At 39.2% G+C, this 72,089-nt stretch overlaps 1 protein-coding gene across 4 annotated transcripts; it reads right to left on the bottom strand.

The window, feature by feature from the left end:
- Positions 1 to 239: 239 nt before the first annotated feature.
- Positions 240 to 45,278, bottom strand: RBBP8 (RB binding protein 8, endonuclease). 4 transcript variants are annotated; one of them, XM_063395489.1, is made up of 20 exons: positions 45,069 to 45,278; positions 43,417 to 43,466; positions 35,934 to 36,150; positions 30,682 to 30,724; positions 28,217 to 28,312; positions 26,112 to 26,224; positions 24,504 to 24,579; positions 20,774 to 20,943; positions 15,256 to 15,357; positions 14,468 to 14,565; positions 13,710 to 13,837; positions 11,881 to 12,763; positions 11,670 to 11,796; positions 9,701 to 9,801; positions 9,196 to 9,310; positions 8,148 to 8,300; positions 7,479 to 7,548; positions 6,434 to 6,530; positions 2,732 to 2,873; positions 240 to 834 (listed from the first exon to the last, which is right to left on the bottom strand). In XM_063395489.1, the coding sequence occupies exons 3-20, from the start codon at positions 36,043 to 36,045 to the stop codon at positions 737 to 739; spliced, it is 2,724 nt and encodes a 907-aa protein (XP_063251559.1). In that variant the 5' UTR covers positions 36,046 to 36,150; positions 43,417 to 43,466; positions 45,069 to 45,278; the 3' UTR covers positions 240 to 736. The 4 variants fall into 4 exon arrangements, with proteins under 4 accessions (XP_063251559.1, XP_063251566.1, XP_063251576.1 ...); XM_063395496.1 differs by lacking the exons at positions 43,417 to 43,466; positions 45,069 to 45,278 and adding exons at positions 37,668 to 37,797; positions 38,762 to 38,980; XM_063395506.1 differs by lacking the exon at positions 43,417 to 43,466.
- Between the last annotated feature and the right edge of the window lie 26,811 nt (positions 45,279 to 72,089).

The raw sequence follows: 72,089 nt of genomic DNA on the forward strand, positions 1-72,089 counted from the left end.
TCCACTTAGGAGAACTCTGGGCAGAGCTGTCACCCAAATTTAGAAATAAAAATGCTTATCTCTTTCAATAAATGAGAGACATATATGCAAAGAGATTTCAAGGAAAAAATAAAAGGAATATTGGATATTTTAATTTAAACACTGAAGAAAACATGGTGCTATACATTTAACACCAGAATTGAAGAAAGATACTTGGACTTCCTGGTTTTCACACCTCCAAACTATGAACAGTAGACACATTCCATATTTAAAACAGCTTTATTCCAAGTAGATATAACCATTTTTGCAACAAGAGAAAAAAAATACAAGAAAATCCAGAGCAAAATAAAAGCATCCAAGAAAATTGTAATTTCTGTTCCCATTGACAGACATTTACCCTTGCAAGAACAACTGATTTCAGTGACTTCAAAGCAGTTACTCACTGACACAAAGTTCAGGCAGAGTGCTGGAATTTCAGCTGCTGGTCTTAAAGAAAAAGAAGTAGGACACTTGTCTGACAGGTGCAAAAAACGAATACAAAATGTATTAACACAATATGAAACAAACATACATTAAATAGTGTTGTTTCCTGATACATCAGACTTGCAAATGAATTTTATAAAACTTATATATTCAATTAAACCATTTATCTATCATTGTGGGAAACACAGTTCTTTATTTCAGGTTTATATTAACTATAAATATCTACAGACAGGAAAGATACACTTCAGGCTGGCACTCCTTACTTCCCCATCCTTTATGTCTTCTGCTCTTTGCCTTTTGGAGAAAACATTACAGCATAAGGCTGCCGCCTTTTTGGACGTTGACAGGGAGCAAGATCCTCTTTAATGTAGCCTTGAAAAGAATAAATCTCAGATGAGAAATATAATATAAAAACAGGCATAACTTTAACTTTAAAATACATTTAGCCTCAAAAAATAACTTGTATTTTTTCTTCCTTTTGAGGCAACTGGTTCTGACTTCACATCAAAGTTTTGAGATCCCAGTGTGCAAATATCATTCATTAAAATACTCAGCTGCTTTCTAGTAGGTGACTGCACAGTAATGAAATACAGAGTGTTGACAATGAAGAACAGAATGGAAACTATGAACTGTTCATCTATTCAAAACAAAACTGAACTTTTCATTTTCTTTCTACCAAGGATTTTACATAAGAGTAACAAAGTTTGCAAGAACTGCTAATTCAATTTACTAATAAAAATCACTTTAAAAATGTAAATCCTAGTCATATAGAGGAAACTTCAGGCACATGTGTTTTGTAGGTTTAAACAGTACCTCCCTCTATTTTAAGAGCACCTAGATTTATTAAAGACTGGAAAAAGCCAAACATGAGCCTATGGATCAAACACACCTTGAAAGCTCTCCGATAAGGAGTGTATAGAAAATTTCTCTAACGTGCTCAACTTGGCTAACACTGACAGTGAACAGACATTTTATGCAAGTCAGTTTTAGCACCTGGCTCTTGTCAGTTCCTTACTGTTTATCAGCAACAACGTCCACCAAAACCAGAGAAGTAGATTTCTACTTCAAAGTTAGAAAATTCTGTCTACATAACTCAGTTATTTAAAAAACCCAAAAAACAAACACAGATGTTTGTGTTGTTCAAGATACCAACAAGGAGTAGAAAATACCTATGTTATAGCCCTCTACTTTAGAGTGGCAAGTACAATTGCTCATTGTGGCAACTCTCTCTTGTGTTTTAGTATTGCTATAAAATATTTTCTATTCCACAGGAGGGCTGATCTAAAGTCTGCCTCTGATATGCTGCTGAGGACCATTAACATCTGGACAGCTCTTACTCCAGCAGAAAAAGGATATAGGCAAGAAGCTAACTTTAATGAGGCTGCAAGCAGCTTCCACATTGGTAGTAACAAGATATATGGTTCATAAAAATCAAGTTATGAACAGTTACTCCCTGTTCTGAAAGATTAAGGATGGTACTGCACACACACAACTCTGGCTACATTTTCCTATGCCTGACCTGACACTGTTACAAGAACAGATAAAAGCAAAGATGAATGTTTCACAGCTACCACACAAGTAAAGATATAAGTAACTCAGAGGGTTCCTATAGGGCCCCTCACCCCAGCATTTCATCACTTCTGAATTGTACATAGAGTACACTACAAACTCACCTTGTTTTAACATAATTTGTAAATACTCATTTTTACACCAGGCTCTAGCATTTTGAAAAATTATTTAGAAAGAACAAACTTCTATATGAAGATTAGTTTAAGAAAAAACCCCAAACCAAACACATCTTTTCATTGTCACTAACAAGCAGGGTATATGTATAAGAAACTGTCAAACTACACCTTAGCTGCAGCATTTCCATTATCATCTGGTATTACAAAGCTCGAAAAACACTGACAAAGGACATCAATAGTGCTGCCTGTCTCACCTAAGTAAGTACAACTTCTTGGCCTTTGCCTCTGAAAATCCAATTCTTGCTTACGGTCAGAAATATTTACATATTTACATTGAGTTCTATGAAAATCCCAATTATTTCTGCCTTCTCTATCTAAGCACCAAGAAATTCTCCTTATATTCCTTTCTTAGTATTACAGGAACTGGTAAAATCAGACAATATTTATTAAAAATAATGGCTGCTGATAAACAGACCTCAACAGGGCTGGGTAAGGAAGGCTGCTATATGAACTAGAGATAATTTCAGGGAGAAAAAAAAAAAGTGCATATCAAGCTTTTTCTTTTTTTTTTTTTTTGCACAAACCTCTTTCCACACAGGTTTGGGTGGAAGGAAATCCAACCTCCCAGAAATTTTCAGGAGTACTTGGAGGAATGTAGCGAAATCTGTGTCTTGAACAGGAAGCTAGTTTCTTCTCTCTCTCTTCTTCTGGAATGTCTGCATAATACTGAATGTAAGGGGGGGGGGAAAAATCCCAGTTAACAAATTCATAAATAATAGAGCAACTGCTTTACACCATTGACATTATCCATCATTGTGTTTATTAACACAGTTATCTAAAAACAATGGTGAGGGCAGCCAGAGTAGAGATTCATTATCCAAGTGATAAACACCTGGCAATTATTCTAAAAGCTTCCTGAATTTACAGACTAAGTATGACTTTATCGTGGCAAATTTGTTAACCTTCTATCTTTTAACATACCGTAAGTAACAAGGTTTAGGCATGTGTACAATTACTTATGTCAACAACTTACTGACTGATTTTACAAAGCTAACTAGCACAGGTGTTGAAAGAGATTGGAATTTTTAAATTTATTAAGTGTCAGCTTGCATTTACAAATTAAAAAAAAAGGGAAAAAAACCCCACTACAAAGCCCATGCTGCAGAATTATTTCCAGTGTCCAAATTTACAGTAGTAACTGTAAACTTAAGTCAAAATGCTTCCTACTTACTTACCCTCAAATTAGAAGTAAATAAAGAGTTAGTTAAAGTAGCTGACTGACACTAGGATGTCAGAAATTATCTGCCATCTGAGCATTCTCTACAGTAAATTGGCTGTACTCTTTCACCCCCATCAGCTGTACTGGGGGCTGCAATGAGAAAAGTAGATACTCTCACCAAACCTTTTTGCTGGGTGCTCCCCTGAGTAGCATAATAGAAAGTTAGGGTATATTTTTTCCACACAGTTTTCTACTGGTTGAATTTGTAATTCTAATTGTATCTCCTAAAAATACAAATCTGGACCTTAGAGCACATAGAGGGTCAAAATATTTTCCAAGTGAATGCATTGTTTGACTCAAGTGGTAAGTCAACAGTCACAGACACCCAAGAAACCTGACCCTTGTGAAAATGGTAAAACAATTCTACTGAAATGGCAGTGTTACCCTTCAAAAAGGCAAATGAGAATTAATAACTCATTCAATCAGATGGAAAGTGACCTAGACTGGGGAAATCAGAGAAAGAACAGGATACCTCTTCAACAGAGATTATTTCATGCTCCGAGCTACTGGCAGGATTTCAGAAAACCTACTTGGAATTGTAAAGTATGCTCATTCAATTTTTACTGACAAAAGTTAAGAATGAGGTGTTAAGTCAACAAAATTAACTATAAGAATTCTATAATGTCTGTGTAAGACAAATGTTGCTGAGTTTTATTTAGGGATAATTAACAGTACTCCTTATTTTGTCTTGTAAATAGCATGAAATTTTAGAAATTCATCTACTAGAAGTTGGGAGTGTGTTGCATTTTTTTAATTAAAAAATTTATGATTAGTAAGGAATAATTATAGATCCAACAATGAAAAATACAATACAGTTTACTAGGAACAGAAAATAAGAACGATCAAAAATAAAGAAAAGCATTTTTTAAAAATAAATTAGAAATTTCTCTTCTTTGGCTTGTTTAGAAATCTATTAGGGTTGACAGAGAATGAGAATTACATATGTCAGCTAAACAGCAAAAAGAACTCTCAGCTGCTTTCTAGATTGATCTCACTGTGCACAGCATTTTTAATCCACACAAAACATTCAAGCTAGGCTTTTCCATGTGTGAAGATACTGCAATCTCATCCTGTCTTCCCTGTAAAACAATTGTTTATAGAACTCTACAATCTGCAGTTTCAGAAAGGGAACAAACCGTAAAACTAATTCCTCCCATTAGTTTAGCAAATACTTACAGAATAATTCCTGTAATCTAAATGCATATAAAACCATCTGAGTGATTCTGCTACTCACTTAAGTGTAGATACACTTAGCAACCACACTAACAAATGTTACTTTTACAAGCTACCAGTAACTTCTGCATACAATCTTTCTCTGATAGCATCACAAGGTCATAAAAACCCAAAACAAGACTTCTTATCAAAAGTTCTACACTGTAAAGTGAATGAGATGCTTCCACAATGCTTTGAGATAAGCACTTATAAAGGACTTTAATATCAGCCTGCTGTGGCACGTGCAGAAGTTGAATCTCAGATCTCAGAGTGACTGACCCCACTCACACCACTTGCAGTACAGAGCCAGAATCAATTTACTGATCTCTACCCACTCCCTAAATATTTCCTTAGACTTCGGCAGCTTTTCAAACCCATGTGGATAATCAGCAAGCCAAGACTTTTCTAAAGCATCATTTATGATTTATCCAATACTCCCTTCTTCCACAGGCATTTAATTCAAAGCTAGTTGCATTATTGTGCATTGACAGAGTCAAGCATTCCAAATGTTCCAAAACATTAATCTTGAAAGGTGTAGACTTAAAAAAAAAAAGCCCAAAAAAGCCCAAACCAACAACAAACCCAAACTTTCCTAGCATTTAATGTAGAAACCTACTGTTACAAGACTGGAATTGTGAATGTTTCCAGACACCATAGTTATCACTCCAGCTTGTCAGAAAGTAACAAGAACTGGATTCGCAGAAGGAAGATATGTAGCTTACAGAAACAGGAAATTAAAATGCTTAACACATGGCTCCGGAACCATGAAACAGACTGAAAGTTGTGCATTGTTTTGTTTTCTTTAAAACTCTTTAAATCAAACATATTTTTTAAAATGGTATTTACAATTGACTGTAAAAATTAAGTATTGTATTTAATGAGTTTTACCAAAACTATTTTTCAGAAAATATTTTCAATAAAACATACTCTAATAAATTTCTTCAGCTAAGTAAATAACACTTGACTATAAAGTGAATAGCAGGAGAATCTCCGAAAAATATTGGTTCTATATACATGTGGAAATTAAGTGGAAAGATTCCAGAAAATCCACCATTGTTCAGTCATTAATCCACACTTCTACTGAGTCATCATTTATTAGATCATGAAGGCTATTAATGGCCAAATAAAAAATGTTCTTATTACATACGTAATTATGTCAATATTTTATCTCTACACCAAGTATCTGAAAGCAGTTTAGGAATAGAAAGGGAGGAAAAGAATGTGTAATGTGAAAACTAAAATTTGGTACTTTTAAACAAATATTTTAAACATTTTTGCAGGCATTTGCATAAATATACACATTTTTGCCTATGTTGGTGCAATTACCTGAAAAAATTAACCCAGAAAATAAAGAAAAAAATCAACCACACCAAAATGAGATCTATCTATATAAAGGTACAACAGGACACAGAACTTACTTATTTCAGCACCTGTAAAGTTCAGTACAGCTTTTGATTCACAGCTGGAAACCTGTAATATTTCTTTGACCGGCTAACGTATTTTAAATTAACAGTAATCTTACTGGAACCACAATGTAAAAAGCTCTTCTATCATACAGATGCACACACAAAAAAATCAAACCCAAGTCTTTCCATGCTATATGCAGCTACTACACTAAAAACAAACAAACCACCTGCAAACTTGGTTATCCAGCTTTGGTAAACATTCCCCAGCTACTGTAGGTAACGATGATGATGATGCAACCAGATTAGTATTTAAAAATAGCACTTCAGCACCTAGGGACTGTTTTGAGTTAGGAGAATGGAAGACTGATAAATTTTAAAGCATTACTTACTATTTCACATTCCTTACAAGTGTGGCCAAGTAATTTTCTTCTTTCTTCTTTTTTTCGAATGACCTCAATATGAGGAAAATCTAACACAGTATTCTTTCTGAAAAACAAAAATGTTTTCACATAGTATTTTTATTTCTTCTACATGACTGGAAATTTCCATTTGTTTAGAACACGATGTATGGTCAAGTTAAAAAAATAATTCAGAAAACATCTACAAAACCCAAATCATATTGCCTTTCATAGCTGAATAGAGCAATTTTTCTAAATAAAACAGTTTGCAAACGTAATATGAACTTTTTACATAAGCAGAGATGTGTGTCTCATTATTATGGCTTTTCATAGTGTAAAAATAATTACTATATAGAAATTATTCATATATAATCTTCTATAGATTATTTTTGTTCAAGACAGACTTGTGCTTGCAATCATTTCCATGAGAGGAACATATGTTGGGATTCAAGATCAGTAAGTTCTTTTCAACTTAACTGTTCTCAAAGCAATAAACAAGTTTTCCTGTACAAAGAAAACACGCACTGAGGTAAAATGTAAGTTAACTGAAGGGCTTGGTATCATTATGAAATGAAGATTCAGACTTCCAATTATGATTATACTTGAAGGCAGCAGAGGAGGCACTAAGAGGTGCAATTGTTGAACAACCATTTATTGCCTAGAGAGCAAGGGGCAAAAACACCAGAGAAGGAAAGGTTTTCACTTGCACAAGCAGTCCACAAATTCTTGGCTCATCAATTCAGGCATGACCACATGTAAGAAACCATATGGATAACAAAACACCACATTCACTAGAATTATAAAAAGTAGAAGAGACAATCTCTTCTCTTCAGCAAATGTTAATAGACATCCCAACATTTTCTTCCTCTACACCAGTTTTTATATAGTCTTTTATCTAATGTAGTACATCTTCTACCTCTGCATCTTCAACTGCTAGTCTGTTACACACAAACACATTTATTTTTTGGAGGATCAAGTTCCCTACAGGGAAGATACAAACAGCCTTAAAATGCCCATAGAGAACAAACTAAATTACCTCTCGTCACTTTTGAAATAAGGCTCCACAAAAGCTTTTTGCTTGGCTTTATCTTGTTTATCCTCATGTTCTGTAAATACACATGCAAAACAAATTATAAGGTTAACAGACTGCCTGCAAAAACTTCTTTAAAATTATTACCCAACTGTTAAGAAATATAAAAATGCCACGTACATTTTAGTCTGAGACATGAGATTCAAATAGACACTAAAAATAATACAGAATTGATAGAATCAGCAATCAAAAAGCATTATTAGAGCAGAAGGAAAACAGCAGTGAGACAAGCTAAAAAGACAAGAAGATCAAAAGAAAGGCTGCTTAAAATACAAAATACTGTAAAATCTTCAGTGGAACCTAGGACAGTGAGAAGAAAGAAAGTAAATAACTGTAGCCAAAACCTGGTGTTTCTTTAAAGAGTCACTTTGGTGTTCTGCTGCTGTGCCAACTTCCACTACACATTCCACATTTATGTGGTGATAAATGAACTACCAAAAAAAATTCATATTGCTTTATGTTATGTCCTTGCAAGTCATTAACTTTACCACAAATTTATGCAAAAAGAACTGGTTGTTAATTTGGCAATTTTGTTCCTAAAGAACAGAGTCTGATTTCAAATCATCTCTGGTAGTTTAAGTAAGCTAACAAAGACAAAACCAAATTATATCCCACCCTTTAGTTTCTTGCTGGCTGCTGTTATTCCCTTATCCTGCTCTTCATCATGGAGAATTTCTTTTTCATCACATGCAGAAGTACTATCTTCTGGTAGGCAGGATTCATATTCTTCATGGGTTGTCTGATCAAACATATCTGTTATTTCTCCCCCTATTATTAAAAACACAAAGAACATCCCAATCATTGTCTCAATGTTTTTAGTCAAGAAACTGCATTTTGACTAAATGTGCATCAAAAGAATTAACATTTACTTACTGCTCCAGTACCAATTAACTCAAAAACAGCCATACCTTTATTCTTGCTGCAACTCCTCTGTCAATCTTTTGCATGTGGCCAATGCTCATTTATTTTTCAGATACCTTGGATCCCATTTCTAAAATCTGATTAAATGCTAAATCACTGTGAGGTACTTTTAACCTTAATACTGGATATGTGAAATTTTTGTTGTTGTAATTCTGGACTTATCCAAGCAGAAAGAAATATGTTTTGTGGTTTTACTAGGAAATAGTCACTGCCCTGCAGCCATGATTCACCACATACCCTATGTTAAAAATGATATAAACACATTTGGATTTATTTTAAACATACCAGTTCTATTTATATGTCAATAAAAACACAATTAGTCTTCTCATACAAAGTCTGATGTGATTATATAGAAAACTTCCAAAGCTGTTCACTGCAGGTGAGATTAGAACTGTTACATGGTTAAAGTATTTCGCTCTTTAAGCACTGTAAAGAAATAGCTACTGTCTCTCAGTACAAATCCTGTCTTTTTTTAACCTATGTTAAAAAAAAAAACAACCTCAAAACTCACCACAAATTCTCTAGGAACTGATCTGTGTAACTGATAAAAATACATCACCACTTTTTTACTGCAAACCATTTTCTACTACCTAGCCATACAGGGGGAAAAAAAAGTGCCCTTTTACTCTTTCCTCCTCCTCCTCCAAAAACAAATCAAACAAAAAAAAATTTCCAGCAAACCCCCAAAACCCCACCATACCACAAAAAAGCAAACCAAAGTGAAGAAAATAAAAAGTCTTACGTGGACTGCTTTCCTGATTTTGCTCTTGATTTTTCATTTTTAATAGCACACTGTCACTAACATATGTATAATCCATATCAACAACTTCCCCTCCAACTCTGGTCTGAGAACCACCCTGGGAAAAAAAATGCAAACATGACAATGGCACCCAGAAGCAAATGGTGTAGTCAGTGTCAGTGCTGTGTATCTGAAACACTCTCAAAGCAGTCACTGACTTCTTTTTGGACACTGATTTATGTTTTTTCCTGCAGGTTACAGCCTTATTAGACTTCTTTCCCATAACCATTTTGTCTACTTTTACACTGAGAACATGCCTGCTGAGTTTATGAAGTATAACTAAACAGTGGAAATGTTTTAGGGTAACTGTAGCATGAACAAATATCAAATGAGCCAAATTTAGAATTTTGTTACAAAGTGGGTTTGATCTGCCCAGAACAATGTTCATGACACTACTTTGCAAGCTTTTTCAACATCATAGAACATGCAGCTTATTATAAAAGTTCACCTTTGTATCAATCACAGTAATGTCCATTTTGTACTGTGAAAGGTCAGCTCCTGGGTCTATGCTCCACTGGAAGTTTTCTAAAGAGGGTTTATCTTTCAGGTCTGTATGCACAGAATATGAGAAAAAAAGACAAATAATCAGAATCAAACTCTGCCAGAAGCATCTGATCCCCTGGTTGTTCTGTATGTGCTTTATGATGGCACTCAAGGTGATCTGCTCCATAACCTCCCTGGTCACCTGGGTCAGGCTGTTCCCTGGATCCTCACTCCAGCCCTTCTTGTGGATGAGTGTCACATTTGCTCACCTTCAGTCATTTGGGCCCTCCCTGGTTATCCAGGACTGCTGATAAATGATGGAAAGTGGCTCACTGAGCACTTCTGCCAGCTCCCTCAGTACCCTGATGTGGATCCCATCTGGCCCCACAGACCTGTGTGTGTCTAAGTGGTGCAGGAGGTCACTGACAATTTCCCCTTGGATTATGGGGGCTTCATTCTGCTCCCTATTCCAGTCTTCCAGCTCAGAGGCAGGGTACCCTGAGAACAACTCATCTTACTAATAAAGACTTGGGCAAAAAATGCACTAAGTACCTCAGCCTATTCCTCATCCTTTGTCCCTATGTTTCCCCCACATTCAATGAAGCAAGGATATTCTCTCCTTAGCCTTCCTTTTGTTGCTGATGGATTTACAGAAATATTGTTTATTGTCTTTTGTGGCAGTAGCCACATTAAGTTCTACTTGGGCTGTGGCCATTCTTATTTTCACCCTATGTAACCTCACAACATCCTCGTAGTTCTCCTGAAGGTGCCCACCCCCTCTTCCAAAGGTCATAAACTCTCTTTATCTCTGAGTTCTAGCCAATGCTCTGTCAGTCAGGCTGGCCTTCCTTCCCATTAGCTCACCTTGCAGCACATGGGGCAGCCTGCTCTTACACCTTTTTCTTCTTCAAGAGTCTCCAGACTTCTGGGACTCCTCTGCCCTTCAGGACCGCCTCCCAAGGGAGGACTGTCAGCTGGGTCTCCTAAACAGGCCAAAGTCTGCCCTCCAAAGGTTCAAGGTAGCAGTTCTGCTACCTCCTGCTTCTTACTTCTCTGAGAATGGAAAACTCTATCATTTTGTGATTGTCATACTCAAGATGGGCCTCCAACCATCACTTTACCTACCAGTGCTTCTCTGCTCACAAGAAACAGGTCCAGGGACTCTTCCCTAGCTGGTTCCCTACTGAAGTCACATCAATGACAATACAAGTGTCAGGTCTAAGCAAGGAGTACAAAAGTGTCTGATTGTTGTTCCAAAGATGCCTCTTGATTTCTCTCTGAGCAGAATATTTAGATTCCAAGCTACATGGCCACACCAACTACTGGCAAGTATCTTCGAAATTCATAATGCAAATATTTCTAAATAAAGTGTAGTGGCTTGGCTGAGGAATACAGGAGCTTTGATTCTACAATGCTAGTTCAGTTAGTTTTCCAACTGGGAGCACTTAGAGGAAAAAAGATACATGCTCTAGAAAGAACATATGACAGCCTGTGTTCATGATCACTAAAGGTACATATTTCTTTACCAGATCATTAGGAATAATGAAAAATATTAACAAAATTACTTATGCTTACACTTGAGTAGTTTTAAAGTATTTGATATAGATAGTTGAAACTCAAACTTCATGAGATTTTATTACACTGCAACAAAAAGCAATGCTAAACAAACAAGAAAGAACAAGATTCCTAGCCTGTTGAATGTACACCTGAATACTAATGATATATTTACTATACAGTGGCAAAAGTATGCCAGGAAGACAAAGACTTGTAAATTTTGGGGGTGATCTTCAGAAATCCCAAATAGAATGTGACTGAGTTAGGAGCAGAATGAAGAGATAAAAGTGGAAGAAAGGAAAAAATGAAAAATTCTATTCAATCACAGGACAGGCTGAGGGGGTAGGAAGGCAGGAAAAGGAACATTTTCATCAAGTTACCTTGCTCATTTTGCTGTGCTTTAGTTTTTGATAGTCTACAAGGGTTTGGCTGAAGTACAGATGCTGGTTCAGACTCTCCATGTCCTGTCCTTGTTTTCTTTCTATTTGGTACATGGCCACTGGCAACCTAACAACATATTGCAATTTTACTATTTCCCAAAACTTAAATAAATTACTTCAAAGGAGAAGAAAAGGAGTCAGAAAAGCATACCTTTACATCATCAAAAAGTTCCTCTGTATCTGCAGAACTTGGCAGTGGTGCAAATTTGAAGGGAGGAACTTCTTCTTTCACTGGGATCTGGTTTTTCCTGTCAGGGAATGTTTTTCCCAGCATTGCCTCTTGTACATAGGATTCCTTTTGTAAATCTCTGCGAAACAAACAGCTCTCATTGCTGGCATTTTGAATGGATGATGAACCTTCAGGAATGGTCTTCCCTATGTGTGAAAAAATGTCACGCAGGGTCACTTGCTTCAGTCTATTTTTATATGTCTCCTCAGCTCCTTGTTTTTTCTCTTGACCACGGGCTCCAGAGAAGCGATCAGACAGATCCAAGGGTTTATCACCCGCATGCTCCCCATTCACCTGCTGAATGTCGGATCGCAAGAGCACAGAGTTCTCTTTGCTGAATGCTTTCTCACAGCTAACTGCATGGTCATCTTCAGCTTTCTTTCTCTTAGCACACCTGCCTTCCAGCTGCTTCTGGTACACAGGAAGGACATCACTCTGGATCACCTCGTTTTTAGCTGTGCAGGTGTTTCCAACACAGGTTACAGCCTCATTAGAATTCCTCTTCACAATCATTTGTCTATGGGCACAGGCCTGGCTGATAACTGAGTTGATTTCTGTCCCAAGATTCAGCGGCGCAACAAAAGCAACATCTTCAGATTTTGATCTACTTTTATGAGATCTGGAATTGGATGGATTGTTGAAGAGGTTGGTTTTGAGATGAGGCTTCAATCCTGAATCTAAAACACAAGGAGCATGAACTGTACTTGAGTTGTTCTTCATGCTGCTAGAAGTTCCAAATACAGGAGAAGCTACCCGAGAATCCCAGCCATCATGTGGTGGAGTGATATGAGATGGATCTGAAATACTGAATACAATGAGACATGAGAGATTTTTCTGGTGTACAGATGGGAGAAAGTGATATTAAAAAAATATATAAAGTTTCCTATTGCTGATCCGCTTTAAAGATGTGTGAGCTGCTTGTATTAACTGAAAACAGAAGGAAAACCTATTAATTAAAAATTAATCTATTCTAGGGATAGGTACTGCTGCACTTAAGAGCTGTAGAAGGCAAACAAAATACAGATTAAGTCCTTCATTTTGGTGTGTGGTGTGAAACTCTGTTCCACGTTCAACTGAGAACCAAGGACAGAGTTAAACCTGCCTAAGTATTTCCTCTATCCAAGGACTCCCTATCTGTCAGTGCAATGGAAAGGAACAAAGTGAGAATGGTTGCTATAGGAGCCTATTTAGGTTCCTGTATAGATCTTAAAACCACAACAGATTTGCAAAGCTTCTGCAAGTGAAGGAAAAAAGTGCAAGCTCCTTTCAGGTACTGTTTTTTTACATGTCATCAACAAAACATACATTCAAGACGACAAATAGGGACAAAAAAAGGATTCAGTTTAGACCACAATATCCTGAGGGGAGTGGGAAGGGCAACAGTCAATTGGTTTGACACCTAATCAGAGCAATAGGATCCTTCTTGCAGTCCAGCTCCAGGCCCACTATCCACAGGGTTATGGGCCTCAGAAGATACCTTGCAATAATGAGAAGTTAGAAAAGAAGGGATTGTGTACACAAGAAGCCCAAACCAGAAGTCTGTGAATTAAGTAAAAGTCTGCAGTCTTGCATTCTATCAGTTTCTTTGCTTCTCATGTTATTTACTTGAAAGAAATCCATCTGATACAAAAATACTTATTTCCATTTCTGTACCTTAAAAGCAAAATGCCGCAAGGTTTGAAATTCTATGAAGACTCAGATTTCTATAAACTTGCTTAAAACAATATTATTACACCTGAGAGGAAACACACCCTAAATTGTTGTCATCATTTCTTGATTCAGAAGCTGGATGTTTTCTTGAGTCTTCAGACTGCACGCTCTCTGAGGCCTGGCTCATAACCGTATTAGTGAGGGGAAGATTCAGGACACTCTGGGACTCCTTGCAAGCGGTGAAGCAAAACAAAGAAAAAAGGTGTGAGAAGATATTGGATTTAAAATTAGAAATATGCTTGGTTCGTTCATAAATACTCTGAAGACCCATTCAAATTGAAACATTCAAAACTCTGAAAAATAATAAAAGCTAAGAGATGAAATTTAGACCAGCAGCTTTAAAGAAATCTTATGGAAACTGAAAAAAAGCATTCACATGCATACTCACAAAAATATTCTGCTTACTGTAATTTTCATGGTAGTTACTAACCAAAACCATCAAATAATCTCACCTGAGTCACCAACCAGTCTCATTGCCAAGAAATATTTTTCAATGTCTTAGATTTTATTACTGTACAAAGGGAATTTAGCAGACCCAAGGATTCGGATCACTGCACTAACAAAACTAGAAAAGAGGAACCATGTTTCTACCCTCCTCCTCAAACCCCCCAGACAGGTCAGCACAGTTATATCTCTTCTAGCTAAAGCAGGTCAGTAAAGACTAAGCAAAAGCAAACCTAAGTGAGCTTACTGGAGCTCAGAATATTTTTGCAGAATTTTAATGCAAAAGAGAGAAATACTGTTTTTGAAAATAACTGGCCCAAAAAGCTGGTTATCTGAGAAATTTGGGAATACTTACAGGTTCCTCTTCAACACTAAGTCCAATGGTTTCTGCGACAACTGCAGCCAAGTTAAAAGATGGCTTTGGAACAGGGTGTCCTCCCACCCTTGGTTTACCTTTGTGAGTAGAAAGAAGATCACAAAAAGTTGCATATGCATTATTGCATCTTGCTCTACTAATAGAGATGGCAGAAACACAGAACTAAAAAAATCACAAATTAAAACTCATTTATGGAAATAGTTTCATCTCTGTCAGATAAAAACTGTATCAGGAAGTGGTAAGTGGCAAAAGAATTTCCAATGAGAACAGACTGTTCTATCAGCACAGAGAAATATGTGTCCAATTTGAATACAGCTCCCCAAACTTAAAAATCAGTGTAAAAGTTGCTTTTCACACTTCCAGTCCAGGGCACAAACAGTCTGACAAAACCATGGAGAACAGAGACAGTGTATATTTATAATACAATGCTTGTCTTGCATATTTCCTGACAGTCGCCATTATTTTTCACGGGTTGTTTTTAGGAAAACAAATAGATGAGTTTCCCTTCTTTGAGGGGTTTAACATTATTCAGTTCATTAAACTGGGGCAAGATAATAAGATTGGAAAGTACAAGGACAGCAGTCACCATAACTCTTATTTGCACGAATAATTCCATGCTGATTCTCACAGTCATTAAAGAATTTAGAAAGGCTTGCACTTTATTAGGTTGCTATGTTAAAAAAAGGTTAAAGAGATGAAACCTCAGTTTTACAATATTTTTGCCTGATTTTGAATGAAATTAAAACTAAATCTATTAATACACTTACTTGGCACAGGGGACAGTTGTGGATCACAGGTATCTGCCACTAGTATCTCTCCTCCATGGTGAGTGTTCACTTGTGTGGAAAAGAGTGGAATTTTTCCATACTCTAGGAGATGTGGAAACATTTTCATAGGGTGAAATTAAGTATTCTGTTGTGATAATTTTGTGTAGCTACAGACAATGACCCTGATCTTAAAAGCACTTGAATGTGAGATTTAATATGTCAGTAGATCCAGCAATCCAGGCACATCTGGTAATATGTGACAGTGATAAATCAGAATAAAAATAAAATGATAAATATTTTATATTTATCATTTTTCTCACAAATATGATCTCAGCCAGTCAGCCCTAAAACAATACTAACAAAATTACACTGCCATCTAGTCTGACCACATAAAAATAGTTATTCAAGCTGCATTTGACCTGTTAATAGAGCAATGAAACTATTGAAGAGTAAACCCTGCAAGGCAACAATGTTCCACATCAGCTAAGGTAATAAAAAGGTGAAAAACCCAAGATCTGAATTATGACAAACATTTGCCATGTAGTCCTTTCTACCTTGATGACCAATAGCTTTTCACAGACAATAACTATGATAGGTATTTACACCATTTCTTACATAATTAACTTTGGATTCCTTTAGTAGCTCGATTTTTAATACAGCATATGGAGACAGATAGGTATGCTTAGAAAGGAGAAACTACTCACAGCACTAAAAAATTCAAATGCAAAATAAAGGGCATGAATAACCAGCTCACCCTTTTCATTTCATAGTTATCCTATTTTTATTGTTGGGAAGAGGCTTTTAGTCAAGACTAATCTTTACATGTATTAATACTTAAAATACCGGTTTTTAATGCCACAAGATAAATTGACCTGGATGATATTTCCTGTGCATCAATATAATACAAGCACAAAGTGCCTTATTTCACAAAAATACTTCTTGAAGACAAAATATTTTAGAGTTATTTCTATGACACTACAGAACACAGTCTGGAAATGAAATTCACACAATACTTCTAAACTTAAGACTCAAAACAAATGCAAACAGTGTAGGATACAGACCAAGAGAGATCATGCCGATATCTACCAGTTTCAGTAAAATTACTACAGTTGCAGAATGATTTCAGAATGTGGCAAAACATCTGTTTCACTTCTCCACTAGGTGGTGACATTGCTGCATGCACAAGTCAAACCTGAACAGATGCTTTTCCAGCCAATTTGCACGGAAGAGAAGAAATACAGGCTGGAAAACTGTTACATTTGCATGTGCATGTGCAGGAATAAAAGTAGAAGGTTGAGATAAGTTCTGAGCATATCACTGATGTAACAGTTACTGCTATAGTGTTGCCATGAATTTTCCTGGTTTGCTGAGCGTTCATATTAAAGGAGAAACGTGCAGTTTCTCACGCTGGTGAATTGTAAACACAGGACCATGTTTTGTAAATATTGGCAATGTTATGAATACTTTCTCCAAGACAAGGGGAGGTTGAATGACAGCCTCCTGGACCAATGTGACAGGAGAGGTGGCGATACCCTTCTCCAATCCATGGTCACCTTGCCACAGATATATAATGGAAAAATAAACTAAGGGCAGGTCTTCTGCCCTGCTGCTGTTGTTGAACCCAGATCTGTGTCCCCAGTCTGTGTTCCTGGTTGGGCCTCCACGGTGATAACTGGCGCCTATACGTGGTCAAGTTGCAAGCTAGTGAGGAAAGAAAAAAGAAGAAAAAAAAAATTCTGCCTTCTACAGCTGCAAAAAGAAGAAACCCACGATGTTCTCAGAGGAACGATTGATGATGGAACTGCTCCATTCCTTTTTGTTGTCCTGTGACGCTGACTTAACCAGGAAACACGTGAGAGAACTGCTTAGCTGGGGAAAGAAACTTGGAATTTTTTATACTGCTGAAAAGGCACTTTATATTGGCCCATGGAGAACCCTGGGAAAAAGCCTTTTCTCTGCCGTCCTTGACGGAAACTCTAAGGCAGGCACTCTTTTACGGGCATGGACAACAGTCTTCCCACTTCTAAAAGAGGCTGGAGAGGACTTTGAAGTTGATTCTGGGCTTTCGACAGGAAGCAGGACTGGCTCCCCTGTGAGCTCCGTCGCTTCTGACGAGGATTGCTCTGATGCAGGGTTGGAGCCGATGCAGGAGACCCCCACCCCCATGTCGGGGGTTGGGCGCGCCCAGCGGGGTTTTTGGAAGGGCGGGGAAGCGTTTTTCGGTCCGCTCCCCGCGCGGTTTGCCGGGCGGGGAGCTGGGGTGCCGAGGGGGCGGAGCGCTCGGCATCGGGTCCCACGCCGAGCGCGGGGGATCGCCCGCGCCGCCCCGGGCCGCCGTGCCGCGGCGACCCCCCCGCTGCCCGCCACCGCTGCGGGGTCCGCCCTGCAGCTGCCGCGCGGAGCCGCCTGGCCTCGGGCCCCCTGCGGGGAGCCGGGGGGGCCCCCTGCCGCCGCCTCCCCGGCCCGCCCCGCCCCGCCGCGACCTGCTCCGCGCAGGATTCGGCAGGCGAGAGCGGCGGGGACGGCCCCTCCTTGCCCCGTCCCCCCGCCGCGCCAAATGCTGTGCGCGGGGTCGCCGCCGCCGGCGGTCCGTGCGGTGCCCGCAGCGGAGCCGCCGCCGCCGCCCGCCGCGCCGCGCCCCGCCCCACGCGTCCGGTGCCGGTTCGGCGCCGCGGGGGGAGGGCTGGGCGCAACGCTGCCCGCTGCTGCGGGGCCCCCCGCGATGGACAGCCCCCCCGCGCCGCCGCGCGGCCCCGCCGCATGCCCCCTCCCTGCCGCTCGGGGAATGCCCCCCCGCACCGAGCGGGAGGGGCTCTCGGCTGCCGCTGCTGCCGCCGACCTGGCCACCGACCCATCGGCTGGCCGGGCAGGAGCTGAAGGCTGTGGCCCGTCGGCCACGCCTCCCTGCCCAGCGCGACAATCGCCCCCCCGCTCAGAGAGGAGTCTGAGCGAGTCACTGTCCCCCGCCCACCCCCCCTACGGGGCCGGGTCGGCTGTGGGAGATGATAACGGGGCAAAAGCGTTGTCTGATGTGCACGCTTTCCCTGTCGTGAAATCGGATGAGGCTTTTAGTTCTGCATCCCAGGTGAACCAGGCTGCTGACCTAAGAGAGCTGCTGCCTGAAGATGCAGCTTTGCCCGAGCCAGTTCAGGGACCTGTGGACGTGGGTCCGCAGCATCATAGCCATGATGACCCATCATGGGCAGTCCCGCTTCCCTTATCAAGGGACGTGGCAGAAGATAATATAAGCTTCACTGAGGCAATTCAATGGATCAGTGCAGAATTTGAGAATCTGATCTTTCCTTATGTAATAAGAGGTCTTGCAACAATGATGCTTGAACCTCAACAGGTTTCTACCTTTGAAAGAAATTGGAAATTCCTAGCTGGACAAATGGCTGTCGAAAATAGCCACCTGCCTCGAGATGATCCCTTGTTTGGGGTCGGAGTTGACCTACTTATGGGGAGGAGTCAATATGCTTGCCCTGATGTGCAAACTGGCCTTTCTCGCACTGTCTTAGAATCGTGCAGATACATAGGGATATCTGCATTGATAAAAACCAAGTTATCCTTCTCCCCAAAGCAAGACTTCTCAGATATAGCACAGAAGCCAGGTGAACCTTTTCATCGACTTATAGTGCGTCTGATGAATTTTATAGAGGTGAGAGTTGAGGATAGCACCTTAAGAATGATACTATTGGAGCAATTGGCAAGAAACCATGCTAATTTGGCTTGCCAGAGGCTCCTGGAAACCATTCCGGAGACTTCTAATATCCTGGAGATGGTCCAGACCTGTGCAGTTCTAAACACCTGTGATTCTATGGTGATTACCCCAACAGCTGCTTCACAGCCGGCAGAAAAGAGGCAGAATGATGGACATGAGACACAGGCAGATATTCAGCCTAGTGGAGAACAGGAAAAGGAGGCACAGAAAGTGACTCCCTTGTTTTTCTGCGCACAAGGTGTGGGTCCAGACCATACTGCAGAAACATGCAAAGCAGTGGGTCATGCTGAGCCCACGCCAAGCCCGAAAACTCGGAGGCGAAGAAAAAGACGAAGACGTCAGGGGGACGAAACAGTTTCCCAAGCTCTAGAACAAGAGCAAAATTCTCTGGCTGGTGTACAGCCATCATCTCAAGTGTAGGAAGTGTTGATGTTGCCACATAGCTATGGTCAGTTTTCCTTGGACCTTGCAGTGGGTTTCTACGTCCACATCCTATGTTGCATGCATTCTTTGAGAAAAAGTCAATTGCTCAATTTGTGTTTTTTAAGTTCTCTATCCTCAGGTTCTGGGATCTTTGCCATGGAGGTGGCCGCTGAAAGTCTGCTGAGCTGCCTCAGGTGCATTGGACTGATCCTGTTTGATCCTGAAACCTTGTGCACCCTGTGCCACCCTAGTGCCACCCATCACAGAAGCCTCTTCGAGATCTGATTGACATGGACACGGACTGGCATCCTCTCTTTTCCTATATGGCCTCCATAGAGACTTTGGATCCTGTGGAGCTGCTGGACAAGGACTGACTGAAGCAGTGTGATGCTGAGAGCCAGCGGACTGTTAATCATGGACTCAAAGGAATTGTTTGCTACGGCTCAGTTTTATGTATGGTAGCCATTGTGACCTCTGTGGGGAAAGGGCACGTTGTTTGGGGGTTGTGGTTTTGGGACAGAACTTTTGAGGTTCAGAATTTTCAACTGAGTGGTAAAATTTTTCTTGGAATGCTCCTGCCTTTTGCACTGTATATTCCCTTGTATCTTATAAAAATTTAAAAATATGAGGGTGTTGGTTGAATTATGTTAGACTATGCTCGAGATATTTTGAGCAGGTTATTGCAAGGGGTTCAGGGTGAAACCCTGGGTAGCAAAGGCAGAATCAGACCAACATGTAGCCCTCACACCGTCACCTAAATGAAGGTCGGTGAACTTTATACAGGTTTTTTTTTCTTTCTTTTTTCCTGTCATAGAATTGTTCATTTTTCTTTTTTTGTTTTCTTTTTAATATACTTAAAAGGGTGAGATGTTGCCATGAATTTTCCTGGTTTGCTGAGCGTTCATATTAAAGGAGAAACGTGCAGTTTCTCACGCTGGTGAATTGTAAACACAGGACCATGTTTTGTAAATATTGGCAATGTTATGAATACTTTCTCCAAGACAAGGGGAGGTTGAATGACAGCCTCCTGGACCAATGTGACAGGAGAGGTGGCGATACCCTTCTCCAATCCATGGTCACCTTGCCACAGATATATAATGGAAAAATAAACTAAGGGCAGGTCTTCTGCCCTGCTGCTCTTGTTGCACCCAGATCTGTGTCCCCAGTCTGTGTTCCTGGTTGGGCCTCCACGGTGATACTATAGACTTTTTTCCCCTGGACTCACACATTATCACACAAAAAGAGAAAAAGCAAAGCAAAAAAAAAGCACAAGGTGGGTTTTTTTTTAGATTTTGCCCTTTGCAACCAAGTTTATACAGCATCTCTCTTTAGCCCTTAATTAATTACAAAAAAGCAAAATAAAAATAGTCTTACCACTGTTGGTTTCCCTAAGTTCCATATCTGGGGGTGTATGTTCTGTATATCGGACATGCCTATTCTCTTTTTTTCTTCTCATACGATTAACCACAGAAAATGAAGATGTTAGAACTGGAGAATCTGGAATGACTCCTTCTTCTGCCTCCACTGCTTGCTGCTTTTGCGCCCTGGAGACCAAATCAGGTGGTAAAATAAAACCCCAAGTCAGCAAGATGAAGAGTTCTCACTTCAGCAAGCAGGACAATCACAGGTCAAGAACACAACAGTTCTGGAAATACAGCTGCCTCAGTAACATTACACTGTAAAAAGGTAATTCTCAACCCAGTTTTTAGATACATCTAACAAAAGATTAACCATTGCTCCATCAAGCCCAAGAACAGCATACAACCCTCACTCTTCACATTCAAATTCAACATACAACTGCACTATGGAAGCCCTGAAAAAGGCTCGGAGAAGCTAGGCACAATAGAGGTTACAGCTTGTCCTCTGAAGCAGGTGCTTCTTTAACAAAAGAATGCTGAAATGAAAGGATCACTGTCTCTTCCCCTGTATGGAAATCCCTGTATATCTTCATAGTTTATGACCCTGAGATTGGCTCAGTTGGTGCTGGATAACACCAGGATTCTGAGTTCAATCCCTGGATGGGCCATTCACTTAAGAGTTGGACTTGACGATCCTTCTTGGGTCCTTTCCAATTCTGAATATATTCAGTGATCTGGAAATACTGTCTTAAATACTGTATACTGGAATAATGTAAAAAAGCATGTAAAGCAAGTAATGTAAAATACAAGATGAGTTATGAAGTTTACCTTCTCTCACACTGTCAGCTCTAGCAGCCTGTTGGAGAGTCAGTATACAAAAATTAGAGTAACAAATAACTGTGTCTTTTCTCTCCAAAAACTCTATCTAGACATAGTGACAAAATAACAACAAAAAAGGACTGAGTTTGGATCTTCGAATTTAAATAGTTTGTTGAGTACTTCACAAGGGGCTATCTGCCCTATGGTGATGGCAGTGACATGTGGAAGAGGCAGTAAAAGAAAAGCACACAGAAATCTAACTCGGCCTACTTGGTCATCTTCCTGCAGTTCTACTTTCCTTTACAATTCTCAAGAGAAAACAAGGGCCAAAAGATCATTTCTTAACTATAAAGAGAAGGATATAAGTTTATGATCCAAGGGAAGAAGAGGAAATACAGATAAATTTTTGCTTGCATTGAAGCTGAACCACAAAATCTTATATAAAATAAGATAATGGAAAACCTTAAACAGCTGCCTGGCTTGAGACAAAAAGCATTTTTGCAGTAAGGCTTTTTACCACTACTAACTTTGAACACTTAATGACAAATACTGATGCACTGATGTTCTCAAGTCTTGACGAATCCTATTGTGTGATTTTGCAATTCCTCTTTTCTAGCACACTTACAAAGAAAGCACTGGAAAACTGTATTATCTACTAGCAATATCTTAAGACACAAAAAATAAACAACAGAACAATATATTCATCAATTTACTTTGCAAATTTAAGTTAGCTGTTAAGAGTTCTCTTTAAATTTACTGGCACTTGTGGCCTTTTTTGACAAATTAACCTACTAAAAATATATTTTTCTGCACCTTACTTCTATACAAACCCAGATGCAGTTTCTATATACCATCATAAAAAAAAAAATCAAATGAAATAGCTGCCATACATACCGTACATCATAACTATGTAACAAAAAATTTCTGAATCATGGATTTATCGGAGACCCCAGAAGAGGTTTTTGCAGAAATTTCCTTGCTGTTTCCACCCATGCATAATGAAACCCCAATGTCATAAAGGATCAGATAATACAATTCTTCTACACTTTCACTGATTTCACTTCTATGGAGAACTTTCAGATTTTTATCCCTAATATTATAACCTGGTTACAAAAATACACATGACTGCAAAAATCTAATTTCATATCATGCACTAGAAACAATCTGCTACTCTGCACCTATGATGTGATATTACATCAATTTAAATTGCTAATTCTAAATGAAGTACCATGACTATAGCTCAACCAAAACAACCAATGCAGTGACTGTATTAAAACGGCAGTACCATCCTTGTAAATTACTGTTTATCCACCTAACTCTGCACTTATTTGAACAATCACCTAACATGCAGAGCAAATAACTTTCTGAACTGAACTCTAGTTGTTTTACTCCCTACTGAAGTTGAATTCTGACAGGGACAAGAAATAAACCACCTGCATAAAAAACCTTCCCTATCAAGCCCACACATCCTGTCCCATTTCTCCCAGGCATGTACACAACTTAGTCACTGATAGGCAAAAGTGAGGTTAAGTTTCAGATGATGTCAGACCACAAGTAAGGATCACTGCCTCTGCATTGCACAGTACACCACATTCACAGATTAACCACAACACTACATTGTTGGAGTCCAGGATATTCCTCTGGCTGCCCTGGAGGATTTGAAGACTGTACAGGAGGGTTTGGAGACCGGACAGGGGGGTCTGGGATCTGTACAGGGGGGTCAGTTAGACCCACACAGATCCCAGGAGGACACTGATTCTGATTCCTGTCCATGGGAGAGAACACTCACATGCAGGAAGAATCACAAATCCTAAGAATTTAAAATAAGTAGTGGATGGTTTATTATAGAATATAAATACAGAAATTAGGATTCTTAGCATATGGGGCTGAAGAGACAAGATGGAGGAATTGGGGAGTGGCCCCTGTCCTCCTTGTTCTTGCTCTCGTCCCCCATCTTGTGCTGAGTTGGGTTTTAGAGATTGGCTTAGAGTAGAACTGACATGTTAGTATAGGTAATAGGCATTGGTGATATTTTGTAAATACAAAATACATCTCGGACAGTGGTTGGGTCAGGGGTACTGTACATAAGGTACGGGGCTCTCTGATCCGTCCAGTCTGCCGCGTGTCCTGCACTGCTGGGGACGCCTTGCAAAGCTGGACAAGAACTGATAGATAATTAAGAATAAACAGCCTTGATAACACGAACTGCTGGACTCAACTTGTCGTCTCTGGCTTCGGTGTGAAACACCCAGGGCAAAGAGAAGACTGAAAACCTTATTACCCCTGGGAACAGCAACCCAGGGGAAACTCCCAGGGAACAGCAACCTTGGGGGAACCCTTATTACCTTGGGGACCAGCAACCCCAAGGAGAATCTCAGGGAAACAACAACAACCCTGAGACTACATGGCACATTCTTACTATATCAGATTAAAATCTCACCGTCAATTTGCAGCTCATAATTTTATGTCTTATTTTCCAAACTTACTATAGTATTTTTGTTTTAAAATTGCAAAATTATAATGTTTGTTTTTTAAATGTATTGCAAGATCCTGGGACTTTTTGACTATCTAAATAACTATTTTTCTTAAGTCTTAGCCTAGAGGAAACAGATGGTAGAGAGGCAACCAAGAAATAAAAGTATGAGATGTATGGCTTTGCTATACACCGTGAGCAGGAGTCAAGCAACATTTCTACAATAAATTTACTTCTCCCAGTTTAAAACAAGATGCACACACTTAAATGAAAATAAAAATGTGCACAATAGAAGGAAACTGGGCTTAGGTTGTTATAGTAACAGTAGGCTATCTTTTCACAGTCTATCTATCAGAAAGAAGAAACAAGATTTAAAGACTTAAAAGCTGATATTTATACTCCCAGACATTTCTACTGAGGAATGGGGAAATAACAAAAACAACCCAAAACTTACTCTAGCTCCTTCTGTAATTGCTGGAACTGTTCAGTCAACTTTTTATTCTCATCCTGTAAGTTGTTTTTTTCATTCACTGAAATTTATAGAAAAAATATTTTAAAAAAATCAATGCATACATGTTAGCATGATAATCTCATCAGGTCCTTTAAGGAAACAGAACTAATTGTAAAATGTAATACCATACCCCTTTCTCTACAGTTTACAAAAATGAAGTTTCAAGCTAGTCATTGAAGTAGTAAAATGACATGTTAGAAAAGGCAGAGGTGGTACAATACTGTATCACTACATTAGTTCTACACAATCACTAGTTACTTTTGTCCATGTATACATAAGAGACTGTATTGTAAAGATAAGTGAATTGCTATCTTGTCTCCATGGATAAAATTGCTTCCCTAGGCTAAAGGTAACCTATGAAATATAAAGCAATTTGAATTTGGTTTTAGCCACTAAAGCAACCATTAAGCCTTTCTTCCAAGCTGTCTCAAACTAATATAGTGATAGCTTCCAATTCTTATGTTCACTTTAATTTTTATGTTCTTGATTTTATTTTGTTGTTATTCTGCCTCTGGATTCCTCAACTGATCCTTTTCATTCTTATATAGGTTTCAACCCACATCCATGGGAGCCTACTGTCATGTCACAGTTCAAGATTTGTACCTAATAGGTGTCACCTTGATTTTTAAGGTTCAGAGCTATATACAGAGATTCGCTGTACCCTGTTTGCTGTTCATCATTAAACTCAGAACTCAGAATATTTTTATGTAAGTGCCCATATTAAAAGTCCTTGAAACACTGATGTGTTTTGTATTAGCACAGAACCTAATATTTCCATAATTTAATTAAGTACCAAAAAGCTATTTTTTGTCTGGCATTTTTCATATTTTAAATCTCATTTAATGTCTGCTTGCTCTTGACCAAGCAAGACAATTAAATGATACAAAATAAATAATGGTAAAGATACCATTAACATTTTAAAATTCTGTCCTGTACTATTCTATGCTTTATATAACCAATCTTTCCTAACTCTCTTTATGAACATATTTGTGTCCTGCTTGTGCATCACCTGGAACAAACAGTTTGATTTGATTCACATGTTTTATTTCTTGATTTCAAAATGAGCTGGCTACAAGCTGCCTGGTATAATTTTTTGTGGCCTCAGTTGGTTATATGACAGTTATGGGTTTACTGCAGTTTAAGACCAAGACCAGCTACAGGACACAAGCTGGATCCAGTTCTGTCTGAACTTGATACTTTGCAATCACCAGTTCCTTTTGAAGTCAGGGTTTTCTTAGGAAAGCTGGCCATCATTCTAGCTGTAGGAATAAACAGAAGCAGTCACATTTTATCTAAAGTAGCTACTTTACATTGTAAGATTTTCCACGTCAGTTCACTTTCAGTATCAGCACTTCAATCTAAGAAGGTGGGTCAAATGACTAGTCACTGGTATGTTACATATTTTCAGACTGTACAGTTAAGTATCCCCTGACTGAACTTTTTGGGCTTACTAAACACACCACATATATATTATATCAAGTTACAAGAATTACTGGAGAACTAGTTTAGAAAATAGCATGTTTTGTCTTCAGACTTGGAGATTAAACTTACTAAGCTCAGTAATAAGTTTGAGATTTTGCTGCCGGATATTTTCAAACTCTTGCTGTTTTTTTCTCATATGTTCTTCGGTTACAGCACAACGATCACATAACCCCGCTCTTAATCTGCAACAAAATGAGAGAAAAAGGTCCCTCTGTTAAAAAAATATTGCCATGCATGAAGCAGATACCAATGTTTAACAGACCTTTTGAACAATGAAAGCCAGAAAACTTGTGACAGCTATGCAGAACACCACTAAGTACTGTGGTTTTATATGTTCACATAGCAATGCTTTGAGATTTCTGAATGATCTAATACTGTGTGCTCTAACATTTGCATAAATGACTGTAGGTACTGGATACTTCTAAAACAACTTTATTTAATAAAGTGGAGCATGCTACACCTTGCCACTGAAACCCTTTATGAGACATCCTACTAAGAATACTGTCAGATATAAATCACCGTTCATTTTAAGTAAAGTTCATTCAAGAAAATACAAATAAGCAAATCACTTCAGTAAACAATTACTACTTCATCTAAGAAGGACATGTACTGTCATGAAGAAAATAATCAAATAAAAAGGACAAATAGTAATTTGAATGGACCCAAAAGTTCATGAAAGGCATTGACTCCACTGTCTCTAATGGTTTAATTAGCTGTTTAAAACACATCCATGATCAGAAAAGGACTACTTAGAATCACTCCATCTTACCTGACACATTCATTCATGCAATGAAATATGTATTCATTTTATAGGTGATAAATGAAATGTATTTATTTCTGGTACAGAGCAAAAACCTAACAGTATTACCAAAGTGAAAACCAGACTCTCTTTTGCCTGCTAAATAAGAAATCAGTTAGTCAAAAGTTCTGCATTGCTGCTGCTACTACATCAAGCATTAAAAAAATCCCAACTAAACAAGCTATGCAAATTTCCAATTTCTCAGCTGAACACTGGAAGTAAAAGCCATACTGGTTTAATGGTGTTTTAATGTTGTGGAATTATGGCAAGACTAAAACACTGAAATGCCTCTTCATACTAACTAATCCGAACATGTAACAAACAGAGAAGTACAATCTCCTTATATTAAATCAGTTGAAATACTTCTTTTGTTTTTCACAATGTGAGTAATTAATCTGCTAAGGAATTAGAAAAGTCCATCCACACCATGAATACCTCTTTACTTATATAGTATGAAAGTTTATTACCTGCATGGCTACAAGCTTATCCCTAATGCCTCTTACAGAGAAATGGAGTTGAAAGTAGGAGTATCACAGCTTTAAAATTTGAGGTAACGCAGGAAGTGGAAAACCATTCACTGTGTAATGATCTCCTGTGCCCAGAAAGCTTCTGAGAGCCCATTAACAGCAAATTTAACATGCATTTCCAAAACAGGTATAGTTTCTAAAGGTGAAAAACTTCACTGTAATTTCATGTCTATTAGTTTTGTTTTGCTGTACCACATTAAACAGGAACAAATAAGGAAAAGGCAGAACGGATCAAAAGGTGAGGAGAACACCTAAGACAAATTAAGGTAACAGATGGAACCTGTGACCAAATTTAGGTAAAACAGGCAATTGGTAAAAAAGACTCCCTCAAGTCTGAAATATTTCCTAATGAGTTATTTCATTGGTTTCACAACATACTATAGCCTTTGGGTTTTGTACTTGTATTACATCTTGATCAATATAAAATTTAACTATACAAAGATGGATACAAAGGAATGAAACTTAAAATGTCTGTTTGCCTCCCAAACTGCTCTATTCTAGCTTTTGTTGATCTTAACTAAACAAGGTAAGCACTTCAAAAACAATAATATAACAAATTGTTGTTTATTTATATACATTATTGATTTTATGTTTAGTTATACAGATGAGATAAATAAGTATATACGTTATATATTTATTGATTGTTCTTCAGTCAGAAAAATGCAAATTCTACACCTTTCTCTGTAACACACTATTTGGATGGCATTAGAAAATGACTGGCTCACAAAAAAAAAAAATAAATCAGTAATCCCACACTAAAACACAATAAGCTCAACTTGCAAAGTATCCAGAACTACTCTGTAAGAGTAAAATACAGCAAACTCAAAAGCCAGAAGACATTACTTCACCTGTCTTCTAAAACCTTGATAGTGTCATGAAGTGCTTTTTGCTGTTCTCTGAGCTGTTGGTTCTTGGTATAGAACTCTTCAAGCCTCTCTGCATCCCTGAAAACAAAAAGAGGAAAAATTAGCTCTAGCTTTAAATTGCAGTAATTCCTTTTTCACTAGAGAATTTTCTCTGGCATGTTTCATTCATATCCTTGGGAAAAGTGGTTATCATAGCACAAATATTAAGTTGAAGATAACCAAAGCTAGTGTTTCTGATTAATGATAATTTACAAATGACAGAGGAAAGATGCAGCTAGTTTCTAATTCATAATACAGGTGATCTGTTATACCTGATTTCTGTTCAGGTAAAAACTAGAATTGATGACAGTCAAGACATAAAAGCGAACAATGTTCAAGCAACAATTTCAGAAAACAAACTCAAACACTTCTCTTACACTTTACTGTGTTGTGGAGCTGTTTGGAATCTAATGGAAACTTTCACAATCAGGTCATTTTGGTCTTATCAGTGAGTAAATTCTGCAGCGTAACAAACCACATTAGGTTTGGAAATCTCTATAAAGTCTTTAGATCCATTAGAGGTTTACTTCCTCAAGAAGAAATTCTCTATAGAGCATGTATTCCCATAATATGAATAAAGACAAGAAGTCTCTTCCCAAAACCCTCAGAAGCAGATGATTTTATGGAAAATACCTTCTCTAAAAACCAGAACTAATTAATTAACAAAGAATATTTTCTCCTTAAAAGAGCTAAGGAATAGTAGTAATGTTAACCTCCCAATTTTAACTCCCTTTCAGTTTTATTATCAGATCACAACATCTCTTCAAGATGAAAACAAGGTATGAATGACAAGCACATGATTATTTTCCACAGGGAAATTAACGTTCAGCAAAAGCTAAGTGCCTGAATCTGTGTAACATGACAATGACTAATTTCTGAGAAATTCCCAGCTCTTCTTTTGCCATATAATTCTTTGTATACATCCATTAAAGCAGTTGTTTGTTTTCAGCGTGCCTGAGATGGATTATTTGTGAAAGTCATGAAATTGGCTCATGAAAAGCTGTTAAGCACACACACACACACCAGGAAATGAAAATATATTTAGTAACCTGTTGATACAGTTCTTTTTCACAAACATACTTTTAAACTGGCACTGTCCCTTTAACATATGTTTAGCCAACCAGATTTTCATATTGCTGGCATTACAGTAGTACAAGAAACTAGCAATCATGGGTCAAAGTGAACGGGACAGCTGGAAGCTTCTATGGTGTACAATCACAAGCATATTTTATTAATCCTTAATTTAAGTATAGATGCTTTATTTTTCTGTATTATCACACAGACCCACATAGGCCATTCCAACTGTATATTCAACCTATAAAACAGTTACATGCAAACAGCACAAGGAACCATTTAAGGCTTGTACTTTTACTTGAGAAGGACAAAATATTAAAATTCTGTTACCTCAGTTCACTGACCGAGTGCAGCCAGGCCATGGCAAAATTTGAAGTCTGACAAAAGCAGGCTGTATTTTTCTGATGTTTAGGACATTAAAAAATCCCTCCAACAAAAAACTAGAACTGCAAAAAATCCCCTCATTTTTCTTCTGCTTATGCCACTCACAGGAGACTTAAAATAGCAAATTTAAAAATTGTTTCTAGTTAGTTCTAAGTCCTTCTATGGCATTAAGTCATTTGCAATAATAAATAAGACATAAATGTACACTAATACTACACACCTCTCACCTAAACCCTGTAAAATGCCCCATGAAGACAGTAAAACGACAGAAGGAATTAGGCTGTTGGTTGGGGTTTTTTTCCTTAAAACTCTAGTGCACCTGATAAACATGACAGACATTTTTGGCTATGAAGGCACTGCATAATGGCCGGTCTCTGACCTAGGGTTTACAAGTCATTAGCTCCAATGCTTATTTTGTGGGCTACAAAATAAGGTGCTCATTGTCAGCTCATTACCAAGTTTGAAATACTAAACCTCAGGTATTCAGATGTAGCAAGGAGAACAAGACCTCCTATGTAACAGTACTGTATCTACAATGTGGCAGTTGTAGAAAGATTCCAACAAATAAAGATTAACCTGTCAGGTATTTGTTCACTCACAGCACTGATAATATTTCCCATCTAGAAAACTGACTGATCAGCTGAAGATTCCAGAACACGGAAGCAACTTATGAAGCACCAAGCAAATATCAAAAGCAAGAGATATTTCACCATTTCAGAGTAAAAATGAGCAACGACTTAATTTATAAATGATACTTAAGAAATAACACACCCTGTAAAGAGCTCTGTACATCTTCAGATGACTTCAGCTGAATTATTAAAGAAAGCAGAGGTTTTTACACATCTAAAAGAAGAATCCGTGAAACCTTAATTGATCTTACAAGAATTGCAGCTCATTAATGGGACTCTGACTCTCCTTTAATAAATAAGATCATTAGGATGAGTACTTACAAGCATCTTTCCTTTTTCAACTTAGATATTTTCAGCTGTAAGCCTGAAAAGTAGAAAGAAGAAATTACATGTTACAGAATTCTGATTTAAAAAAAAAATGAGTAAGACAATAAATTAACTCCACTTTTGCCATTGTCACCTGCAAAGAGAGACAAAAAAATGTCACTAATCTGGAGAGAAAAGGGTTCCTTCTGCATTTTTTGAGTGTGTTCTACAGGATCTTGGAAACAAATCTAGTCATTGTGATCTCCAGGAAATAAGGACTTCTTAAACAAACACAGAGATTTCCACTTAAACAAGTAAACAAACACCTTTGTGAAATAACCACCATGAATAGCCAGCACTATCAATATATTTGCAATGACTATGCCCACATAAGTAGCATAAAATATGTTCTGTGTGCACATAAATTCATAATACTACACTTGAAACAAAGCATCCAATCACTGAACTGAGAAATACTTTACAGTGTAAATGCATAAAGAAAACATTAAAAATATGTGATTCAAGGCTTTAAAACACGGAAGGACAACATCCTTCTTTGGAGATGTGCTCAGTCAAAACTTCTTGGAATATCTGAAGGTGAACTGAGGAATGATATTTCATCTGTGGCCCTTCTCCCATGAAGAATTCCACACTCCTAACTATATGTTCTGAGCAGAAGTAAAAAGGTTTGCAAATACAACCGGTGTTCTCAGCAGCAGTGGCCAGCTGACAGCCCAGGGGACAGAACAGTGTCCAGCCAATCTGCTTGCAAGGTCTTGGATGCATTTGTATGTGCACAGACACAAGAAGATATTTAAGCACAAAACAATTTAACAAGCAGGACACAGTGCTATGGAAATTTATGTGATATTACCAACGTACAAGCTGGCCATTCCTATTCCAAATAAACAGAAATAATCAGACCCCAATGACAGAACAGTTTCTTGAACAGAAATCCAAGAGAAACTTTCATATCATAGCAGAAAATTATGTATTTCCTAGCATGGTTATTTTCTTCTAACTATGAAAGGTTGGTACCAACTTCAAGTTGAACACCAGATGTCTTGTAAGCTCTCTTGCAAAAGCATGATGCATTTAGGATTGCAGGATAAACTTAAAAACCACAACACTTGTAAGAAAACTTTGAATTTCAGCCTAAATACATAGCTAATACTACATCTTACTATAGAAAATGTAGGTTAAGCCAGCTAACAGACTATTTTTTCTCCCCTACTACACTCAACTAGGAACAGCTCTAAGGGAAAAATTAATTGCTTGAGAAGGTTCATTCCTCAGGCCACTTAAAATGTCAAGCCAGCCACAGACTCAGTGAACCCATACTTGCTACAAGATGCCAGTGAGACAATGAGTTAAAAATGCAGACAGACTACTTAAAAAAATATCTTAGGAAATACAGCAAGATTTCTTTTATCTCCAAGTGTTCAGCACCTGTGAGACTTTATGTTCTATCATGCAAATCAGCACAGAAAGAGGGTTTATTTTTTTAAGTAGTTGCTATTCATCAAGTCAATTAGGCATCTGCAATTAGAACCCCTATAAAGCTCGCTTTAAAGCTGCTCCACGCCCATCGGAAGGAATGAAGCTGCACAACAATGCATCTCCTGTATGAACAGGTAGTCTGTTCTGCAAGTATTTAGGATTGTAACTTTGGCAACCTGAGCAACCAATTGAAGAGGCAGGGCTCAAAAGGCCCAGCACTGTGCTACAGGTAACACTATCTCCCTTCTCACCTGAATTCAGGAGGAACTAAACTAGTTACTTAAAGGTTGCATTTTTTTTCGTAGTTCAAATGACTGCAATGAGAAGGCAGAAAACCAACCTGTCCCATTTATCCAAGAGCCTTGAATTACTGCATCTGCTGTAGTCTCTTCCTTTTGCTTTTCCAGGGCATTGAGAGTTTTTAAGCAGGCTCATTTAAGAAGCTTTGCTTTTTCAAGTTTCCTTATTTAACATAGGGAGCACATAAAACCGTGGAACTACACTATGTCCCTTCCCCATTCAATTTTATCTTTTGCACAATGTTTTAATGGAATAGACAAGCTGTAGTCTATATAAATCTGCATTACCTAAAGCTTGTAAGTGCATTAGTAAATGACACTCTACACCTATTAAAGAAACAGAGACTTTCTTTGAACTATCATTAGGCAGATTAATAATTAAACACTATTTTGTGAAACTTGCTATTTGATTAGACTGCACAGCTGTAATATTTCAATTAATGGCTACAGTAATTCCTGTTCTGATGAATTTTCAAATGCATTAAATGCACTTCCTTAAAACTGACAGTGCCTGGAAGACTGCAGAATCTTTATCACTGAGGATTTCTTGAAACAAGTTGGACAAGCGACTGTCAGCAATGACGCAGACATAATCCTACCTCAAGGGTATAGAGATGGACTAGATGACCTTCTAAAATCCCTTCCAGCTCCATTTTCTCTAATTATTTACTTTTGAGGAACTTCCAGCCATTTCCTTTCCTACAGCAATCTATCAATGAGATTGCTTTACTCATAAGATTGTCTCCTTCCATGAGTACAGTTTTTTCTCTATTGGTATCTTCTGCTTTTCAGAGGTAAGCATTCATTAAAAAAACTATTTCTTGTACATAAAACACTGCTTGCATCTCTATGCTGATATATATTTTTAGTACAGAGTCTTAGATTTAAATTAATCCTCAGAAACCATCTTGGTAAGATCCACACACAGCAAGACTCTATATAATTATTACAAGCAAGAGGTAAGAATTACCACCTCTAGAAATAAATCGGTTTTTATAAACATTATTGAATTCCTTTGAATCTTCTGGGTACTATGCAAGTATTCTGCACATCCTACAGATAAGAAATAAAAGAAAATAGTTTTAATGGCCATTATTCTGAGCTGTTGAGCACTTCTGAACTCCGTGAAAAGTCAGTCAACTGACACTGATCATACCTAATGTCTTTGGAAAATGGGATGGAGGTGTCCTATCCATTGTCTCATAATGGATTTAAGTTAAAGAATAGCTATTTGGCTGAAGAAGGCCAAATTTTGGATTTTTTTTGAAGTGATCTGTTTAAAAGAACAAGAAGTTGGATTTCTTTACATAATGGTGGAAAAACATACCCTTTACAATATAGTAATATCAAAATTCAATATTGTAATATCAAATATTACAAAACTGAATTAAAATGACAATACAGTAATATCAAAATCCAATACAAAATTCAATTCCTTTTCAAACTGCATGAGTTTGAAGTATTCTTCAGTCTACATTCTATAGGTATAACTTGTATAACGTGTCTGACCATGCCAAGTTCATGTGTCATAAATCCTACTCTTCATGGATTTTAAATAAAAAAAAAAATCCACCATTTCAGTGTTTAATGCACTGTACATGCAAAAAGCTTTTTCAACAACTACTAACTTTCCCTTAATCCACCTTCCACCACCTTTAAAATAATTTTTGCTGACATTCAGATTGGAAACTCATGAGCCAATTTTAATTCTTATTTATAGACTTCAGAAACAAGCAAAGTCTAGGCAAGTCTGTGTTTGATGTTTCTAAAATATCTTCCAGTACCATTTTCTATAAGAGGATCCCCACCTCCTGAAAAAATTAACTATCCTTCAGGCATGCCTTTGATGTTATCATGGAAGACCTAATTTTACCTAACACAGTGTGGGACATACTGACAAAGGGCTAGGCATGAAAAAGACTGCCTGGTGGCAAAATTACCTGGCCACACCCTGCATGCATTCTAAAGAGTATCTTGCTTGCATAAAGAAAACCCAAACTTGAAAATCACGTGCTGCACACCCCAAGAAACTAGAGAAAGGGTCACTTAACATAAGTCTCTACATCAGAGCTTTTTGTTTGTCAAGTTTTTGTTGTTCAGACATGCCACAGATTGCCAGATCACATTCTGTCAGTACTTCCACATTTATCTGTAGTTGCCATCACACCTACTCCAAAAAGAACCATCAACAATTAAAAAAATTATTAAAAAAAGTTAATTTTTTGTGTATTTTGGAACACAATATAAAATTGTGGTTCATATTTTAATGTAAAGAAATGCTACTGTCTGCTATAGTTTTCTTTCCAGTTGCCATATTGTTTACTTGTTTGGTTTTTTTTTTTTTCTTAATAATCAACAACAAAGTGTCATGGCCAAGTGTTGCATATTACTGAATCAAGACTTTCATCAGGAGGCATGTAACATCTATTAATTATAAAACAATCTCCAAGAGTTTTTGAAACCAAGAAGAGATGGAATAACTGGGCCAAAATGGACAGACCATGAAACTGTATTTGAGCTGGTAGAAACCACCGAGGCCACTGAAATGCGCTGGGTAAGGACCCACTTGCATGACTAAAGCTCTTAAATCACAAAAACTTACCCACTTTTATTCCAGTCTAATATAAATACTACATACTTTCATACATAACGATAAACTTGTTAGAAGATGGAGTCTAATACTGTTTTAATTCTGTCCAAAAGAACGGATGATGTGACTTTAGGTTAGCAGAACAAAATGTTAACTTATTTCATATTTTTAGCAAAGAACAAATTTTATGAATCCTCCTTGTAAAATAATATTACAGTAACAATACATATGGTGCAATAATTCATCTTTTCTGATTTACTGAAGAATGAGCAGACATTAACAGTGCATCTGTAATAAAATTGTTATTACAAGTCACATAATGAAAGAATAATCCTATAAAAACATCATAAATTTTGCTGAGAAAATTTAGAACACTAAAATCTGAAGAAATAATTTTCACTTCAGTAACATTAATCTGCAGTGTGATTCCGCACAAGTTAGGGGAAATAAACAATGCAAATGATTTTAATGTATCTGGAGCAACTAAAGCCAAAAGCAAAAGGAAAGAATCCATTGAATAACATGGTTTGGAAATTTGAATCATAACCCATTAAAGGTAAAGTAACACATAAATATTTTGTAGGCAAGCAGAGACTCTACAGAACATTGTATTACTTTGTCTTCACTGACCTAGCAAATAATTTATACGTGTTGATAGTTTAATCCTGTTAAACCAGGCTTAGGTGGTCAAACTCTAAGGACCATTTGTAATCACTAGGTCCAACTTTCTGCATAACTGAAAACATTAAACATCTATTTAGAACTGAAAATATTAAAAATCTATTTATTTCCATGCAGAGTACTTTGTTTCAAAGTTTTCCTGTGGTAACTGACAAACACCAACTTTAACTTAACAAATCCAGTCTTCAATGATTTACCTTGTACTTCTTTATCATGACACTCTTTCAGTTTGGACCACAGTTCTTTGAAGAAATCTCCTGCAGGTTCTGCAGAACTGGGGCTCCCACAGCTTCCTCCAGATGCATTCATCTTGCTTTTTTCTACTCCCAGCTTCTTTGACTTGCAGAACTGGCTCACTCTTAAACTTTGTATTTTACATTACATAGTTATGAAACTGTTTCTGAAGAGAGGTGTCTGTAACAACAGAATGATAACACTTCCATTGAAATTCATCAGAGCATAACTTGTAGCCATAGATGAAATGCAAAGTTTGCTGTCTATCCTCGTTGAGGATATCTATTTATAAACTTTCATACTGACAGCCACCCTGAAAGCTTGGACAATGCCAAGTATTTTTCTGCAGATAATTACAAACTAACAGAATTTTCATCCCCTTTGAAAGCTATCAACTTAAAATTAGATTCAACTACTTTGGAGGTTTTTTTTTTCCTATCTAAAGATACAGTTATACTGAATTCCTGTTTTCCAAAAGTAAGCCTTAGTACCAAAATCCAGCTGCCAACAAAAGCATTTGTCAAAAGTTTTATCAGAGATGGATTTGTCTGTATACATCCTTTATATAAACTTGGATTCAAATGATACCCTTTCGCAAAGAAAAGCTCACATCCCCTTGAAGTCTTCATAACTCTCTATTAGAATTATTCCCATTTCCCAATTAAAAAAAATTGGGAGGAATCACAAAAAATATAAATCTTTAAAACATTAATATTTGAGAAGAACTATCAAGGTCAGACAGCTCTGTCTTAGAAGCTTGACTACAAAATTTAGGATAATCTTATCCATAATTGTCATTTGTTTTGAAGGCTTCCTTACAGAGATGATGCCCTCAGGCAAACTACAGGGGAAACATGGTACTCAGATCCGGCTCTGAGCCAAGGCAACTTTCAATTCTACTGGCACTGGGTGTCCAACATTGAAATACTTCTGTAATCTCTGTCCTTCAGTTCCCTCTGTGGGAAACTGGACATCCTAAGTTTTTCCCATTTTTATGCAGTCAATTAAAAAAAAAAACACTTTTGAACGGGGACTGTCATTGCCAGGTGGACATAGCTATCTCTATGACTTTGTAATATAAAATACAATTCTTATATAAAATAAGAAAAAAAAAAGGCTAGGTATTTTGTACTATTCCCAAAGCAGCAACTTGAGCAAGCAAACCACCATGCCTATACTGCCAACTGGAAGGAACAATTTGCTCTCAAATTTTTGAGGTATAAGTTATAGTTTAGATGATACAAGGCCTATGATTAGTCAAGAAGCTGCATTTCCTATCTTGAGAGCCTTCAAACAACTTAGAGTATCTGAATGCAGCTGCTGGTTTAGCTGGTCCCCCAGATTCACCACAATCAAATCCCCAGTCCAGTGGTGAGTAACCAAGTGTGGAGCCTGGAGACTTTGGTTCCACTCTCCTGTCTCATCTCTCCATGCACTGTTTTAAATGATTTTTTTCAGTCTGTCTGTCTTTACAATGGAATAAAAATAACGGAACAAAACATTATTCTCAACAGAAACACTTGAACTGTATGTTTTCTATAGTATAAGGATACTTAAATGTTATAATAATGCAGCCAGCAGTTCCACATTTGCTTTAACCTGCTGTGTCCATAGCAAATTCAGTGCCTGTTTCAGGATATGGCTTCAAGTTAGCAAATGTTATCTCCAGAGAAATCCTTAATAGAAAATAAAATTACCCTTTGAAATTAGCAATTCCCAGAAGTCTTCAACAGAAGTCGAAAGTAATTTGCTTGCATCTTTGCAGTTGAAATGCTTCACTTTGTGTGCAGCCACATTAAGCCAATGCTTCTTTGTGGAATTAATTGCCTGGTGACGTTAGGAATGGCTTTTAAACTTTTGCCTTGCACCTTCAATAAATGCTTCAGAATCAAGCTTTTTCTCTACCAAGCACTAGGGCAGTGAAAACCTCCCGCTTGCTTTCACTTACTGTTTCAGATTTAAGTATGTTAGATGACTCATTTCCACAGAAAAGTCATCTGACTCTAGACAGCAAATGGTGTCTGTAGTGTTTGCTTTGGGGTTTTTTTCCCCAATATGACTGCAAGGAAAAAAATGCATAAAACCCGCTCAAAGTTTCTGCAAACTATTAGTACATCAGCATATAGGAAAAAAAGAGCAAGGCATATTCCCAAGCTTCATCCGCTTCAAGATCTCAAAATTATACATTGCTTCCTACAGGTGTTCAACCTCCCTGAAACACAGGGCCCGCAAGAAGAGTTCAAGTGCAGCTTTTGAGAGGCCTGAGTACCGCACACGTGTAAAAGTGATGGCTTGGTCTCCACCCTAAGAAAGCGCCTTCCAGTCCTTAGGGGAAAATCCCGCCAGGTCTGGATGTACAGACACTTGCAGGCAGGGACAGCACGGGAAGCTGCCTGGGGGTGGGGGTGGAAGCACAGTGCCAGCCCCTCTCCCGGATGTCCTGCTTTGCTGCTATCCCGCCGACTGCCGCTTCCATAGAACCACCTAAAAGCGTCCATTTCCCTCTTGTTCCACAAATCAACTCCCTCCGGCACCGTGAAGCTTTCCACGGCTTCATCAATGATTGCCTCCAGGAGTCCATCAGCACCGAGAAGCGCACCGAGGCCGCTTATCGGTGCTGACACCTTTCCGCCGGGGACACACCGCCCCTCCGGGATTCTGGGGAGCACACGGCGCCTTGATCCCCACCAAAACCCACCGGCTGCTCCTATAGACTCAACTCTCCTGTACTTCCCGGCGGTGAACTTTGTTCTCCTTTCCCTCTTGCACGGAAACCGCACGGAAAACTCACTCGAAAGACACGCCGGGATGCTCTGGGAAATCCTGCCATGACCGACACCTGGGAGCTTCCCGCCAGGCTCGGGTCACACCCCGCAGCCGGGACGCCAGAGGAGCGGTATGGCATGTCCCACACGCCGCATCTCCCGAGCGGCGGGAGCCTCCCAGACGGAGAGAACGGGGCTCCCTCGGGCGGGCGGGACAGTGCCCGAGAAGCGCCCGGCGGGCACCCGGGGCCGGAGGGCCGTGGCGGGGCCGGAGGGGCCGTGGCGGGCCCGTCCCCGGGGCGGGGCGGGGCGGGGGCGGTGCGCTCGCGCTCGCTCCGCGGCGGAGGATGAGCGGAGCGCGCGCCGTTACCTGGTTGGCTCCCGGCGGCTCCGCGCGCCAGCGGCGGGAAAAAATGAAAACCGGCAGCGAGCGCCCTCCCTGCCCGGGGAGGCGGGGCGCGGGCTGCTCTCGCGAGGCTTCCGCGCTGCTCTCGCGACACAGCGGCAGTGCGAGGGTGTGAGCCCCTTGCCCGGGCTGCTGTCGCGGAGTTCAGGTGGCGGGGGTGACCACAGGATCACAGGATTAGCTGGGTTGGAAAAGACCCCTGAGATCATCAGCCTTTGACCAAACACCACCGTGTCAACTAGACCACGGCACTAAGTGCCACATCCAGTCTTTCGTTAAACGTCTCCAGGGAGGGCGACCCTACCACCTTGCAATGTCTAATGACACATTCCAATGTCTAATCACCATTTCTGTGAAGAAACTCTTCCTAGCGTCCAACCTAAGCCTCCTCTGGAGCAACCTGAGGCCACTTTTTGTCCTGTCACACTTGCTGCCTCTGGGAGAAAAGGTTGACCCTCACTTGACTACAGCCTCCTTTCTGGTGGTCGTAGAGCGAGAAGGTCACCCCTGAGCCTCCTCCGGGCGAAACACCCGCAGCTCCCTCAGCCATGCTCAGGGGACCTGTGCTCCAGACCATTTAACAGCTTTGCTGCCCTTCTCTGGACACGCTCCAGCACTTCAATGTCCTTCCTGAACTGAGGGCCCAAACCTCACGGCCTCACCAGTGCCGAGTACAGGATCTTGCTGGCCACACTATTTCTGCCATTGGCCGCCTGGGCACACTGCTGGCTCATGTTTGTTCATTGAGATCACCAGATGTCTCAGCCCTCTCCGCCTCTGGCCCAGTACTTGGGGTTTCCACAGAGAGCTGCCGAGGAAAGCCAGGGGGACAACCCAGGCCCTGGCTGGTGCCACAGTTCATTGTGACAGCAGGCACAGAACACTCTGGAAAAGCAAGAGTGTGTGTGAGAGCCTGCACTGAAACAAATGTCCCTGCCTTCCTGGAAGAATTCTTGCTGGTTTAGATGTAAAGAGGATCACTGGGGTGTAGAACTGTGCCAGAGGTGACCTTGCCTTTAAGGTTATGCTGTTAAAACTGTGCCCCAGGATTTGTAATCTGGTTGCTGGGGCTTAAACACATTAGTATGTGGGGGGGCTTCCCCCATCCTCGTGACCTTAACAGTTTCCATGGCTCATCATTTTACTGTACAGCAGAGCAGCCTAAGCATATTTTTGTGTTTTATGTGAGTATGGAAACCAGTAGGCACATATAATTAGTAAAGTATAAGGCTGCTGAACTTTTTTGTCACTTCTCAATGTTTTGGAGTTTTTTTTCCCCCAAATTGCAGATCAGTGTTCCTTCACTCATTGGGACCAGCCCTGCTGTCTGCAATGAGATAAAGCCCTTGATTTTAGGTAGTTCTTAGTGATGAAATAGAAACAAAACACAGTTTATCACTATTACTATTCTGCCTTCACATGATTCCACTGGACCATTTTGGTACATATAGGAACTCTTGCAGAGACAGCTTGGTGGCATGACTAGAAGACATAATAGCGATCAATTTGGAAGGGAGAGTACTGCAAACATATACTTTCTAGATTGTTAATAGCAATATTTTAAAAGCTAAGTCTTCAGATGTTTCATAATTGTTAGTAGCTGTTCCATCTAGTTCTTTTTACATTACTCATATCACTCAGGTCTCAAGAAAACATCATAAATAAGGAGCTACAGCATAAATAAAACTGGATCTGAAATACTATTCCTACATTTTTGAGGTGTTTTGAAATACTGTAAGAGAGATGATACATGATTCAAGCTTCAAATCTGTTGTTCCCCATTGTTGAAAATATTCTTGGTTTCCCATAAAGTACATGAATTCTGAAGTATTTTAAAAAATCTTGTTCTTAACTTTTCTGCTCATTTCTCATCATTGTTTAACCATTTATTTTTCAACTTAAATAAAATGAAAATGTTGTTCATTTCATTCAAATGTTGTTCATCAGCTCAGCAGCAGATTACTTATTGTAAAATCAAATTGTAAGTTTGATTCGTTATCAGATCAGTAGATGTATATGGTGGAACTAATATTAGCTGTGTGTTTTGGAAGAAGCTGTCATGTCATAATGGGTTGTGATAGACACTCCAGTCTTTCTAAATAATGCTTGTTGGCAGCTTTTCATTTTGCGTTTGAAACTTCTGTAATCTAAAAGTTTGTGATGTAGGGAAGCAATAATTTCCTCATGTTAAGAGAAGCAGATGTCTGAAATCTACACACAGATCCAATAAGTAGCAATAAAATAGTCCTCTTGCCGATTGATCAGATATTTTACCATAAACTGTACCTTTCTTACTATTTATAGGAAGCACTCTGGCAAATAATTATGTCATCCCTTTTATTTCCCAATAAACTCTGAGCTGTTTGTTTTCACATTCTCTCATGTTGATCTTTACAGTAATATAAGTCCACTGACTTCTACAGTGTTATCCTTATCTCCTCCACAGTAAGTGAAAACAGAGTATTGCCAACGGTTGAACTTTACTTTTATCTCCCTTCCAGATTGATTTGATTTTATATACTCTGTAATCACCTAGTTGGCCACTGAATAGTTTCCTGGCTCACTGAACGTGTTAGAAAACTATTGGAGAGTCCGATATTCCACATTCACACACTGGGTGTCTTAAGATGACTAGTCTAACTGGAACTGCATCTCATTCACCTCGTGAGAGTAAACACACACACCTAGACAATAAAACTGTGGGAAAAATGCTTCACCGTTGCTGCGCTTGAACAGATACAGAACTTCCTGTGGTGTCATGGCTCATATCCAGATTTCAAAATAACCTTTACTGTGGCGTATTGAACCAGGTGACAGAACACTTCTCTGTGAGCAATTCTGGGAATTTTATTTTGTCCTAGCCCATTTTATATTGTTTGGATTGTCTGAAATGTTTAATCCTATAATAGTCCATGGAGCTGTTGATTTTCAGTTGCAGTTTAGTGGCAATGCCTTTCTTCTTGATGACTGGACTATTTACCAGCAAATCAGCTAATAACTGAAGTTCTATTCTAAGAGTACTGCAATGTTGCAGCACAGATAAAATTAAAAATAACCTTTAATTCACACACATACCCCTCCCTTTTTGAGAGGTAGTATAGGGGCTGCGTCAGTGTTTCTAACCACTCAGGTAGCAGCAGATGGCCTAGTTCACTGCATATGCATACAGAATAGGGCCAAAATACATTAGCAGAAATCTTACTTTTTATTTCTATTACCTTAAATTTCGATGTGAAGATTAAAACCAGATTTGAATTACAATGTGAAGTCCAATTTAAATATTTTATTTGCTTTAAGCACAGAGGTAACTATTTCATTCTTTGTACATATATATATATATACACAAATATATATATGTATAAAATAAAATAGTGAGGTCCGTATGTATTTGCACCAGATTTAATAGATCACACATACATATACATGGCCAATGTGTTCACAACCTCCTCGACTTGCAGATCTGCAACTGAAGGAGAAATATATTATTGTTCCGCTCTCTAGTCATGTTCATTTAATGTACTTTATGTTACAATTGCCAATAAGAACATCAAAGGAGCTCAACTTCAGATGCAGCAAATAAGAGTATGTGGCACAGTTCAGCTGCTACCTAAATGGAGTTTGAACTGGAAGTGTAGGAACTGGAAGTGCTCTGAGTACCGTGATTTCTTACAGCTAGAAGGGCACACAGACAGCAGACACCACCACTCCTGTCTGTCACAGGTGGTTGCTTTCTCTGGAAAAATAGGGAGGAGCCACTCCATCACCCCACTAGTTGAATTTGATTCTTCTCAAGCTGCTTGCGTAGCCACGTTTGAAACTGAGCCAAGATCAAATTCCCCAGTGCCAGTAACACTGTTCATTTTAAGGAACCCTCTTCTTTGAAGTGTTTTCACTGCTCCTCATCTATAGTCAGAAACTGGCAGGGCTTATTCAACTCAAAACCTCAGGTCTGTTAGGAAGTTTTGATGGGGGGGGGGGTGGGGAAAAGCAACATGAGGGTTGCTGTTGCAGGACCCCAGCACAGTGTTCCTGGTCTTCAGGCTCTAAGCAGCAGCACCTATTTGTGTTTAGCTGCATGAGGAAATGTTTTGATCATGCTGATGTTTCTCAGGGTAACCTGATCAGTTTGAGTAGTTACACATATTTATCTCAGCTTTAGAAGTAGAAGTTAACAGATCTGTGCAAAAGATCATGCTACCTACCTTTTACTGTAGTGAACAACACAAATTCAGGGACAGAAAAGAAACAATGTATAGGAAGTAATATTTTACTTACCATTTGGGAAAAAGAAATCCCCAAACAATAGCCCCTGTGCTTCCAGCCCCCTAAAAAAGAAAGGCAGCTGAGGAAACCCCAAATACAACAGAACACATAAACTGGAGAGAGGATGGCAAGCAGCATTTTGAAAAAGTGGTTTATTTAGTTTGAATTTTAAATATAGTCAACATGTTCTGTATTAAAATACTAGAGCTTTAGAAATCAAAGCTCTCTTGTAGCATTTTATAAGCTCTACACAGAGTTCTTGTGCAAACCATACAGCTCAGCCAGCTGTAATCTTTCTTCGGAGAATGGTTTATCCCTTAGCAGTTTTCCTTAGTTATTTGATAGCAGAATCAACTGAGAATATAAGAAAACTAAACTTTTTTTTTTCCTGATGAATATTATCAGCTTCTGACAAAATTTTCCTATGTTCTTTTCTGTTTATCTGCACTTTGAAGAAAAAACTTTACACACACATAGAGTGCTGCCAATGAGAAGGTGATTTCACTTCATTGATTTTTTTAAGAGGCTCAGGAGGCCTTTTTCTTGGCACTCTACAAAAGAATAATATTAATTTTAGCATCAACCTGGAAATAGCTGGCAGTAAACATAATTGAAGCTTCCTGCTGTGTGACTACCATAAAGTCTTACATAATCCTGTATAGATATTTTGTATCTAGTGGTTTGTATCCACTGATTCTGATATGGGGTTTTTTCACATCACAAAAGAGAATGGTAGTTGTTTTGCTTTAAGTGAAACAAAATCAAGAATTCCTGGGAGACGGAAGTAACTATGCAATAGTTTTTAAAAATGTAGCTACATAGATATTGAAAAGATTCACATTTACTTAAGTTAAAGAGTTATTTTGTCCTAACAGGCATGACAAAACCTGTCTTCATTCCTTTCTATTCAGCTCAGCAAGTAGTTCTGTGCTGCAGTAGTTAATCAGTTACCAGATTCCGCAGCTTTTGTTTTTACACTGTTTAATTTTTCTTATTTGACACAGAACCTGTGAATGGATTCAGCTACAGATATAGGTACAACTTTCAGTCATACTCTTTATGACTAGCACTGCTTTTTATTGCCATTACCACCACCATTACTCATTCTAAACAGGTAGATTTCTAATAAGTATGTATAAAGAAAGCAGTAAAAAATGACAAGTAAGTTTCCTATCTTACCATGAAATAGGTAAATCTAGGCTTAGGTAGCTCACTCTATAAAATTGAACAATTAAAAAAGTTAGTCTGTCAAGAATTAGTAACCACACATCTTACTGTAATGGCACTATACATTATCCCAACACTGCTGTTATGTGACAGGCATTGTAAAAACTCTGTATAAAACAGAAGACCAATAAGCAATACTTAAGTGAACTGCTCAAAATACCAAGTCATTGGCTGTGGAATTTCCATCTCTCACTCCCGTGCTAGGTTCCTCGAACTGGCTCTGCAGTAAATACTCTGCAGACAGAGCAGATGATGTTGAGCTGCACACAGAAGGCTCAAACAGCTGCAATTACCAAAATCCTGTCAACAAGTGCCATAGAGACTGGCAGTGCTCACAGATATTAAGGAGATAGCCACTATACCACTTCAAGCATCAGAGAAATTTTTTGCTTAAGGTTATCTTAAATTAATTTTAAAGAAAGATTTTCAAAACTCACCCTTCTGTTTGAATTGTGAAAAGTTCTGTTCTTGGTCGGGGTGATAAATATTTACTACTGACTTCCCCTCCAGCTATAAACCTCAAGTGTAAGTGAGATGAGGAAGCCACTGTGGACCACACTAGAGAATGCCGAGAGGAGATCTGCTGCACCTAAGATATATACAATGTGCAATGGATAACCTAATATGCCTTTCATTTAACTGGCTGGGCAGGTTTCTGCATTCTGGAGAGCATGGAATCATACCAGAATTTGTTGGCATAACAGGCCCGTCAGACCGGTTCCCGGGGCACCCAGGAACCTGCCCAACCAGTCCGCATCAAAGGCCGGCCCAACATGCTGCAGCTCCGCTCGGCTGGGAGGCTTCTGCACGGCGAATTATTCACGCCTCTGTCAACTCCCAACATACTGCTCAGAGAGAATGATGTAGCCTCCAGCAAAATAATTTAGCGAGGGTGGGGGAGTGATACATCCTTGTGAAGTGTAGCGAGATCTTATTGTTATAAATTTTGTTTCATTTTATATGCAGATGAACTGGGCTAGAGGTCTGCCCAGCATAAGTGCAAAGAGCAACAGAGAAGAAAATGCATTTTTTTAATAACACTGGATGTACAGACTTATTATAATGGAGTAACACCAAATCTTTAGCGTGACCAGCTAAAACCCCTTGAAATTATGCTCTAATTCAGATTTTTTTTCCAATGCAAAGTATATTTACTGTGTGCATAGGATTCAGCATGTCTTTGTTACCACATAAGGGACAGCACACTGGGAGCTTGCACGTGGAATATCCACCTTGTGATTTTGGTGGACCCCTAGGTCTGTGCAAGCTGGCTCTGAAATACTGCACAGATAGGCTTGAAATAAGCCTATTTCAAGGTGAAACAGGTCTGAGAACATGGCACATATAGGCCATGCTTCCATAACTGTGAGGAACTGCAGCAGTTGCCCTGCTACAATAGCACATGGGCTGCAATGGCAGCTGTGCTGCTTCTTGTTCATGGCTGTGAGGCAGTTGCACAGCAGTCCTGCACATCACAGTTATCCAGGCTGTAGGCAGAGATCAGCATATGCCCTGACAGAAGCCTCCATCTGTGTAAACTTAGTATTCTTTTTTTTTTTTTTTTTTAGATACAAATATAGGCCATAATTTTCGGATCTCCTGCTGTGATTGTCAGAGATGTTGAGTAAAATCAATAAGAGCTGTAATTAACACTTTTGGAAATGTAATCATGGGTACATATACAATCAGTCTGCTAAACCTGTGCTTATTTTTTGCTTAGGCACCTAAAATTTAAACACTGGGGCTTAAAAAGTTTTTCTGTACTGAATGTTGTCAAAGACTGTGAGTAACTGTAGAAAACTGTTCATAAAATGATCCCACAGTGGTATTTATCATTTTTAGATAATCTTTTCTTACTTACCAGTTTTAATAATAGTTACTAGACAAGCTGTGGCCAGAACAGGAAGTTACCACCACGTTCAAACAGTGTTGTGTAGCATAGGCAGTTTTTGCCATTGACCTGAATATGGAAGACAAGCCGATATTTGAATATACTCAGATGATTTTACTACAGGAAAGTAACCCTTCCTATAAAACTGAGTTGAAAGGAAGGCTCTTTTCTGAAGAAGACAGCTAACAGAGCTGAAATGCCAGATGTATGCTGTTTGTGCTTGCAGTCACACCACCTTAGGCTATGATTGCATACAGCTAAGCAGGGCTGGGCTGGGTCAGTACTTGGATAAGGGATTTACAGAAAGTCCGCTGCAGGAAGTGGTTTTGGTGATTCAGGAGGCTATACTGAATAATCAGGCATCACTGCCAAATGTGATGGAGACCTTGGGTTCTTGATATGCCCCAGTCGTGGTGCCATATCAAATGGAAGTTTATAAAGACTCCAAAGCCCTTTCCACAAACACTTAATCTTGAACTGTAAATCCCTATCCAATGTGAATGTACCGTATCTGCCTGCGATTTGAGTTTTATGAGTGTCGCATAATTGGGTAAACTGTGTAACTGATTAACACAAGTAAATTACCAGCCAAAATGGCAGTAAGACTGTACAATGTAGCAAAGATTCTGCTCGTGTACTAGACTTAAGGAGGGCTGATGTGCTTCAAAGCTCGTCTACTTCCAACTATGTCAGCTGGTCTCATAAAAGATACTGTCTGAAATGTTCCTTTCTGCATCCTGAGCTCATCATTAGACCTGGAGTCTTATAGTGAATCTGATAGTGGATCTTTAAAGCCATTATACTTGCCATTGAACTTTTTACTGTACTCTGACAAGTCTAGGGATAAAAGGGATGTTTACTACCTCTTCCTTTCACTTGAGAGCTTAAAGGAGCTTGTTGCTTCCAGACTCTTGTTCCCCCCAAATAAAACCCACCAGGTTCACACCTTAGAGATTCATCAGGGACTTTTCCTTAGAGCTTCTCATACAGAGTTGCTGTCAAGATTGAGATTTTAAGGTATGCTTTTATATTCGTTTCCACAAGCTACAGAAATTTATTTTTTCATAAGAAAAAGGCACAAGTATAAGACACACAAGTTATTGTATGTATCAACACAAATTTTGACATCAGTTGACTCTTGTTCTCAGCCTCATAACTCATAATAGTTCTAAATGTAGACCTGACACAGACATAAATATTGTAGTATCAGGCTTGCTCGGAGTTCTCTATGAGAGAGAGAGTTTTTCCTTCTGAAGAAGGCAGTATAATTACCTGAAGGACCTTTTCCTCTCTTATTTCAAATATAATTTGCATTAAATGGATTTCACTGATGATTTTCTTCCAAGTCAAACCTAATGTTACATGCTTTTCCAGTTGAGAATAAAGTACACATCGTTTGTCATCTCCAGTGTCCATTAAGAAAAGTCTCATAATGCTTATCTGTGAACTTTACCAATTTATACAGTGATCACATAAAATCTTTAGGAGAGAAGCCTCAGAGAGGTGCAATTCTGAAAAGTAAGACAATATAAATGGTGCAGGCTTCAACTTGCTCTTATAGTGAAGGTATGCACAAACATTCATGTCTACAAGTATTCATTACAGAGAGTTTACAACATACCTCCCCGTAGCTATCAAAAGCTGTTCAGTACATTCACAAGCAAATTCAGATAACACACATGCCCCCACCTCCTATCACAGTTCGGGAATATTTCTTTCCACTTGACAAGTTGTGTAGCAGTGTAAGGCCAGGAGACTGTTGGTTCATGAAGGGCATAATGAAAAGTAGGCCAAGTCCGACCTTGGAAAAGGAAGAGAGGTAGCAGCAGTTAATTTCTGACCTAGAGGCTAACTAGAGAAAAATGCCTTGAAGTGAGCCAAGGGATGCAACCTAAAGCATTTTTGATGGTTTCCTGAGCAAAAACAGGTTTAGAACTTGTTGCAACTAATTTGTTGATGACAACAGTTTCTCCTTTACCTCGTCTGAGACAGCAGGATATAAAACACAAATTACAAGAGAACTATCACTGTTCTCACTGCAAAAGTAAGCCTGATACAAAGTAAGCTTGCTATTTTTCTCTGAGAGGAAAAAACCTTGAAGTGTTTATTATTTTTTGGTGTCTTACAGATATTTAGCACTGCTTTTTATAGAGATTAATCATTACAGAAAAGTGAGTATTTGCTGTAAAGAGAGTTATTAAGCAGGAACCAGAAGAGGCATTGCTGTCATTGTTTGGGTGTCTGAATAACAAATACTTTTTTTGTTATTTGTCTCCTTTTTCAGATGATACTGTGTTAAAGGAACAGGCTTTCTATATGAAGACATGGAAGCATGGAATATCATTGACCTCATAGTTATCTTTTCACATGCTGAAATTAGATATTTTATTTCTCTGTTTTGTCATCTAGGCCTTCAGTTATTTTAAATATGAGAACTACTTTCCCATCCCTTGATCTGTACTTATGCTGTCCTCTGGAGGCCTTGGTCAAAGACCTTAGAAAATCCAAGTAGATTGTCTGCTACTCATTTGCCTTCTGTTTTACTAATACACCAGATAGTTTTGTTAAGGAGCTACAGTTTTCTGTTGTAGAAGTCTTGCTGAAATGTTCTTAGCACATAAAATTTCTCTTTGTGTCTCATAATGCAAAATGAAATAATTGTTTAAATCAAGCTATTACTTAAGAAATAGTAAAATTTTCAATAGGTCTTTTTTAAAAAAAAGAATATGTTATTTGTTGCTTTCTGGTTCATTGAGTATCAGTGAGAAAATATATTTTTGTTTTGAAACCTAATGTTAGTGAGACAATATCTTTTGTTAGAAACCTAAAATGCCACATTGATATTAAGCATCCTCAGAATTCAGAACATTGAGGGAAATCCAACCACTCCCGTTCCGTTACTTCATTCAGCAGTCCTGTTGCAGAATTTTCTCTTCCAATACCTAAAGCTTTGTTGGTCTATCCTGGTTCTTGTACTTAGAAATAGCAAGAGGAAGAGGGTAGTAGGAAACTCTAGATGGAAGTAAATGTATGTTCCACCTTTTCAAAAGCAAAGCTTTTTTGACTTTTGCAATTAATGTCTTTGACAGAAAATTCCAATCTTCTAAAGTTAGAAGGAGCTTTGCTAATGACTTTACTGAAGGCAGATTTTTAATCCTCTTGTGTTATCTTTCTTGTATGATAAAATAATTTTGAAAAAATTATATAGTATATAGTATATAGTATATAGTATATAGTATATAGATATAGATATACACTATATAGTATATAGATATAGATATACACTATATAGTATATAGATATAGATATACACTATCTATATATACTATATACTATATACTATATACTATATACTATATACTATATACTACATACTATATACTATATACTATATACTATATACTATATACTATATACTATATTATATAGTATATGTTTCTGGCATGAGCTGTTAAGGGAGATACTCAGGGGAAAGATAAACTTAAGTAGTCATTTCTCTGTGGTGCTAGTCCGTACACAGTGTACAGAACCACACTTTATTGTCACTCAAGATTCCCTTCCTGGCCATGCATGATAAAAACAGAAAATCGAGACAGACCCATCAAGCCTCCACCTTTGACCTTCAGCCTGTGACTTAAACCATAAGCATGCTTGTGTCAATTCAGAACATCACCCAGCAGATCACTAGCTCTGCATCCTCTCCCTCTCTCACTTCTTCAAATTCTGTCATCTATGATCAGTTGTTTATATTCAGCAGCTCTAACAGTCACAGAGTTTAACCTGTTTGTCAGCTCTCTTAAGACTTTAAAAGGAAGACGCTCACACCAGGTTTGCAGCATTATTGAAACTGGATGAACAGAGTGGCTTGTTTTTATGCCTCATTCAGTATTTCTTTATCCTGTTCCAGATTAGCTACCTCTGGGAAATCCCAGGAGGAGGTATCTTGTGGCAGGAGGAGGGGAAGAGCAGTGAGAAGTGGGAAAGGTGTGGCAGTGCCTTTCCCTACCACAGTTCTCTGCAGAGCTACTGTCCACCTTCCTCTGAGACACACATCTGAAGCCTTGACATTCACATATGGCAAAGAGGTTGTCAGTCACCTTCTTGATTGATCCAGAAGCCAACTTTGCCATTGTCTCCAAAATATTCTGATGAAAATGTTGGTGGGCTTTTTTCGTGGAGGGTATCAGTGAAATAGTCTGGTTGAAACATTTTATACTTAAAAGGATTTTTTAAACCATAATTAGTAAATAAATATAATAGCACAGCCCCACAAAATCTGTATCAGGATAGCTGAAGTACTTGCAAACCTTGGCAGGGCAGACAAAAATGGTGGGCTCACAGGATTATTTTTTAAAGCCAAACATGTTCTATTTTGAAACAATGCAGTAGTGGCGTGTCTGAGGGTCACATGCTCAAAACTTTTCAATTTGTGAAAGAGATCAAACTTTTGGGAACCTGGCACATGCATAGTGACCAAAACTTTACTTAATATAATATGAATGCTGTTAAAGGCCTTAGTAGTTCATGAGGAAACTGTAGAATGAACTGGCAGCTACAGTATGAGCACATTACTGGACTAAGTCTAGAAATCATACTATACATTTTCCTCATTTCCAACTGCTTTATCACTAAAGAGACGGGATCAACTGAAAAAACACAAACAAACATAGGAAAGGTAGTTGTGATTCAACAGTATCTTTTGTATTAGAGTTATTTTCCTCCCTCAGGAAAACTGCATGGCTAAAACATAAACTTTTTACCCGCACAGGAAAGAAATAAACTTTGAAGGGATTCCTTGTTTCATGATGCCAGTCCAATTTTGTTTTGCACTGTTTTTACTGTGCTGTGCATAACACCACACCAATGCTCTAGTGATAAAAACAAAAAAGCTGTATAATACAGACACAATGTAAGTATTGTTGTTTCCTTAAGTACTGGTGAGCTTCTGAAAATTCCAAGGGAAGTGGTAATTTGCCTTAAGGAAAGTGTATTTTTTCTGGTGCTTCCATAAGTTCCTGACAGAAGGCAGGACTGTCAGGACTGATGGCTCAAGTCACCTTTATCTGAGCCTCCACCTGAGGCAAGGTCAGAATCCAGCTGACAGCTAAGGCTTGAGTCATGTTGTCTGAGAAAACAGATACTACAGGATTTTAGTGTGGAGGAGTTTTTTTGATGATTCACTTAAGCTAAACCAAATTCATCTGCAGCCACTTACTTTGACTTCCTTTCCAAATCAGCTAAGCTGAGACAGGAGGTCTGGTTTTGAATATGAACTTCAGTGATCAGACAACTTTTTGGATTGGCTCAGTGTAATCAGTTTAAAATCTTGTCTTTCATCACTGTGTCTGACTTAGGCAGATTAGAGAGAAGTAAGCTAAGTTGTGGATTTACAGCAGCTACCTTGCCCTAGTCCCTTCTGAACAACACTTGTAGCAAGTGTCAGTGTATCCTACTGTCAAAGTGGACTAACTAGTAAATTCTGATGGTGTTCCCTAATCCTTTTGGTAGTGGTTACCTTTTATAGCTGGGACTTAATCCATTGAAGCTTGCTCATATCCCACTTGAGATAAATTTGTATTCCTCCATGATTAGCAAAAAAGTGGGCAGGAAAGTCAATAAGGCTGACCTGGAGCATGTCCTCTAAATTGGTGCTTGAACAGGTAAAGTGTGTAATTCAATTGGGTGCTATGTAATTCAGTTATCTAAAAGGAATTGTCCTAATCATCCTTTGTGCAGGTTCTTGCAGTATGGTCTTCTTTAGGAAATGAATGTTTTAACAGATGCTTTTTTGAAAGTAAAATAATTGGAATTTGATCAGGAGTTCAAAAAAGTGACTTACTCATACAGTGCGGAGGCCTTGAATGTTTCTATTTGCAAATCAGCGAGGTGTTTTTCTTATGTAAGCATCTAGAAATGCAAAATCAGAACACAGTGGTGAAACCATTCTTGCCTGGGCACATCTAAAAAACAATTAGAAAAGTCACTCTGATGCACCCTCTAGAATTAACACAACTGCATTTCTGAGGACACCCACCCCATGCTCCCCAATGAACTACTTCTAGTCAAAACTAACTGGGAAACAACTATCACTCTTCTCACCTGGTCCAAATACTAATTCTCCACCTACTTTCTTAAAACTGGGCTGACTCATATGCAGTCAGGACCAGACAGTATACTCTGTAAAATGGCAGCAACTAGGAACCTAAAAAAAAGCAAGGAATACTGATCAACAAATGCTTTTTTAAAATTCAGTAAATGAAAATATGTGAGCTAAATGGGAGAACACTTTTACCCACCCCAGCAATTTAAAGAATGCATGGAATAGTTAATAGTGTATTTCTACCTTCGATCATATATTTTTTCTGACCCTCAGGTCTGTAGTTCATTACTTTCTGGCTTGTATTCAAGCAAATACAGGAATTTAATTAATTTCAAGAACAAATATCAGGGACTTGTATTTGAGTTATGCTTTAAAAGGCAGCGAAACAAAAGCAGAAAGTGTTGAACCACATGTAAGGTATTGATTTAGGCTCTGCTACTGTTAAAGCAGGCTTCCGTTTAGAAATGAAGGGATTGTTATTTCTTTAAGGAAGTGCATAAAATAATTTTTCATCCTGAAATGGAAGATCTCATTGTGGATACCTGAGGAAATTGTCCAGTCGTGCTTTCTCCTTTCACAGATTTGCTACTCTTTAGGACTCTTCAAAGACTTGTCTCTATTTAAGTTTGTGGGGGCACACAGAAACAAAGAATGAAATGGGTCCCTCTGTTTCATAAACTGGGCTGGCAAGGATTCTGCTGCCTGAGTGCCTGTGCTGGAAGGGACATCTGCATCCCCTGTGCCGATATCCAGCTGCTCCTCAGTAAAAGGCTGGCAAAACAGATGAATGGTGACTATTTTGGGGTGAGAGCACAGCAGAAGGAGGGGTGATCGCTCTTTGCAGGAGCAATCTGTTGCTACTGCTTTCTTCAGTGCAGCGGCTTCTGCTTTCTTCACTGCAGCATCAGGGGTTAAACCCTCAGTTCCTGAGTTTTGTCAGCACGTGTGAATTATGTTAAGCTGTTCTTGGGGTGTCAAGATCTCATCCTCCCTAAGTGTTGAGAAGCCCAGGTCCAGCCCACTGTCAGCAATACTGTTTTCTAAGAATTCTGTACCCTTATATACTTACTTCTCAGATGATATCCTTATTGTTTTTCCAATCATGCTACTTATATTCTAAACACAAAGTAGTACAAGGATTAATGGAATTGGAATGTGCAGAGTGGAACATGGCCTGTTTGTTACAGGAAACCACTGTCACGCGTTACTGACACGCTGACATAGGCTCGATTGTCTACACTGCAGCGTAACAGGGGAAACTTACCTTTGGGGAAATAGAAACCATTTATCAATGGCTTATCTCCAGGTTGTTTTCTTAACGTTGGAGAGAAACAATAATTCAGTGACAGAGAGAAGTTGTTTTTTTGTCATAGGTACTCTACCCGGGTCAGCAACAACATCAGATTCTTTAGAAAATAAGTTTTCTTTTTTATATTTTTGCAGTGCTAAGCAGGAAGAGGAGTAAGAGGAATAGTACACACACATACACACACAAAAAGACACTCTGGTCTCAGTGAATTTCATTTACATGGGGTTGATTTCAACTGGTACTGGAACTGGTTTTAAAACTTTGGTTTCCTTCTCTCACCTTATTTAAAGTTTATAGATCATGTTTTGCCCATTTCTGGGCTGTATAAAAACCTGGAAGCTGGAGTGTGCCTTGCCCCTCCACCATCTTGTTGGCTTGAAAACAAAGCAGGATCCAGCTCAGCCTCTGTTATTCAGATCAAAATACCCTTTTCAACATAAAAACAATTGTATTGGTAGGACAAAGGTCAAGTCATTGAATTGCATTGAAAAGTTTCTTTTAAGAGACACCTGAATGACTGAAAATTCAAGTAATATTTAGCTTCAGTAAAACTGTAGGAGTTTCTGTCTGCCACAGGCATGACATAAAGGTTAGACTGAGTCCCTGGGGGTGAGTAATATCGGGAGTGATCAAGGGTGGGAAGGCTGGTGAGGGTGCTGAGTTTTGTTTTGCTTCAGGCTTATGACAGCCCTATTGCACTGGAGATGTGGCCTTTTTTTTTTTTCTTCTTTTTTTCTTTTTTTTTTTTTTTTCTTCTTTTTTTCTTTTTCTTTTTTTTTTTTTTCCTTTTTTCTCCCCCCAGCTGGCATAATGGAGTATTCTGCCTCCTCTTCTGGATGCATATGTGTGGGTTGTAGGAACAGGGGAAACATACTGAAAATCCATGTGGGATCACAGAGCATACTCCAAAAGCACTTGGCTGGTGACCTGCAGCCTGTACAGCAGCCCTGTGTGCTGTAGTTAAGTCTTGTTGGAGAAGGCAGCAGCTGACAGTTGTTGAGAATAAGAGAAGGAGGGCTTGGGAACAGCAAGGATGATAGCTGACACAGCAATAGAAGGACAGACCAAAATACAGGTGAGGGGAAGGAATTTGGACAAGAACACAAGGTGCATTTGAGTTTGAAAGGTTTCTTCTTGTGACAGCAAATGCCTGCTGCTACTTTCTCTACATATACTCTCAAAGGTTTTTATTGTTACCCAACTGCTTATGAAGCAGTTCACTAGACCTGGTCAGAGGCTACCTGCATATTAATTTTCTGGAAAGAAATTAATCTTATTTATGTGGAGGAAGTGACTAGGATCCTTGATCAGCATATTGCTATCCAGAAACCAGACAATTCCAACATCTGAAAAACAGTAACATGAATGTTTCCAATCATCTGGCATTTTCAGTGGTATCAATCAAGCAACATTCTTAAGAAATCAAGAAAACATCTTTATCCAAGCAACTTTCTCACATTTCTATTCTGGTTCAGATTTTCCTCTGATTCAACTCCAGAATAACCACATTATGGCAATTGTTAGCAGGGCTGGAAGAGTTAAACCAGGGTTAATATGGCCCTTTTGTTTGTGCTATCTGTACTTTTTGTACTCTAAAGCCCAGGGTGACACTTGATATTGTTCGTAGTCAAAGCCTTTCAAATGGTGCTCTCTGTATCAGATTAATGATGCTCTGAGTTACACAGGCAGCAAATCAACCAAATCAATACACATACAATAGCTCAGGTGGCCCTTTTTTTTTTTGTCTTTGTTTTTTTCAAAAGAATGAAGGACTTGCTGTGGCAACAACACCGGAAAGATAGAAATATGTGGGCAGATGGCAGTAAGGCCTCATTTGGACAAGTGAACAGCCTGAACTAGTGTCATCTCACCTGGTATGTGACCTGAGAGAATTTGGCTCAGAGTTCTTTCCTCCCTTTTGCATGCCCTTTGTTCATTGTCTTTCAGCAGTGGCTGATGTTTGAAACACACATGCTACTGCTGCTTACAGAGCTCTAGCACCTGAGGAAAGCCCTGGTCCCTAAACCTGAGCTTTAGGGACACTTCAAAAGCAAAAGGACATAACACCTCTCTTGGCACAGGTGTTTAGTCTGGTGTCTTTATAAAGAACCACTGAGAACATGGCAGTTGCCTAATTTTGAGCAGCCATTACCTTACTTTTACTTTGAGGGAACACTCAGCTCAGCTGGGATCTCTGCAATTCCATCAGGGTAGCCAGCTGTCTCAATACCTAAGTGAAAATTGGCGTATGAAATATTCTTTTTTAAAAATCTAGATCCTATAAGGAAAAAAGGGATAAAAGTGCCCATTTTTTGTAAATGGGCAAAAAATTTTTTGGGTCACAACAACAAAAAAAACCCAAACCCCCCAAAACAACACAACAACAACAACAAAAACAACAACAACAACAAAAAAGACTCAAAAAGGAGTCAACCTGAGCTGTTTGCCTCTACAAGATCAGACTACAAGCCTTCCAGAGAAATTCCAGTGAGATTGTTGTTACACATGCTAAAATGGCTTCTCTATTCCTTCCCTCTTTTTTTTTTTTTTTTTAGGTTACATTGTTTTATTGTTCAGAAAGATCAAAAGACACACAAACACTATGAAAGAAAATTAAGAAAATATGCAAGTGCAAAGAATCTGGCCAAAGACTGCCAGGTGAGTGACCTTGACTGGCTGGGTCTGAGATTCCAGAATTAAATTGAGCAAGGTATATGCACTGGCCACTTAGGAAAGCAGATGTAATACATGTGGAATTTTATTTCTGTACTTCATATTCCTGTGTAACTGGGAGACAGCTAATAGCAGGAATGCTGTTGCCTCAGACCTGGAAAAGATGTACTGGAAAAGATGATTACTTAAGGCAGCGAGGATAGATGCTGGCTTCCTATTCGGTAATGTTTTCCTCAGTTTGTTACACAGCATGAATAGAACAACACTTCCATGGTGTTTATATATTTTATAATACATCCTAGCAGTAGGATCAAGACCAAGTGCCAAGCTTGTTAATTCCACTTTCCTGAATTACTCATAAGGTTTAAGTTACGTATGGCAATTACCTCTTTTAAATTATTAAGTGTGCAGAGAGTGGTTATTGCTTACTGTCTTTCTGCACTGTGGCAGGGACAGTGTGTGCTGTGTGTGCTCTAGAGGTGACACAGGAGAGCCACACACCCTCCTGCTGCTGGAGGAGCCGTGGAGGTCGGTGCTGGTGACCCAGCCGTGCCAGGTTGGCCTCCTGCAAGCAGCTGCCAGCAGCTTGCTTCCTGAGGCGCTCCTGTTCCAGGAGGTGAGGCAGGAAAGGGTAAGGCAGCAGTGCATCATCCTTGTGGCTGTAATGTAAAGGAGGAGAAAAGACACAGGGAGTTGAAGTGACAAGTCCAAGGTTGCCCTGAGGAGCTGGAGTTACTGTAAGGAACCGAATTCCCCACGTAACCTATGTCTCCAGTCCAGGACCTACCCACAGAGCTCTGTGTTAAATCGCACAAACCTTAGAGATTTCTTTACAGTTCAATTTCATCATACTGCTAAAACAATGCCAGTACCTGGCCACGTAACTTCAAGGACTCGGGTAACTTGAGCAAACAAGGAAAACCACAACCAATGGGCAAAAACATGCTGCTCCTTGCTTGGACTTCTAGTCTTGTTTTTTCTGTTGAAGGTGCCTGGTTGCTTTTTAATTATCTTAATCAGATTAGCTTTCACTGGACCTGTTTTAGAGTAATGAACCTAAACTTGAACCTAACAGTCTGAGGCTGCTCTGTGTTTCTGTAGAGTGACCTAGTGCCTCCCCATCTTCTTGCAGGACACATTACAGGGCCTCTGCACAGAAACTGGTGAAATTAAGTGGTTCTGGTGCATTTGGTGTTTCACACCAAGTTACCAGATGTCCTGCAGTGGGTCCTGTGACCCTGACAGACATCCCTAAGCTGTATGTGAGGCCTCACTGCATAGAACCAATGTACTTGAATGTGCTTTGGGCTGCACACTTTGCTTCAGTGGTTCTTTACTGGGCTCCCTGGCATGCTTTGAGATACAGCCGTGTGTCAGTTTAAGGGATAAAGATGATGTAGTTGATCCATATTTAAAAGCTAGACCACCATCCATCCCAGCAATCCATAGTAAGAAGGCACAACCAGAGGACAGTGTACTAGCAGATAATGAATTTCAGCTCCTTCCCAGAGAGCTGTGCAGGGAGAAGGGGGTGTTCTCCAGATCACACCTTTCCCTGCATGTCTAGGGACCCACAGCAAAGGGAGGTGATAATAATGCTGCTCAAAGCTTGTAAAGCTAGGAGAGGGAGCAATGTCCCTGGAGAGGGACATTGCTGTAAAAATGCCTGCTCTTAGCTGACTAAGAACAGAAAATAGTTAATGGTGAAAAATTAGAGTGTTTATATGGTTGCATTTAAAACCCGAGGGGAGCCTGTAATAGGCTAAATAGACTACTTAGAGAAAAGCCCTCATGTTTTCCTCTCTTTTGTGTGTGTTTTAATTTACTGTGTGTAGCTGCCATTATCCCTAACCCAAAACTTACGACTCTGTTACAACAGGAGAAAAGAACACTTTATTGTCTGCTGCTGGCAGATCACCCAAAGTCCCCTCCCAACTTAACAAGCGTTAAGCTTCAATAAGACACAAGACACTTCAGAAAAAAACATCGCCACAAGGCTAATGATGACAACAGCTGCCAGCAAACTTTCCATTGCAAGCAAGTAAAGACTTGAAACAAATTTTAGCTTAAGTTTTGTTTTAGTAGCATCAGTGACATGTCTGTACCGGCAACGGCTCAAATCGCATTCCTTAACACTAGGACTGGAGACCTATCTCCTGGAGTCATTACGCTGCAATAGCCCTGGTAGTTATGAGTAGAGTGAAGCCTTTAACGAATCTGACCTCTTCCTTCTTTTTAGAAGAGGTATTTATGTCCTAAAAGGCCAGTGAGACAAGCCACTGGAGTCTCACACAAATGAAAGTTTGCATGACAAAGAATGTTAAGGTACCTTTTATGTTTGGAGGAGGGCATGAGAAAGAGGTTGTTGGTCTCAGCAAAGCTGAAGAGTCAGGAGATTTGTTATTTTGTTTACTTTTCTGGTACTAATTTTCTTCTTAACAAGTTATTTAAAGCCCACTCTACATCAGTGACCATACCTGCATGAATAACAGCTTTGTACAGCATGGGTAAGTGAGGTATGACCTCCCTCCATTCTTCCAGTCTACAGAGCAGTGAAAGTTTTATTTATACACCTCATTCTGTCAGCTGGGTAAAGTTGTTCTATGTGAAGTTGTTTTATACAGAAAGTCTTGAAGATAATTAGATGCAAACAAGACACATCCCCTGGTAAGAGTAAAATATCTAAACAATATAAATACAGGATGGTAGAACACAGGTAGTGAGAACAGACTGCTAGGAAAAGAAGTTCACACTGTCTGTTTTAAACACTCTCTTCTCACAACAGGTGTTGCCACTTTGCTCAGCACCTTCAAGAGCTGAAAAGATATAATGAACAAAGGCAGGCTGAAGAGCCCTTCTGACAGCCTGATTGTCCTTTCTGTCCTGTGAAAAGAATCTCAGCATGAGGACTGTCTTGCAGAGGTGGAGGTGGCCATTAGGTTAAAATAGAACTAACTTAACAAATTGCGTTTTCTGTAAGAAGAATCAAGAAATTTTGGGCCCCATTGGCTGCATCTCCTTTACCCTTGGGTAGAGCACAAGACAGAGAGCTGCATGAAACAAAATGAGCTTTCTCATCTGTGTGTCTGCAATTCTGGTCCTGAAGTACAGTTCAGCAGCCTACCTATTGCTGGTGCAGATACCAGTCTTTTTAGAAGGCACCTACACTGCCTTGTCTGCCTTGTGTAATTTTGCTGCATATTAGCATGTTTGAATCTGGACTAAAGAATAGTATGACTCCAAATCTCTGCTTGAAGCTCTGTTTTGGGTGTTAATATTGAAATTATTTGAACATGAAACAAGTTTGAGTTTAAACATACTCTGGGAACAAGCTTGCAATGCAGTCTAAAGGTGACCATTGTGGTGCCCACACCTGTGTAGACTACAGTCCAAAGTCCTCTTACTGGAGCCACACAGGGGCACAGTGGTGTGACCTCCTGCTTTTGTTTATTTGTGGTGCAGATACACCAAGTAAAGCACACCCTTAACAAAAGTACAGACCTCCAAAGCTTCTTACACAAAATTTTTTTATTTTTGTAGTCTAGCATGAGCAGAATGGTAAAAATAGACAAAAAGAGTGTGTTGTTAAGGAGTTACACTGACTAAAGTAAAAAAAACCCCTAACTAAAAAAGTAAAGAGGAATATTGGATTTGAGAGTTTATGCTGAGTATTTTGTATGGAAAGCCTGATATTAAAGCTGCAAAGAATCCTCATTTATAGTTCAGGGATGTAGTCCTGGTTACTTCTATACAAAATTCTTGCCTGTCTTGATTATTTAGGATATATTTCTCGAATTAATTTCTTTTAGAATGGAACAAGACCAAATTGCTATGTTCTTACTTCAAAGCAAAACTTCCACATTTAGCCTAAATGAAACTAACTTGGCTTGGTTTATCTTTTAGTTATTTTCTACAGGACATGTTGTGTTATTAATTTAGGCAGAAGGCAGACCACTCATTGTTTTCACTGGAGAGTCCTGCTTAAAGCATGGATCCACATTATGCTATCCTAATGATGAACTTGGAGTAAGTAATCAGATCTGAAAGAGGAGACAATCTGATTTTGGAAATGTATTACTTTTTATGCAACTTGACTTTAAAAAAGGAACAGAGAGACAACATTCAGTTTGAATCATGCCACACAGAGTTAATTTTTCCAAATGAAACTCTCTTCTCTGAGAAGGGAACTTCATTTGAGGGCGGGGGGGGGAAGAAAGAAAAAAGGAAAAAAAAACCCTGAATTGCATCCTCCCACGAGGACATTTAATTTAATAAAGCAGCCTCCTCAGGATTGCTCCACTGTTGCTTAGGCGCCTCGGGGGCAGGATTCTTCCTCATGAGGGGGAGGACCTTGGCCAGGCATGAGGGAGACGCTAAGGCTGGGTGTTAGGGAGTGGATTTGTCCCTGAGGGCAACATTCCCTTCTCCAAACAGCTGTATGAATTTCTAATGCAAATTCTGTCTTCATTATGTCTGTGAGAGGATTCATTTTTAGGTAGGTCAACTGTTTCACACTCCTTTCTGAATTCCCCTGGCTAACCTGCTTGGTCTGGCAGTTTGCAGAAGTGCCCACCCTATGCCCTGGTGTTTCCCCCCCTCCATCCTAGCCCCCAGGTGATGGGATGTTGGATAACAACAAGGTAAATTAATTATTAACAAGTTATACAAAGGTAATCTGAGTTTTGGCTTTAGTGTGCCAAGTTGTGATCCCAGAAGGAACAAGTTAGCCCTTCTGCCTTTCAAGGTGGAGTCAGTGGAGTCCCCTGCCCTGTCTGTAGACAGGGTCTGGAATGGTTTGGTCAGGTGCTACCCCAGTGTCAGTCACCCACCAGCTCCTAGAGCCAGAGCTCTTTCTCCTTGTCACACTGTGTTGGCAATTTCTTCTTACAGCGTCAATTTACAAGGTAGTGGCAAAAGACAAAATCCACTGTATGCTCCTAAAGAAGTTGAAAGGAACTTTCTCTGTTAGCCTCAAAATGAGCAAGACTGAGAAGAAGCCTCCCCCTGCCCTCCCAGTGTTTACAATAGTGCAAGAGCCTTTCAAAATGTGAAACAGATGCCTGTTTTGGGAAGCTTAATGTGTACCTGTTGCACACTGCCTTCAACATAGGTTGTATGTGTCCAGGAAATGGCAAAGCAGAATCTAGAGATTTACATACACAAATAATACACTCTTCTATCCAGAAGGAATATTCCAGGGATATAAAATAAGTTGTTGTTTGTTACTAAAGCGTTTCAGGCCAAACAAGTAAAGAATTGAGACAGGAAAGAGAAGATTTGCAACAAACTTGCATGGAAGAAAATCCTTACTAGGTGGTTGGCATTCATGTACAGTATCTTGACTGATGATTAGATACATTCCAGGCTTTGGGAATTTTTGTGAAGGACTAGTCCTTTGTAATTGTTTTGATTTTGTGCTTCTTTTTGTGCGGGAGGCAGGGTGGACAGGGGTTGGAAGAAAGGATGTGTGATTTTGTTTGTGTGATTTTTATGCTTTTGCCTCCCATGGCAGTCTCTCTGATTTGTCTTCCCTGTTTGATTTAGTTTCCAAGAGGAAGCCTAAAGGAGGAGAAGCCAAACAGCTGTGAAGGAAAGGGTATTGAAACGCTCTTGCATCCAGAAGCAGGAGTGCATCTGGCAGCACATTCATGTCTTTAAGCCAAAATTTCTCTGATTAAATGTTTTTGGCTAAAAATCAGAATTGATAAGGGCATTGCATATTGAACTCCTTTCCAAAAGTATTACAAGAAAGGAGGGGAAATACGACTCCGTTCAGCAAAACTCGATGGTACTATATTTTAATATCTAGTTATGTATATTTATTGTAAAGCATGAATAGTCAAGGTTGCCAATTCAGGGTCTCATAACCAGGCTTTTCAAGAAAAAGCCGACAACAACGCCAGATGGCGCTTAAAGCCCAAAATAACACTAAAACTGCCTTAACCGCAGGGCTTCCAGTGCCACCTAGTGCCGCCACCCAGCCTCCTGCTGCGGCCAAGTGACATCTCAGGCAAGGGGAGTTCCCAGAATGCTGATTTCCAAGGAGCAGCTTATGCTCTCTGTGTTCTTCATGTGCAACATAGGTGATGGTTTGTGATGGAGAGTGTGTCTGGAGGAAATATTGCCACCTTCCAATATTCTAACTCATTTCTGGCAGTCCTCCCAATCCATCCCACCCTCATAGACACTGTATTGCTTTAGGTTCACTTTTCACTGTTCTTGTGGGGTTTTTTACAGCATTGAAATTTGCAATCAAAAATCAGTGGTGGTATCAAAACTCACAATGTATTAGTAAAAAGAAGCAGCTTGTGAGGAAATAAATATGCCTTCTTCAGTATCCCTTTCAGAGTGATACTCTGCACACTTACATGCCTCCAACAAAGGTTTTGCAAGCAGTAATGAGTTGTTATTATTATTATAACTATTGCCATCATAACTTTATTAAATAACTTTATTTGCTTCTCTTTATCCCATAACTAGTGAATGAAGCAAACAGAAGAGAATGATTGTAGACAGTCACTTTCAAGGATTCATTTGGAGCAACAAGTCTTCAGTTTCTTCTGCTTTGCTGCTGAGCTTGCAAATACTTGCTGGCAATCTCTGTTGTTCATCATGGGGAAAAATTTTAAAGCAAATGAACATCAAAGAAGTAGTGAGAGGAGAAGGATTGGCAGTTTCCACATTACACTATCCTATGAAAAAAAAAAAGAAAAGAAAAAAGAAGTTGTTTTATCTCTGAATGGATGAGACTTACTCATCTCTCCACAGCTGCCTGTTTTACACAGTCCTCCAGCCTGCCTGAGCATGCATGTTTTCTGAGTGGAAAATGTCCTGTCCTGTTATATCAGCTGCTTCTCTCCTTGGGGAAAAAAAAAAAAAAAAAAGAGCTGGCAACAATGTTCTTTTCTTGCAGTGCTATGATTTTCTGAGCTATGATTTTCTATGTTTAGTGGCTTCACTTCATGCTGAACACTTGCATTTCTAACTGAATGAAAATCTTCCTAGTAGTTGAAACAGGTTAATTTCAATTATTTAATACAACAAATGCTTACAGGCATTGCTTATTAAGTTGTTATTTTGCATAGCAACCTGTTGGCCTTATGATGTTGTTTCTCTATCCATGCCAGTTCTCTATTCCTCCCATGGATCATGATCGTTTATCCACAAGCAATAGGCAAATAAGGGTGTTGTTGTGGTTTTGGGCATCTTTCCCCCCTTCATCAAAGTGTTTGTGGTGTGCTTTGTCTGTAAAGGGCACCTGAGCCACCTAGAGGGTGGAGAGTAAGGAGCCTTCCCTGGGAGAAAGTCTGTGAAGGAGTGAGGAGGAGGCTCCCATGGGCCCACTGGTTTTTTCTGGGAGACACAAAGGGACACAAGAGAATTCACAGCAGTGTCACAAGTCAGACAGGTAAAGTCTTGCTCTGCTTTTTTAATGTGTAACAAAATAAGCGAGAAAATTATTAACTCACCTGGAAAAAGTGTGGGAGAAACAACAGTCTTTCTTGCCAACTTACATTTTTTAAAAAACCAGAAATGTTACATTTGCTATATAGTTAATATGCATTTTTAGCTGTCAGTGTCACAAATAAGTGCAATATGCAAGTCTCAACCCTCAGTTTAGGAGAGGATAGTGACAAACACTGCACTTCCACCAGCTTCAGTGAAATGAATTCTCAAATTAAATGCAAGCTAGACATTTCGGGTGTTAAACACTTCTGTACTGTGAGATCCCTGCCTAAGTATTTTGCTGAGTCGAAGCCTGGGACACATGCACACCCAGACTTGCATGTAAAGTAAGGACACCCAGTGGAGTAGAAGCATGACTAAGAATGTATTCCCTCGAAGACACTTGGAATGGATATTTGTGCCTGCAGTAAAGATTGTCTGATGCTTCCCAGTGAGAAAATGGGCGCAGAGTAAGTGGGAACAGATGTGAGGATGGAAAGAGGGAGAAAAAGAACAGCAGAGTTTTGCAAAAAGAAAATAAATTTTTCTTCTGTGATTGAATTGTGCTTTCCCAACTTTCATCTTTCATTTGCTGTCTAACAAATAGCTTTGAAATATACTCATAAAGTTCTGTCTCATCTCCCTCCCGTGGCTGGACATAGACAATAGTCTTCTACTGTGTCACCAAATGCTCAAGCAGATTAGGACAGTCGTAGGCTATGCTGTGGATCTAAGCTTTTGGGACCTGATGACTGCTCATGAAGTTTTCCAGTACTCTGTCCCTCATTTTTTTTTCCTTTAATGGAATTGCATGTAAAACCTACATTATTCAGCTTGCAAGTCAAGCACTACAAAGTAACAAAGTATCAGAAATAAGTCATCTCTGTTACATTGTCTCTTCCATGTTCTTGACATTTACATGTTTTTTTCCCATAGAGTCCTTAATTGCACAGTATGGTATATATTCTCAGAAAAAAAAATTATCAAGCTTCTGTCAGTCTTATCTCTGGGAAAATGCAGAGGATGGACCCAAAGTTAGAGTCTGGGCCACTGAAAAGTTTCAGTTTGCTATAGCAGTTCTGTTAAAATCCAGCTACAAGAGAAATTTTCTGGAAAAAGAGCTTTTCTGGAAGAAAGCAATCAAATGCTTACTATTTTTCATCCTCCTTCTCTTTTTGAAACCTATAAAACAGTGTGGGTTTGTGTGTGCTTTTTGAACCAGGCAGGTGGTGAATTCCCAAGTGGATTGTGTGATTCCTGAACCCTCTGCTCTTTGGTTCAGCTGGTAATTAAAATCTTGGGTAAATTACATGGAAAATCTGTGCTGGCAGATTCCTCTCATGGTTTAGGTAGTCCAAGTGGATCAAGAGGTGGTTTCCAGTCAGGTGAGAGCCATCAAAGACTATGGAGGTTGTCACTGGTACTTGTTGGTTCTTTGCAGAATGCACATGAAAAGTCCTTCAGGTGCTCATTTCCAACAACTGGTTTCAAAACCTCGACAAAAAGTATATGAAGGATTTAATTTTTTTTCATGACTTTTCTGCACCACTGAGGCTAAGTAGGTTTAAGTAGATGGTATTTAGAATACCCCACTTGGTCTTCCCAACTGAAGGGACCAGATTCCTTCCTGGTTGCTGCAGAAAGGATCAAATGCCGTAACAGATATTTTTTAGAGGTTCCTGAATGAAGACCCAGGTGCCACCTGAAATTCATGACAGAAGACTTGTATGCCTAAATGTATATTCCTGTGTATGCTTCTCATATTCAGGAACACAGTACAACTTTGGGACCTTGGGTCTCAAACTTGAGGCAGACTCGTCTCAAACTTTTGCCTTAACTCATCAGATTCCTTCTTCTCAAAGAAAGCTGAATGGAAAAGTGTTGTCAACAGAGTTGAGCTGATGACTAAAGCTTTTTGTATCTGGTGGGTTACTTCTGCATCCCTGGGTAAGCTAATTCTGCCTTGAGGATTCATACGAAGAACTTCCAAATATATCCATAGATCCCAGCCAGATGCCATGAGTGAACAGTCCCAGAAGGGATTATCTCCCTAGGAAAAAGAGAAGAGAGGGATGCAAAGAATAATGGCTGAGGGAAACCATAGTTGCAATATGCATGACCTCTGGTGCTTTTACTGGGGGAACATAGCCAAAATCTGTTAGACTTAGACAAAAGTGGAAATTTTTATGACAAAGAGATATTCTTACAAGTTTGCTAATCCTTCCCTGTTGTAAAATTTGTCTCACCAGATGAAATACATCTTTAAATTCATCAGATGACTTTAAAAGCATACACTAAATTATTTCTTTGAGTAGGCAAATGAGATTCGGGTGTTGCTTTGACTTGTCATGGAAGGTCTTTGAGGCCTCATCCACACTTAGCAGTAAATTGATATTCACCCTCTGGGTGATCTGGCACAGAGGAGAGCAGGAGGGACAGTGCCACTGCTGCCCTGCAACAGCAGAAGAGCTGCTGGCAAGGTTTGGCTGTACAGCCTTTACCCCTGCTGTAGAGATGTTTTATTAAAGCACTTTCAGAATTGAATGTAGCTATTCATCCTTCTGCATGCTCTTCTCAATAAAGGATGTAACTACATTTTAGGCAAGAGCTGAGAAAGGAGAAGTTTTTTTCCAAGTCAAAAGTGCTAAAGTGATGATTTAAATACAGAGATAAAGTAAGGCTGAAGCAAAAGATATGTCCTCCTTTATCCTTTCTGGCATTGCCCTAGAAACCTTGTTCTCCACTTAAAGACAGTTTACTTTAAACTCAAAAAAGCTTCTGAAGCATGTAGAATTAAGATTTACTTATTTGAGCCCTGATTTTTGATAGCCTTAAAGCATATCAGAATATGTTCTAAAAGATGTTTTCTTAGCCTCATCACCAGAATTACTTGAATAGTAACTGAGTAGCAGTTTCACAGATCTTTTACTCTCCTCTCTTGATGTACCTCTGCTGGATTCCTTTCCCCCACAATTACTACAGTTTTTCTTACTTACAAAAAGAACACACACCTTGTTTGCATAAAACTGGCATATGAGGAAAAACTTAGAGAGAGGAAACTTGATCTGAGACGAAAGCAAGTGCACCCAAATTACTTTCACTTTCAATCTGCTTCCTAAAGAAGTGCATATTATTGTCATGCTGCTCAGGTTCCTATCTTTCAGGCCTCTGTAACTTTTGAATCTCACGGAATCACAGAATTGCCAAGGTTGGAAGAGATCCTCAAGTTCATCTAGTCCAACCATCAAGGTGTTACCACTATAATCAAAATTAAACCATATCCCTAGGGGTGATATAATCAACCCTAAACCATATCCCCAGGGGCTACATCCAGATGCCTCTTGAACACTTCTGGAGCTGGTGACTCTGCCACCTCCCTGGACAGCATATTCCAATGCCTAGCTGCTCTTGCAGAGAAATTTTTTTTTCTAATATCTAATCTAAACCTCTCCTTGTGCAATCCTTGAATTTGTTGACTAATTTCTGTTTATTTGATGCAGGAAAGTTGACAATAATTTCTTCCATGTTTAGTGAAAATTAGTGGCCAAGCAGAGGTGAGGGGTCTGACTTATTTTTCAGCTGAGGGAAAGATTTCATCATGAGCTAAATATTATTATTACTGGACTTCAAAAAATCTCCATGGGAGAGAAAAGGAGCCGATAGATGCCCCTACATCAGGAAAAGGTTCAATCAGAGTTTGCATCTTACTAGGCACAAGATAGTTCAACCACAAGACACAAAGCCACAGGAAACTAGAGTTCATTTTCTGTAGCTAGTTGTTTTCTTAAATCAGAATAGTTGGAATTTTCCCCTCTCTTCACTTCCACAGAATTATTACTGTGCTATGATCCTGGGCTTTGAACTTACAGCATTTTTATTTTTTAACTGCAGCTCTTTTTCTATTAGTTTGTAATACTTCATGAATGTAAAAGTTAATTCTGAAAGTGTGGATAGTTAGTCTGAGTATTCAAAATGTATTTGTGACGTCTGTCTGCTGATTAACTGAAGAGTTTTACTGCTTGTAAACATAGTAAGCAAAAGTAAAAAGTAAAAGTAAAAGTACTTTTCTAAGGGCTGATTTAATTTTCCAAACAATTGTGTGTGTGCAACTTATTTATAGTAGATGCTATGGTTGTGGTTACACCAAGATTATGCTATAGCTCTTGGCTTACAATTCCTTGAGGAAAAAAAAGTACCTTTGAGTTAAATTGTCTGTATTTATTTAAAGCCCCGAGGATTAATTTACTTTAGGAGCATTTTTACTGTTTATAAAATTATTTATTTGGCTTTATAGCATTTATTTAGTGAGATCTGTTTGCACTCTTGGCTTACATATGGGAGGAAAAGCAGTAACAAGCAAGATTAAATATTGTTTATATATATTTCTTCATTCCAGTGTCTGTTATTTGCTAGAAGAGGCAAGAAGGGAGAGGGTAGGACTTCTTTCTTTAAGCTATTAATTGTGTGAATTGCTTAATTTATTCACTCTTTCTTATGTTCTGAATTCCATGTAGTTGGTTGGTGCACGGCATGCTTCTTTGTATGGTAAGTCCAATTCAGTCCAGTTCTAATCGGTATCCAGTTCAGTAGTGCAATTTAACACTTAAATAGCAAGTCCTTGGTTGTCCCCAAAGGAAGCCATGTAGTTAAATTAAGCTGTCCCCAACGTGAAGAGTTATTGTAAAGTAATGAATATTCCATAGTAAGGAAATGGCGGAGGGGAGAAGACAAATCTTTGAAGCCTCATGAAATGTTGGAATTAGCATCTGTATCAAGACCTAATTAATGTTTCCTTTCTGAATTAATTTTCCATCTAATTGGCCAAGCTCTGATTGGGAACTGGAAATGTCATCCAAAAATATTTCCTCTTACACGACTATTCTAAACAGAGTGATTGTAGTCTGTTATTACATTCCCAATTTATTCCCAGAACATTATAATGTGTTCTGCGTTTTTTTCCCTCAGATATTTTCAGCCATAGTCACTGTGTTTGTGGCTATGCAATCGATTGATCTGGGCAAATTTTCAGTCCAAATTAAATTGTAAACTGGACTTCATTGAGTCAGCATAACTTGGGTGAAATAAATGGTGCCCTGTGCCCAGTGTCAGTGCTACGTGTCCATGTGATGGATTCAGATGGGTGGAGTTAAGCTCCCTACCCACCATGCAGACAAAGCTATGGTTGAACTCCCAGCTTTGGTGAACCATAAACCAGGGACAACCTTGTTTAACATATCACTGAATCTGATTGATATGTTAATATCATCCAAGTTCAAAGCAACACGTCCTGGCAAGATAAATGCTATTTTTTTCTTGTAATTTACCATTTCCTTCTTCCGTAAATCCAGCAGACAAAATAACAATGGAGAGGGGGAAGGGGGCTGGGTCGGACCAATCCTTTTAAAAACTAAGAATGCTTTGGCAAAGCCTCTCTAACCTGTTACTGTAAACATCAGCAGTCCTGTCACTGTCTCAGCCCGTATAAATATGTTCATGACGCCCCACCTAAATCAGTGAAATATGTACATAGTTCAGACATACAAGTTAAATCCCAGGCAGCAACAATAAGGAGTAGGAACCCGAGGTCTTTTCCCAGGTTTTATCTTTTACAGGCATCAGTGCTGAGAGCATAGTAATGCAGTTACTAAATCCTTCTCAGCCCGAATCCTGCTTCCTCTGTTTGTGTGGCACTTCCTCCAAGTGTTGTGGCTGAGGCAGCAGAGCTGGGCCCAACACAATAGTCCTGGGCTGAGATTGTTGTCACCTGTCCTTTTGTGTCTCTTTTCAACCTAGTATACCTAAGTATGAAAAGGAAAGCCCATGGACAAGTACTGCTTTTTTTTTTTTTTTTTTTTTTTTTTTTTTTTTTTTTTTTTTGGGTTTTTTTTTGGTTTTTCAAAGAAAGACATGAATTGTATATACTTGATCTTAAAAAACAAAGTCCAGCTCTGTGCAGTCAGAGCAGTGCTTTTTCCAGTGCTCTTTCTCCCACTGAAAACAAACTTCTCCAAAGTTTGTGTTGCCTGAGACACGACCCCTGTACTCAGTGCTGCTCGAGAAACACCATGGTCATTCATTGCTTATTGTATCAGTGGCTATTTTAGAACTGTGGGAGAGAAGTGTTTAAAATTAAGTCCTCTGTGACTTCAAAGGCTCTGCTGGCGTGATTAAGGGTTAGCAGGCATTTAAAGTCTCCTCCTGAACTGCATTGGCAGCATGAGGGATGAGAACTGGGATGAGAAACCAGGCTGAAGTCCAGTCCTCATGGACTGCTTGAGAGGACTGAAAACCAGCTCTTACTCAGACAGAAGATATTTTGTACTGGGAGATTTCCAGTTGATTAAGTGACAGGAAAAGTTTAGTCAACACTTTGTCAGAGTACCCACTTATGTTTGGTTGTAAGGTGTTACAAATAATTTGGGGGCTCCACAGTGCTGCACAAGTCTCTTGCTCTCCAGATTTCACCTGGATTTTTTTTTAATTAGGGCGAGAGCATTATGTGATTGGGAAGATGTATTGACAGGTCTGTATAAATTGTAAAGTGGTGTGAGGTGCCAAAGTGGTTCTTTGTGCAGTGTTAAGGCCTGGAGTCAACCACACAGCAGTATGGTATCACTTGTAGCCATTCTGCAGGTACATGAGGTGGCACAGCCACTGCCAGGCAGGGCTGCTCTGTTCTGCTCCAGGTGAGGCTCTCCTGAGCCAGCCATGACCAAACCCATCATGACAAAGTGTACTAATTGCTCTGCTACCATCTACGCTTGGGAAGGAGCGTGGGTGTCCCGCGGTATCGGCTGCCTGGGTTCCCCTGGGCACCAGGAGCCCAGCCATGCCTCAGCTCTCTGAGGCGCCCTGGCTCAGGCCAAGCTTGTGTGTGGGGAGCTTTGTTAGAAGGGAGGCAGTGCAGGAGGCTCTACATCACTTTGGGCATCTGCTCTTCCCTGAGCTGGCACCAGGGAAGCTGGTGTGTGAAGAGTGAAGGCGGCTGCCCTTTGCGCTTGGTACAGCGGTGCTGCTGAGGCCCTGCTGACAGCTGAGCCGGTGGCATCTCCTGAACTTCTGTGGGGCCTTATTCCACTAGCAGAAACGGGTAGGGAGCTTGGAATGACCAGCTCTGTCCCAGGCTGACCCCAAGGTAGGCACCCAAAGTAATGACCAGTGCCTCATCCACTTGCTCATCTTTGCAAGGGGACTGACTGGCATCAGGGATCAGTCTTATTGATTCTTAGATGGTCGTTTGTGTTCCTCACAGAGGGAGGGGGCACACTTCCTTCTGGGACAGAAACGCTGGTAATTTATGCTGCTTGGGGAAAATGTAAATAATTACAAATTTCCATCCTACTGTCCAAGAAAGACAGCATCATTTTATACATTTGTTTTGGTGCGCTATAATTATAATCACTATTCTGGAACATTATTGGAAAAGTTATTGTTCTTTCTAAAATGTTAGGTCACTTTAATGACTAAAAAGTTAATAAGGGTCTGGTTGTTGTTGTTATTCATTTATTATCCAATTACTTCACAAAATTGGCTCAGAAAATGTAAAATGTATTTTTATGGCATAACAAATGCTACAATTAAGTTTTAAAGAGAAGATTGTTTTTAAATTCCTGTGGAGAATATTAAAAATGAATTTAAAATATTAAAAATGGAATCTGAAAATGAACAAAAACATTAGAAAGGAATGAACACAAGTTAATAAAATTATTGATAGTACATGAGCAGGGAAACATTAACCCTTTCACCTTTCAGCAGTTGAAAACATTTATTACACCACTTTCACAAGGAGCTGACTTGGCCCCTTTGTCTAACATGCCTCTTGCTCACAGTTACCTTCTTTAGGACTGAATAGCACCCTGAAGAATTAAATCTAAATTAAAAGTGCAGGTCTGGTTCTGATCTTCATTTAAAACAATTATTGCCATCAGTATAGCTCTGCTGGTAAAGATCTGGGTTTAGGGCATGTAATAATTACTTTGAAATTTAATGCACTTTACAGTTACTTGCTTTTCTTTGATGCACACAGTGGATTTCTGGCT

The sequence above is a fragment of the Prinia subflava genome, chromosome 1 (assembly GCF_021018805.1).
Source record: "Prinia subflava isolate CZ2003 ecotype Zambia chromosome 1, Cam_Psub_1.2, whole genome shotgun sequence".
In the NCBI taxonomy this organism is placed as follows: domain Eukaryota; kingdom Metazoa; phylum Chordata; class Aves; order Passeriformes; family Cisticolidae; genus Prinia; species Prinia subflava.

What these genes read in the sequence shown, in the direction of transcription:
- RBBP8 (XM_063395506.1), bottom strand. Translation starts at nt 36,045, where the DNA reads ATGAATGCATCTGGAGGAAGCTGTGGGAGCCCCAGTTCTGCAGAACCT. An exon ending in TTACTGTGATTGATACAAAG is followed by an intron (nt 9,311 to 9,700) that starts GTGAACTTTTAT and finishes TTTTTTTCCCAG; the next exon opens with GGTGGTTCTCAGACCAGAGT. An exon ending in CCAAACCTGTGTGGAAAGAG is followed by an intron (nt 835 to 2,731) that starts GTTTGTGCAAAA and finishes ATTCTTTTCAAG; the next exon opens with GCTACATTAAAGAGGATCTT.